Source organism: Dermacentor silvarum, chromosome 1 (assembly GCF_013339745.2).
Source record: "Dermacentor silvarum isolate Dsil-2018 chromosome 1, BIME_Dsil_1.4, whole genome shotgun sequence".
NCBI lineage: Eukaryota > Metazoa > Arthropoda > Arachnida > Ixodida > Ixodidae > Dermacentor > Dermacentor silvarum.
This window is the reverse complement of record NC_051154.1, coordinates 170,981,002-171,053,090: the sequence shown is the minus strand read 5'-3', so window position 1 is coordinate 171,053,090 and position 72,089 is coordinate 170,981,002.

Sequence of the window (72,089 nt, the reverse complement as noted above, 5' to 3'; positions counted from 1 at the left end):
TGGCAGGCTTGAAGTGGCAGACTTGCCTCGTGTATTTGGACGACGTCGTTGTGTTTGCCTCAAGCTTCGAAGAACACCTGCGGCGCCTTGAAACAGTTCTTCAAGCTATCAAGACCTCCGGACTCACGTTGAAGCCAGAAAAGTGCCGCTTCGCATACGAGGAGCTCTTGTTTTTGGGCCATGTCATCAACAAGTCTGGAGTGTGCCCTGACCCACAGAAAACGGCGGCCATCACTGACTTTCCTCCGCCCGCCGACAAGAAGGCAGTGCGTAGATTTCTTGGCCTGTGCGCCTATTACAGGCGCTTCGTCAAGGATTTTTCACGGATCGCCGAGCCACTGACGTACCTCACGAAGGCCGACGTCGAGTTCAAGTGGGAGACGCCGCAAATCGAAGCATTTGAAGAACTGAAGCGACGCCTACAATCACCGCCCATCCTTGCGCATTTCGACGAAAACGCCGATACCGAAGTCCACACCGACGCAAGCAGCGTAGGACTCGGCGCCGTGCTTGTGCAAAGGACTGACGGACTAGAAAGGGTTGTAAGTTACGCTAGCCGGTCGCTATCGAAGGCGGAATCAAATTATTCCACAACAGAAAAGGAGTGTCTCGCCATCATCTGGGCTACATCAAAGTTTCGCCCCTACCTCTATGGCAGGCCCTTCAAAGTTGTGAGCGACCACCACGCCTTGTGTTGGCTAGCTAACTTGAAGGATCCTTCAGGTCGCCTCGCACGATGGAGTCTGAGACTTCAAGCATTCGACATCACCGTCGTTTACAAGTCCGGGCGAAAGCACTCTGACGCCGACTGCTTGTCTCGCGCCCCCGTCGAACCGCCGCCACAGGATGACCAGGATGACGACACTTTCTTGGGACCCCTCAGTGCCGACGAATTCGCCGAACAACAGCGAGCCGACCCGGAACTAAGGAACCTTTTAGATTACCTGGAAGGCAAGACCGTCACTGTGCCGAAGGCGTTCAGGCGAGGATTGGCGTCGTTTTTCTTGCAAAACGACATTCTCCTAAAGAAGAACTTCTCGCCTCTCCGAGCCAACTACCTCCTCGTGGTACCCTCAGCATTGCGTCCAGAGGTTCTGCAAGCTCTCCATGACGACCCAACGGCTGGACACCTCGGTTTTTCCCGCACGCTCGCGAGGATACAAGAAAAATACTACTGGCCTCGCCTCTCTGCCGACGTCGCCCATTACGTAAGGACATGCCGAGACTGTCAGCGACGCAAAACACCGCCGACAAGGCCAGCCGGACTTCTACAGCCGATCGAGCCACCTCGCCGACCGTTCCAGCAGATTGGGATGGACTTACTGGGGCCTTTTCCGACGTCGACGTCCGGGAATAAATGGATCGTCGTAGCTACGGACTACCTCACCCGCTACGCCGAAACAAAAGCCTTGCCCAAAGGCAGTGCTGCCGAGGTAGCCCGATTCTTCGTTGAGAACATCCTCCTGCGTCACGGTGCCCCAGAAGTCCTCATCACCGACAGAGGCACTGCCTTTACGGCAGAACTAACTCAAGCCATCCTGCGATACAGCCACACAAGCCATCGCCGGACCACCGCCTACCACCCGCAGACGAATGGCCTCACCGAGCGCCTAAATAAGACCATCGCCGACATGCTGGCAATGTACGTCGACGTCGAACACAAGACGTGGGATGCCATCCTTCCGTACGTGACCTTCGCATACAACACGGCCGTGCAAGAAACGACGCACATGGCGCCGTTCAACCTGGTCTACGGAAGGAACCCGGCAACGACGCTTGACGCCATGCTACCGGACGTCACCGACGAAGAAAATCTCGACGTTGCCACCTATTTGCAGCGTGCCGAAGAAGGTCGACAGCTCGCCCGACTGCGCATCAAGAACCAGCAGAGGACCGACAGCCGACACTACAACCTTCGACGACGCTACGTCGAGTACCAGCCCGGTGACCGTGTTTGGGTCTGGACTCCGATACGCCGACGAGGACTTAGCGAGAAGCTGTTACGTCGCTATTTCGGACCATATAAGATCACCCGACGTATTGGCGCACTGGACTATGAGGTCGTGCCAGACGGCATTTCGCAATCACAGCGGCGCCGGGCACGACCTGAAGTCATCCACGTGGTGCGTCTTAAGCCTTTCTACGCCCGCTGACAAACTTAGGTACTTTGTTACTTTGTTATTGTTTTTTGTTATTTTGTTTATTACGCATAGTTTTGTTTTCGCTTTCGTGTTTGTTTGTAGCATCGGGACGATGCTTTTTAAGGGGAGGGTATTGACACGTACACATGTTTATCTTTCACCGGTGGCCGCTTTCAACATTGGCTGACAAATGTTAAACGTTATCGCTCGGCGCAGGACGCGCCTGCATTGGAAGCTTCTCGGACGTTATCAATGCTTCTATCCGTCGTCTGTGGTCACCGACGCCCATGTAATCTGATTGTATGAGCGACACGAATTGTCTAGAACTTTCTGGAAGACACGCGGGCATCAGGGATTAATCTGGAACCTTCGATGACTCAGGTATAAAAGCCGACGCGTTTCGCCGCTGATCAGATTTCGACGATCGCCGACTGTGTTCGCCGCTATCGTTGTGCTTCAAGTGTAACTTGCTTTTGTTAAAGCCCCTATATTTATAAAAGTAGCGCCATTCTTAGATCTTGCCGCCACCGCGCTCACCCCGGCGCTTCCTCCTCGCCCTCTCTTAGCCGCCTCCTGTCGCCCCAGCCTCCTCCGCTCCCCCATTGGCCAATCCGTGTCACGTGGAAGTTCGCGTCGCGCTTTTGTATATTTTTTTCTTTCCAGCGCGCTCCGACTGCCATTCTCGGGCCTGTGCGACGAAAGTTCTGTACGCACAAACGGATCAAACGTGTTAGGGACAAGAACTTCGTTGTGATGGCATGCTGCTGCGCCTTAAGTTGCCGCAACCGACAAGGCGAGGGCAAAAGGCTTTTTTTGTTTACCATCCGGCGTGCGCAAACGCTTGCTGCACACTTGATATTTGCGTCGTCTCGCATCGTCGCGTTGCTACTTCCAAAACGGCATTATTAAGACCAGTTACTGACTGACGAAGCAAAATCGCGCCTCAAAAACGTCTCCGCAGGGCGCGATCGAAGTTTTCCTCGGATTTCCTCTGGTAGCGCGTTAGCTGTCGTCTGCCACGGCAGGCCCGACGCAGGCGGCGCCACTGTCGATATCTCGCCTCGATCGCGCTGGTCGCGCCGAGCGCGATAGTGGAACGGAGGAGGAGAGAAGTGGATGGCGCTACTTTTATAAATATAGGGGCTTTAGCTTTTGTGGGCACAGGTTCGCCCAATAAAGAATCAGTTTCGTCATTCCCAGTTTTACGACTGTTTGCTTCATCGTCACTACTACGTGACAATATCCTGTCAGGAAAGCATTGTCTGTGCGTAAGCTCACCGTCGATAGCGCTCACCGACAGGCAAGTTTCTACTCTGAGCGGCCAGAAAAATCCGGAGCATGTGCAAATATAGCATATATATAGTTGGTTCCAAAAGTGAAAGTCAACGCGAAGTGTTAAAAAGATAAGGTCGCACGTGTGAATTATAGTTCACGTTTCACAATCCGTCGTAAATTATTTCGCGCCTTTTTCGTTTTGCTCGTTTTTCCCTTGTTCTGCGCATAGTTCTCTGTGCGTGGACATTTTTTGCGCATGAATCCACTGCCCATGAGTTCTTATGAAATAAACTAGTTGTTAGAAGCGCTTCATCATTGATGTTCGTGCTCCAGTTGTATGTCTAGTATACCGTTGTGGCGATATATAGCTGTGTCTCAATAAATCCAAATGAAGATACATGTATATATACATGTATACTTGAAAGTATTCATATAATACATGTATACTGAAAAGGTTATATAAAGAAGAGGCTCGCGTCTGGCACCCCCTTCAACATTGCCATAACTGCTTGCACATTCCTTGCGATCTCTTAAGGTTGTTGTTGTTGTATAGGTGCATGTCTCACTCACTGTTGTTGTTGTAGTCGTCGTCTTCATTGTGTTTACAATGCAAATTAATGCAACGTTTACAGGCTTTGTTGAACTTTTCATATATACTGCGTGCGTGACCAGTGCTCTTGTCGCATATCATACGGGAGCCTCTGTAGAACTTTAGCAGCTACAAAGCCCCGAAGGTTGCGACCGACACTGATCTTTACTCTCTTCATCTTAGAAGCGCTACTTTTGGTACAAGAACCATGCAACGAGGCCCGCCGACAGACATTTCACGCATAGGCTTCGTAACTTCTGATCGTAGAAAACAAACTTCCAGTGAAATTTGAAATCTGCTGTCGCAGTAAATGAGTGCAGATAAAGAAGCATCGCATGAAGTCTGCAACATGCAAGTGCTATGTATTTTCCCCCTTGGATGTGGTTGTCAAAATGTAATTAAAATATTGTGGCGTAATGACCAGATGGCCTGGATTGTATTATAACGTTCGTGAGGAGTTTGATTTACACTTTTTTATATGGTGCTTTTTATGTGATTTACTTCTGGTTGTTTTGAGTGTGCTGTAATTTATGTGGTTAGAGAGTCATCTTGAAATTTTGCGCTGAACTAACGGGGACAAAGAAAGATACACAAGTACGAGCACTTTCTAACAAATGGTTTTATTTTCTCTGAAGCATCAGACTTAAATACCCTACAGATCTGCGCAAAGCATCTCAAGATTCCGTCTTGGGTGGAACCGGCGATCACGTGAATTGTCTAGAATTGTCTGGAAAATGAGCGCACCGCACATCTCTTCATCTAACATAGCAGTGGATGGATGACTCACACGATCCTGTTTGTTTAGCGCAAAATGTCACGATGAATCAATTCCAACTAGGCCGGCTCGCAGTGATGGTTAAAGAGATCCCACAAAATGCATGGTTTATTTGCGCGCGTGCCCGCGCGAGAGTGCGTGCGTGCGTGCGTGCGTGCGTGCGTGCGTGCGTGCGTGCGTGCGTGCGTGCGTGCGCCAATTTATTCCCGTGTGCTCGTGAAGGCTTGAGTAGCTGCAACATTACACTCTAAGAAAAATCGCGGGGAAAACGGGAGTAACTGGGCTGTTAGTCCTAAAAAGGGCGCTTTCGTCCCTCAAAGGACTATCTGCAGGAGTGTGTCTGTATAGTGTGCAAATTTTGGGGAGTAAGTGTTTAGTCCCTGGTCGAAAAGAGAGCAATGGCAGGACGAACGGCAACAGTTACTCCCCAAGCATTTCGCTGTTTTCGTCCGTGTCGTGGAGTGGTGCGCCGAAAGTCGTATTGTCTATAAATCTTGAATATTTTGAAGTTCGTGCACTGTCTATTGAACTACATGCAAAGCAGCACTTTGTATATTCGTGAAAAAATTGTGTGAAATTTAAAATGTGGAGTGTGAAGACACATGCAAGTCATGTGCAAGCCATAAGTGAACGATTCACATTAAACGCGCAAGTCATTGATGGACTGCCACATGTTCTTGGTCAATAGTACCTAAGTTCCAACCGTTCCAAGGAGATTGCGAACTTAAGTGAAGCGATATGTAGCTCAAATTGGGCACGCTAAGTGACAGATAAGTTCGCCTTCTCTGTCGTCTTCCGTGCCCCGTATACGCTCGCTACATGTATGTACGTACACCGCGTAATGTCTCATCGTATAATCGGGCAACTGTTTTTTTTTTTTTTTTTGCAGTAGCATGGTTGCAAGTACAGACAGCGTTAGACTCTCCCCGCATAGAATACACAAAATGCCAAGTCTCTTGCATTGCCACACCTGCGTTTCCATCCATAAACCTTGTCTCAGTATCCTGTCACGTCAAGCGAACTGTCGTGGTATAGTGGGTAGGGTACCCTACTTGTGAGCGAGAGGACGTGAGTATACGAATCCTGCTTTGGCAGAGTTTTTTCTTCTTTTTTGTCACCTCAATAGCTTTTTTTTTTCTTATCAGCGTGTAAATGACTAATTTTGTCAAATCCATCCTTGCGGAGCATCGGAAAAAAATGACTGTTACTCCCTTGAGGGGCATCGGAAAAGAGCAACTGTTAGTCCCCTTGATGGAGTAACCGCATGGGGAGTAACACTTCATCCCCTCGCAGTTACTCCCCAAAAGGACGAATGGTTGTGGCAAGGCAGTTACTCCCCAAAAGGACTAACCTCTATACCCCATTTCGTCCTTTTTTTTTTTCTTAGAGTGTAGAATGTAATCAATTTTTTCCTCATTTTAGACGGCAGTTGACTATGAGTTTAAACTGCGTCATAAAGAACTTCTCATGGGATTTTTTTCCCTCTTCGTAATGCTTTCCACGATTGAGAATCTTTTCATAAGGCATGTTACCCCCGAGAACGCGCGAAAAAATAAATACATAAGAATGAGTATCTTGCAACTCGCGCCCTGTGTCATTGCGCCGTGAACGAACCCGTCTCTATATTTGGCCAGACTTGAATTCGGGATAAATCAAATCCCGGTCATTTCGCAGCCTTTGCTCCTCTACGTATACGCGTTTCCAACAGGCTGTACGCCTGCTTCACTTAGTGCCCTTGGCCTTGCGAGTGCGTGGCAGCTGGCCAATGATGAATATCTTGCTTCAGCTATGCATCAAGCCAAGTGTGCAAGCAAGCTAGCCTTTGAAAGGTAAGTCGCCCAGGATGCACTTTTTCACGTGTGCAACCTATACTACTATGTCTGTCCAGCAGTATTCCGCGGCTGATGCTTGCCGTTCGCACTCTTGGGGATATCGTTTCAAAGGCAAGTGTCCATACCTATAGTCAAATGCGTCGCCGCGCTGCCACTACAATTTAATGCATCTTTCCACAACTCAATACTCCTCAAGAGAATAATAGTTTCGAGTATAAATATATATCCTCAATTTTATCTGATAGATCTCTCTCCCCTCCCCCCCCCCCCCTTTCATTAAGCAAAAGTTTCGAGCTCACCTCTGTGCCCCTGTGACACCGCGGCATGCTGAGTCGCCCCGAGAATAGTAAACACCACGCTTACGCACTCCGGACAATCCTCCTTCTTAAATGCACACGCTTACGGTTGTCGAAAAGCGCACGACGAAACCGCGGCCTCGTGTCCCGACTGAGTCCCCTGGTCAGTAAATAAACGATCGTACCATTCCTGTGCCTCCGGGCAAGAAAAAAAGGATTCCTTTTACGATGTTTTTTTGTTCCCGCGGCATTCCGCGTGTGTGCACACCAATGTGGTAGAGCGAACCTGTCTGAGAGGGGCGTCCGGCATGTGTGTGTGTGTACATAGAATGTGCGCGCGAATGGTATAGGGTGTGGAACGATGGGACAAGGGCGGGAGATACGGAATGAACGGTAGGAGCTATCCACTCGTCGCGTTGTTGACCGCTTCGTTAGCGACGCTGCTGTTTATCGATAACCGACTGAGCGTGGACAGACGTTTGTGCGATCTCGGCCCAAGATACGTGCGCAGGTATACAGGCGCTCGCTATGCTGGGACCGTTCGGCGCTGCTGTTTGTCTGCCATGTCCCGCGAGGTTTTTACGAGGCCGTGGCGATTCGCGGACTTCGGCTGTTCGTCCCGGCCGGAGCGGGCGTTGCCAGGGGTCGCGCAGAGGCTAATTGGAAGCGATCTGTTGCCCGCGGCAATAGAGGGACGCTCAGTTCGGCTTCAGCGAATGTCTTTGCTGCTGCTACTGCTGCTTCAGTGGGCCGCTGTGGCTCGGTTGGGCTGGTACCGTGGAGCGGTACACGCTTCTTCTTTCTTCGCCGCAAGCCGGCCGTTTGCTCGCGCGCGTCCGCGCGTGTGTGTCTATATAGAGACACGCGCGTCTAATGAACTAGACTCCCTTCAGTGGCGAGTGTTGCGCTGGACAGCCATTCCCCTCGGTTTCCCGTCCTGCGACCCACCCGGCCCGTGTTGACCGCGTAGCTTTGTGTGTTTGCCGGCACGGTACATGGGTGCTGAGTGCCGCGGGTACGCGGGCAAGGTTCTTTGCGGCAGTAAGGGGCGATCTAGGGGGCCGTGCGTTTTATTTATCCGGTGTGTGCACGTGCACGCGCGCGCACTCGTGTGTGTGTGTGTGTGTGTGTGTGTGTGTGTGTGTGTGTGTGTGTGTGTGTGTGTGTGTGTGTGTGTGTGTGTGTGTGTGTGTGTGTGTGTGTGTGTGTGTGTGTGTGTGTGTGTGTGTGTGTGTGTGTGTGTGTGTGTGTGTGTGTGTGTGTGTGTGTGTGTGTGGCACGTTTATGCGAGCGAACGCGGACTAGCACGCACCGCACAGCAAGAAAACACCCATCGATCAAACTGATTGATTGGTCTTCTCGGAAAAGAGCTGCAGAAGGACCTCGGGAACAAGCAGACCTTTATGTGTTTCAGACGCGAGGACATGTACGGGCTGTCGTGGAACGCCAAGATCGGCGGTGGTATTACTATGTAACGCGGAAGTTAGAGGCTGGACTGCCTTGCCACACAGTTATTAATCTCATACGCAATAGAGGTACATGGAACTAATCGCTCCATTCGCGTTATTGAACGACGTGTTTACCCTATGCCGTCTTATGTGGCGTTAAAAGGTTATTTCTAAAAATTTCAAGGGCACGTTTAAACATGTTTGATCCCAACTCATGCAGTCACCGAGTGAATGGAGGAGCTGGTATCGTCATGCAACTACCACGAAGCTAATAAAGAAAACGAATTACTGAGTATTGCAAGCGCTTTGATGTACACAATTATTGTGAACTAATGGAATTTTATGCATTACTCTTTTATGCATTCTTTTTTTTTTCTATGGATAAAAATAAGAAAGTATACCTAGTCCAAACTTTATTAACAAGCTATATCCAGAAAGAGAGGTACCAATCAATTACGAGAAGTGTAATGGCATCATTACTCTGGATCATATGCTTTGGCAATGTCCTGTGGCTTTCACAGACTGCGACAAGGAAAGAGACTGGTGGCGGCGAGTGCTTCACAGTGGAGTGCTTTTAGATCAAGTACAGGCCGTCCAGAAGGCCCACGACACGGCGGTAAGGTTAAACCTTACTGTCCCGACGTGGTCAGCAGGCAGGGCTTAGTTTATTATTTTAATTATATTATTTTTACTAATTTTTATTGCCCAACACAATCTTTATTATGTCCCGACGTGGGAGACGCCTGCGTCATCCTAAGCGTAGATCTTCAGGGCCTGAATAAAGTTTATCATACCATTGTCGCAAAGCCCGCATTTCGCCAACACCAATTGTCCTATCTTCAGGACCTGAATAAAGTTTATCATACCATTGTCGCAAAGCCCGCATTTCGCCAACACCAATTGTCCTATCTTCAGGACCTGAATAAGTTTATCATACCATTGTCGCAAAGCCCGCATTTCGCCAACACCAATTGTCCTATCTTCAGGACCTGAATAAAGTTTATCATACCATTGTCGCAAAGCCCGCATTTCGCCAACACCAATTGTCCTATCTTCAGGACCTGAATAAAGTTTATCATACCATTGTCGCAAAGCCCGCATTTCGCCAACACCAATTGTCCTATCTTCAGGACCTGAATAAAGTTTATCATACCATTGTCGCAAAGCCCGCATTTCGCCAACACCAATTGTCCTATCTTCAGGACCTGAATAAAGTTTATCATACCATTGTCGCAAAGCCAGCATTTCGCCAACACCAATTGTCCTATCTTCAGGGCCTGAATAAAGTTTATCATACCATTGTCGCAAAGCCCGCATTTCGCCAACACCAATTGTCCTATCTTCAGGGCCTGAATAAAGTTTATCATACCATTGTCGCAAAGCCCGCATTTCGCCAACACCAATTGTCCTATCTTCAGGGCCTGAATAAAGTTTATCATACCATTGTCGCAAAGCCCGCATTTCGCCAACACCAATTGTCCTATCTTCAGGGCCTGAATAAAGTTTATCATACCTTTGTCGCAAAGCCCGCATTTCGCCAACACCAATTGTCCTATCTTCAGGGCCTGAATAAAGTTTATCATACCATTGTCGCAAAGCCCGCATTTCGCCAACACCAATTGTCCTATCTTCAGGGCCTGAATAAAGTTTATCATACCATTGTCGCAAAGCCCGCATTTCGCCAACACCAATTGTCCTATCTTCAGGGCCTGAATAAAGTTTATCATACCATTGTCGCAAAGCCCGCATTTCGCCAACACCAATTGTCCTATCTTCAGGGCCTGAATAAAGTTTATCATACCATTGTCGCAAAGCCCGCATTTCGCCAACACCAATTGTCCTATCTTCAGGACCTGAATAAAGTTTATCATACCATTGTCGCAACGCCCGCATTTCGCCAACACCAATTGTCCTGCAGTAAAATACGCAACCATCTGAATTTCAAACATTCGAGAAATATTAGGAAACGAAGCTACGATGTCTGAACTGAGCGTTATTATCCTTTATGTGCATTAATAGAAGGTAAGGTGTTGTAAAATGCCATCATATAGGCACAAGTGACCATGATAGCGAATAGAAAATGTGTGTAGACTCGCCCTCTTCTTCATACATATGCAGATAAATTGATAAACACAAAACTAAGAGTGCCGCGTAAGTGGAAACAGCGGTAGCTGGCATGACGACGTTGGTAACGAGGAGGACCTCTGTGGAGGGTTGATCGGTATCTAGGCTTTGCACCTTCCTTTCTATAATATTTTACGTTTATTTTCATTTGTCGTTGAGGTGATATCGTTGTCATGACGCACGGCCATGAGATTTATTTGGCACGCTGTGTGAATGAACACACACAGAACCAACGAAACCACATCAGCTCCCACGGCAGAAAAACGTGCGATAAACATCCTAGTTATGAAAAATTTTAGTGCTTTTTTTTAAGAGGCGACCACGCGAAACATGTTTCCTATACCCATTTTTGTCATGGCATCGACCGGCGTATTATCGGTACAGGAACTTGAGACATATTTAGGTGGTACTTACCGATCGGTCATGGCTCGAAGTAACGTGCATGCAACTATATATTCGCCGCAAGGCCACCACGTTGCCTTAACGTCGGATATACGTTAGATTGTGTTGCCGCTTTAATTCCAAGAATTTTCGGTGTCATTGAAAAATGTGCTACAAAAAAGCGCTAAATAAGTCTATTGGCGTATATAACGGCAATTTGTAGTGGTCGCCTGGTACGTTTTGTGATCTGGTGTGGGTTGGCGGAGGATCCCCTGTTGCAGCTCATGGACTTGGATCAATGTCCTTGTGCTCGCCGAGAAAATATAGGGCAGAACCGTGACTCCTCCGAAGTCTCAGTGGTGCTGGGTCTTGTACGCAGATTGCAACGCATGTTTGCTTCGAACACACAGACCGCCTTTTGTTACACGAGAGGCAATCGTGCTGCATCTGTCATATGGGTGGAGCGGGTTGTGAGAGGTGGCAACTATCTTGCAGTCCGGATATGTGTTCTGACTCTCTTCGCCGTAAGGAATGTACGGAATAAAGGCCATACATTGCCAAACACTTTACCCCGCTCAAGGAAAATGATGCATACAATTTTACTCCTGTCTAGTCTGCGGATTCTTTTGATGTATACATGACTTGCAGAAGAGAACAAAGTTTATTTTAGTGGCACGAAGAGTTGTGCAGATGCCCAAAATTAAAGATATCAGTGCTGCAACGGCGAGTGACTGACGTAAAAACCGTTATTATGTGCATCCACGACGACGCAGCATACAGGCAATTCAGCCACATAGCGGCGTCAGATGGTATGTAGTGCAATGCGAAGCGAGCCCGAGTTGTTCTGTAATTCACCAACGGGGTTTTACGGACCGAAGCTAGAGCTGAGATAGTCACTCTATATAGGCACCCTACCTGGGCTATGAGGAGCTTCCGTATAGCGAGCAGCTCTATATTTTTTACACATCTGGATTCTCAAAGCATACTAAAGAACCAGTGCATAAACATTTTCTTTTACATTTATCCCCCAACAGAATGCGTCCATTTTGACCGAGAATCGAACCAGTAATTTCGTGATCGCCAGACGAGCGCCATATATAAGGTTCTTCAGTACTGCTTAAAGCAGCAATATTTTATGCCTCAAAGACTCCATGAGACGACGTATACGCCAGAAATAGAGCGAAAGTATATGCATGTACTTTGGAAGTACATATACATGAGGGGCGGACATGTAGTCCATCTATCAAACTACATCTGATTATTTGATGAAACCCGACTATTTTATCGGTGCTACGACTCGTATAGCAGCGCTGTGAGGCTTGTTGCTAGGCTCATCTAAGCATTATCTAATAGCATTTGGCACTAGCACATAGTGATGATACTATAGCACTGCTTCGATAGTACCCATTTATTTGGCAGAACATTTTCAAAAATGGCGAATATCCGTCCCAATGCAGCCGTCAAAGAGGATCACCCGACATCAAAAGCTTCATGCGCAGTTTTGCTAGGGTTATAAACGGTTCTTTCACTGTGTACGCAGGTGAGACATCTCTATGTGTCATCCCGAGTACGTTGTAGTAACTGCGTCTGCGTAACCGACGGTGACAACAATTTCTCGCGAAAGCCCCCCCCCTAACTATAGATGAGGTCGGTGTTACATACGGCGCAAGCTGCCTCCGCGCATGCATATATAGCGACAGCCATGAAGTGGGTCACGGGAATATGCGCGAGCTGGCGGCTTTATACAGCAGATGTAACGAAATGAGCGGGACGCCATGCATTCTGGGCTGCCGGCACTCGCCGCAGCGCGCGCCTTCCAGCAGCCCGCCGGTGCGTGTGTCTCGGGCGAACTTGTTAAAGTGTCACGAACGCTCAGCAGCAAATGGGGTTCTACACGCGAGGAGTCAGTCGTCCGGGAGTCGTTATGTTCGCCCGTTCGGCCCGTCCCACATTCACGCGGTTCTGGGAGAAAACGACAACGCGGCAAACACGCGTGGCAGTTGTTGGCCGATGCCGCGGTTGCTGATGAAACCTAACCTACATCGCGGAGCTCCGCGCGGTTGACACCGCAAAGCCAATCGAATGCGACGCCGAGAGAATAAAAGCGTGTCGGGCACGGCGGCCATCCATCGAGCCTGGCCTGGATCCGTCCTTCGAGAGACGACAGCGTCATTTTGACTGACGGATCCGTCTGCAGCCAGCGTTGTCCGCCGCTCCGTAGTGCACCTGCGCTTTTGCCGCACGCGTGAGAGTGTGTGTATACGCGCGCCGCCAGCGCCGAAAGGACATGCTCCTCCGGGCGTATACGAGGCCTGCCACGCTCGATTGCGCGCTATAAGCAGTGCGACGGGCAGCCTGTTACTCTGTCTGGAGAAGGCGCCGCCGCCGTGGCAGCAGCGCCTGCCCTTTTGTCCAGCTGCAGCTGAGGCATTTCGCTGGCGACCTCGAAGGCGTTCGCTCTGTCGCCGACCTCGACTGCAGAAACTCCGAGCCGACAGGCATGTTGAACGTCCACGTGCCGATATTTATTTGTGCCCCACGGATTTCCTCGCATGTCGAACTGTATTGCAACCGAATTTTCACACAGAGCTTATACGTGGTTTGGAAAGTGGTGCACTGCTTCATTTTCGAGGTTTGTTTCAGCGGAAGTTGCGACGCAATGTCCTTGCGCACCGTGGATATGGCGTGTGTGCTGCGACTGCACCCACTTGGATACAGGGGATGAAACTCAGAGATGCGGCATATCTTGCGTGTTGGCTATTCCATGCGCATTGAGCCCAGTACAGAGAGCATATATTGCGCACATATGTAATCCGCGCAGCAAATATGTGCATACGCATGGGTGCTCTAATATGACACGCGTGCAGTGCGATTGAACTTGTATAGGCTTTTCCTGCTGGCATAAGGAACCGATAATACGCAGAAATACTACGCGATCACTATGCCCAAAATGGTCCCAAATTCAGGAGAATTTTGGTCTCCGTTTCCTCCACAAATAAGCCATATTTCTTCCCCGACCAAATGCTCAAACAGCTCCGACAGTGTCGGTCTAACCTGATTTAGTTTTATTCTTTGGTGTCCTTTGCTGTCGTAAATTTGCACTTGTACACAGTAGACACTAGACAATGAGACCTCTGTCGTGTGCAGAAGTTTGCACCTCGCCTTTGTGCAGGCATGCAAAAAAAAAAAAAAAGGGGGGGGGGGGGAGAAGGGTGGTCTCCTTAGACGAACGCGTGGTTGTGTCTCCGTTCAAACACGCGGCCCGCTACTTAACCGCCGACTAAAATGGCGCCCTCTGTTAGTGACTGGCGGAGAAGTTCCTCCGCTCAACAATCTGGCGGAGAGGCAGCCGTTGCAGCGCCGATGAATAATGCTCACAGCTCGCGGCCTTCTTTGATGAGCGACCAACTCGGGGACCACAGAAGCATCACACGGGCAGCATCCGGAGGCCTTGTCGGTGGCTTGGTCCGTTGGTAGATGGCCCTGCGCGTTCTATCTTCTCTGGTGCAGTGGGCGTCTGACGCCTGGCCAGGGCGTTGAGCTCGAAACAAGCATCTCCGCGTCATCAACTGCCGCTCCCGGAATGACTGATGACTCCCGGGGTAACTTTGGGACGTCCTGTAGAGGGCGGGAGGGCGAAGGGTGCAAGGATGCGGCTGTCATGGCACCCGACGCGCAAGCGGAGTGGATGTCCGCTCATATGAGAACCGACAACTGCTCCCGACAGAGTATAGGTGAAATGTAGCCGACTTCTATGGCAAATTTTATTTTATTCAGAGCGCTGCTGACAAGACTTTATTCAATTCTTCGTTCGTTGAGGAACATGTGCGGTGCCTTCCAAGCTCCCAGGATCTGCGTAGCCAAAAAAGTGATTTACTCTAGCATGAATAACGAGAGAGAGGGAGAAATGATGTTTATCTAGGCAGAGAGGTTAAGCAGAGGTAGTTAAGCAGAAGCAGATGTAGAATAACTATTTATTGGGCACTAGTACCTACTGATGACATCACTAAAATCTAGCTATTGAGCGCTAAGGCCGCCAGTGCCAGTGCTCTTCGGCTGGTTGTGTCGATCGTTCTCAAAGCTCTAGGCTTCCAGAATGAACAGTAAGTGACAATCAGGCGCACGGACAGCCGAATAGATATAGTTACAAATAAATAGAATAGAAATAGATTACGACTAAGTAATTAATTATGGATGAATGTATGACGCGAGTAAAGAGTCCCCGAACTCGCGCTTGACATTAGAGGTGCCGGTAACGCGAAAGAGCACGACAAGAGTGCGAACAATTTAAGGCCCTAATTTAATGTGTTTACTAGGTCATCCCGTAGCTGTCATATTTTACCTATTATCAGAAAGCTATACGCGTGCATAACCGGGAACAGGTGGACTAGAGCATGGTTGCGGCCGCAGGGGATCGGAGTGTAATTTTACGTATTTTTAAATTCACTTTGATCACCTGCAGAGCTTGAATGCACGAGAACTTTTGATGCACGTTCAAAAACGACGAATGCAGGAATTATTCGTCGTCGCGCATCTAGTGGATCACCGACTTCCCCTCCCGATATGAATGAAGTCATTCGTGCGCATCTTCTCCTGCCTGTTTCAGACGACTCGCATACCGCGAGCTTCTCGCTGAGGACCGTCGCGACGACTGCGAGCACGGCCGCTCCGCTCGTGCGACCCTTCGTCTCGGCTCCTCTTGGTGCTACGCACACTCATCCGGTGGCCCGGGATTAGCGCCGTCGCGAGCAACGACGCCGCTCCGGGCGCAGCTTCGGAACCGACCCGTCGCGCGGAGAAATGGCAGGCAGTGATAAATGGGCACCGCTGGCGACGATCGCTGCTCCCCGGCCGTGTGGCGCTTTCCGCGCTGCCTCGGTTGACGGAAGCCGCCGCGTGCGCGCGCGCAGCGTCGTTGGCGTCTCCGTCACCCCCGCGAGGTGTCAGCTCTCGAGCCGGCTCGTCGCTGCACTATCGGCAGCGGGGGTGACGACGAAACCGCGGACCATCTCCACCTCCTGTCCGCCGCGACGACGTCTCTGTGCCTGGAGCGCGACCGCGCAAGACCAGGTGCAGGGGTCTCGCCGGAAAGAGCTGGAGCGCCTCTTGTCGACCGCGGCTCGCGCGTGACGCACTGCTCGCTGTCCTCTCCTCCACAGCCTTTGCGTTCCACTTTCGTATCCTCCACGTCTTGACGTTTCTCGCGAGCAAGCAGCCGAGGGCTGCTAGACGCTGACGGCTCTGATGGCGACCCAAATGGCTCGCTGCTGACATTTCCAGCAGGAATAAAAAAAAAAAAAAAAAAAAAAAAGGCCGCTGCTCCTTGAGCCCTGCCAGCCCTCCCCCGCCGCGTACTCTTCTCCGCCTCCAGCATGATTGATGAAGCTCGACGTGGAGTGAAAGAAGCAGTGGCGCATAGGGACACCGTAGGGACAGAGCGAGAAAAAAACATGTCAATCATCCGCACATGGGCGTCAGTGATAGGAAAAGAAGGAGACGCCGTGCGAAGCGTGCAAGGACGAAGTGGAGTGGTTGAAGTGCTTATTACTGTCACCACAAATGGCGCCCGGCCACGTGTGATGTAATACCGGACTCGAGAAAAAAGACAAAGTGCGTCGTTTACGTGCACTCTTAAATTGCGGCACCGAACACTTTATATATATATATATATATATATATATATATATATATAATCATAAGAGGCCAACAAGCATTGACAACAAGGACACTATATCTTGTCCTTGGTGTCTATGCTTGTTGGTTTCTTATGATATGATTAATAAAAATCGTGATATATATATATATATATATATATATATATATATATATATATACAGGGTGTCCCAGCTATCATGCAGCGCGATTTAAAAAAAGAGGAACGGCGTTACGCGAAGCAAACCTGGTGCGTATTTTTTCCAGTACAGTGGAGTTGCCGCCAGTAATTTTTTTTGTTGCTGAGATTTAATTAGCTAATTTTAATTAATCATCTAACTCGAGAAGTACTGTCCTAGTTATCAAAGTGTCAATGAGAAAGTTGTAGAGCAACATGAAACACTCCCGATGCAGCTTTCTGTTGCTCAATACGTGCTGCATAAAGCTGTTTTTCCGAGTGTGAAAGTATCCCGCGAATACACGCAAAGCGCCTCGAGCGACCAGTCGCGCGGCAATTCTGCGTGTACTCGCGGGCTCCTTTTACACTGGGAAAAACAGATTTTTTCAGAAAGCTGTATCGGTAGTTTTTCATGTTGCTCTACAATTTTCTCATTGACACTTTGATAATTAGGACATTACTTCTCGAGTTAGATAATTAATTACAATTAGCTAACTAAATCTCAGCAACGAAAAAATTACTGGCGGCTACTCCACTGTACTGGAAACAATACGCACTAGGTTTGCTTCGCGTAACGCTGGTCCTCTTTTTTTAAATCGTGATGCGTGATAGCTGGGACACCCTGTATATATATATATATATATATATATATATATATATATATATATATATGGTATCTTTCTTTTATTTGTGCTGCAGCAGATAGCACAATTCTAACCCTTCATCTAAATTACTCGATAAGGTGGCCATTACTTCTACAAGAAATCAAAATTCTTATTTACATAATTAACATAATTACGGTTATTGACTTAATTAATTACTTTATGGCACATATTACAATCTACGAATTGTAGCTAGTAAGTGTGCAAGGCGTATCTACTTAGAACGAATTCTGAAGATGGCACTGGTTTCGAGACATGCACTGACAGACTTGCGGTGAAAATGCACTGCCGTTCCACTTACTTTTCAAGCGGAGCTTGTATTGCCTCAGAAGTGTCGGTGGTGGTGGTGTCACGCAAAAACCCGGCTGCTCCCAGAGTAGAGCAGGTACGGGGAATGCTGCGCCGGCGCCGGATCACGTGACTCGCGCTACCAATCAGGGTCGTTTGGTATGTCACGGGAAGGGAAACGAAGAAAAGGGGTTTGGGGCGCGCTCCGCCGGGCTTCCCTTGCTTCAGATCAGTCTCGCCGCCCGGATGGGAAGGCCGCGCGTGGTGCGTTCCGCCGAGGAGCAGGCTGCGTTTGAGCAACGGCGCCGCGAACTCGCTCGGGAAAGGGCTCCTCGTCGACGTGCCGATTCTAGCGTGAGGGCTTCCGAAGCCCCGGCGAAACGTCAGCGAAGAGCCGCCTTCTTCTTTCTGGGGTTTTACGTGCCAAAACCAGTTCTGATTATGAGGCACGCCATAGTGGAGGGCTCCGGATTAATTTTGACCACCTGGGGTTCTTTAACGTGCACTACAACGCAAGCACACGGGCGTTTTTGCATTTCGCCTCCATCGAAATGCGGCCGCCGGGGCCGGGATTCGATCCCGCGACCTCGTGCTCAGCAGCGCAACGGCGAAGAGCCGCCGACCCTGAGTTTCTGCTTCGTTTGCCCTAAGCGAAGAGCCGCCGACCCTGAGTTTAGGGCAAACGAAGCAGAACGCCTGCGACAGCGTCGTCTTGCTACAAGCTTCGCTTACCCCCCTTTTCTCGACAGGGGAAGGGCTGAGAATTTTTTTTTTTCCGAAAACGCTGTTTTACGCATTGAAGCACAAAAGGTGACTGGAACGCCAATGCATTTCATCGGACACTTTGAAAATTACTATCGCGAAACTGGCGCATGCAGTTCTGAGAATTAGACGTTCTTTACATTACCCGAAGTAAAACATTTGATATAGTTTGCTATGAGCTCCTTATTACAACACTCACGCAAATGGACATACCTTCTTCCATCATTGCCCTGGTATCAAAGTACCTAAGCAATAGATCGTGCTTCGTTGGCATTAATGGACAGAGCTCTTATATAGCTATGAAGCCAGTAGCAGAATTTCTCAATGATCTGTTCTTGGCCCTCTTCCCCCCCCCCCCCTTTTTTTTTTTCTTTTACGAGATGCCGCTTTTGTCCGTGAAAAGACGGATGTATTTACGGATATGGTCAAGAAGAACAACAAAAACAAATAAGAAGGCATCACCTGCACCTACGGAAAGAAAATTAGTCACTGCGTGCTTGCCTCGTTTTGTTCTCATTTCGTTCATAGCTGGGGTGCGTTCAGCAAAACAAGCTGTGGCCTTGGCTGTGGCACGTATACTATATATAGGTATACCGCAAGTCCATCGGACGTTCAACCGTTCACGTCGTTAGAGTACCTGCGAAGACGTGCGCGGGGCTGACCGCGAATGTTGCTGACTCAGAAGAATTGTACGAATAAAAGAAAAAAAAAGAACACAGAAAGGAAGCGTGCAGACAACAGATAAAACAAGGGAATACGAGCTGAAGAAGAAAGGAAGGGGGGCCATTTATTTCCGAGAGATCCATCGTAGCACACGAGTTCGTGCTGGGTGCATTAGCGTTTCGCGCTTTCCTCAAAGCGCCTTTCGAGAAACACAAGAGCACGCTACGTGAAGAGGGAGAGTAAGTGGAAGAAAAAAAGTTAGACGGAGAGGGGGGTTGAAGGGAGGCGGGAAGGCCCGTTAATACCTGACGCAGCACGCGTGGTCTCATGCGTGTGCGTGCTTGCGCTCGCGCGGGTGGGAAAGGACTCCATAGATTACAACTGGAACTGCTGCCGTCGTTCATCGCAGAATTAATGGCGTATATGCGAACGCCGCCGCAGTCTCTGAGCTGCTTCTACCGCCGCTGCCGCCATGGGCTTGAGGCCCACGGTTCTGGCGTACGCACGTACGTACAGCCACACAGACATAGAGTGAGGAAGCGGCTTAATGTCCCGCAGGCACGAAAATACATGGCTTCGAGAGCCCGGATCCTCTGTTTGCGGAACATTCATCATTCCGAGCGAGTTTTGTCGTGACAAACGACAGTCACCCACAGGTAATGAACCTGGGAGGGAGTCGGCGGGGGCCGAGCTCGGGAGGGAAAGTGCACTCGGTCGCAGGCATGCGCGCGCCGCGGCACTCGTGAGATTAAAACAAGAGCCCGATAGGGAGCTGGTATACACACGCTGACATGCGCACTCGCCGTAGTGTCAGACGAGCGGGGCTAAACAGAATCGTCAGAAAGGGGAAAAAAATGAAGAGGTAGGGGGATACGAGGAGCGAAGGTGCACCAAGGAGTGAGTGAGTGGGTGATAACAGTATCGGGCCGGGGGTCCCTCACACGCATCGACAACTACGGGGGAAAACTGATGCGTCGTTATTCTAAGCACAATACGTAAGCGCATGGAATCATAAGTGATGTATACAAAGTTAACAGGCGTCCAGAAACACCTTCCGGCGAGGTATGTAGGATTAATAATAGGGAGCGAATGGATAGGTTGGAAGCAACCCTAATAGAACCGCATGATGCACGTGTAGCGCCCTCGATGTTCGGCCCGTGGTATGATTTCTTTGTCGCCTGTGTAACCTCTTCCGGCTCGTACGTACGATATGAATACCGCTACGTACCCGTCGTGGTAGCCCAGTGGCTATGAGCCCAGCGCTGCTGAGGACGCGGGTTCGATCCCGGCCGCGGCGGCCGCATATCGATGGGGGCAAAATGTAAAAGCGCCCGTGCACTTAGATTTAGGGTGAGGGGGAGAGAGAAACGAGAAGCGAATGGTAGGCAGGTTAACCAAGGACGTGCCTGGTTGGCTACCCTACGCTTGGGGAGAGGGAAAGGGGAAGAATAGATAAGGAGCGAGAATATAAAAAATAATAAAGAGCCAGACATTCCCAGAGTCAGTCGAAGAGGAACGTCCACTGTCACAAGATCTCATATAGATTTAGGGGCACCTTAGAGTACCCGAGGGGGTCAAAATTATACCGGGAGACCCCCACTATACGGCGTGCCTGATAATCTTATCGTGGTTTTCGCGCGTAAAACCCCAGAATTTGATTTGCAGACCGCTGGTGGAGTTCACGTCTTCGCACTTGCGCATGACACATCGGGATGCGACAAAAAAAAAAAAAAATGCAAGTGGCAGTTTGCAAAAGATAAATTGAAGTACCATTAAGTGCCAAGCTCTGCAGTCAGACGGCTTCTTTAACTGAACGTTTTCGTTTTTCTTTCCTTTTTTTTTTTTGTCACCTCGCGTATCCCGCAGCTGGTTGTCATGGCAAAATATTGAGTTAAGATATCGCCAATAATAGAGCAACGGCAGCCTTGTGAATGTTATGAATGCAAAATTAATGAATGAATAAGCAATGTTAAATAAAATAACATTTAGCGTTTGACGTCCCCCCCCCCCCCCCTCCCTAAAAAAAAATCACACGGGCTATGAGGGACGCCGTAGATGGGGCTCCTGATGAATTTCAACCACCTGGTGCTCTTTAACGTACACCCAAAACTCGGGCCGGCCGCGATAATTCTGCCCCCGTCGTGATGTGGCCGGCGCAGCTGGGAATCGTACCCGCTACCTCATGGTGTGCAGCAGAGCACCACAGTAACAGAGCCACAGTAACAGGTAGGAGGAGTAATTTACTTGCTGACGCTGAAGTGCGTATCATCTTTTTTTTCGGTGAGTGAGTTATCATTTCGCCCTGACTAAATGCGAGCATCGCCTGCAATAGCAAGAAAAGTACACTCCTTGGCCGTGTATACGAGTAGCATCTCACTTGAGCACATATCGCTCTTGAATTGCAAATCACACAAAAAAAATATCATTTAAAATTTCTACCGCGCTCGGCGGAATCGGACCTGCGCCACGCACGGACATGACAGCGGCGCCGTTACATGGCGCTACGTGTCTGCGTGACCACGACGGACTGAAGAGAAACATCGAGAAGATTGAGACGTTTTTGCCGCGGACCGCAATGTCCGATTTGCTGCCGGCCATAACGATGACTCTTTTACTCTTATTTTGCTGATTCTACTCCTGTACATAATGTAAATAAACCTTCGTTCTCCAAGTCGTCCTCAACGGCAAAGCAAATACCGCATACCTAACGGAGCTAATAGTGAAGCTGAGCTGTTGCGCTCAGCTACATTGAAAGGCCGCCGTTCTTGCTCAAGGTAGTTTTTATGTGTCGTCCGCATTATCTAAGAACCGATACGGGAAAACTTATTCTTGCTGGTATATTTGTGAATCACTTTGTAATTATCTCATATTCTTTAAGCTAACACATCTATAATTAGGAAAAATAACACTGTATTTTACTTCTGCTCACGAACCTTCCCCGAAAGTTTCATATTCGGACTGATAGTGGCACCAGAGGCGTTGGTGTAAATAGAAGGCCTCCTTGGAGCCCTTGGGTTCAGCGAGAGTAGGGGGAAAGTAAACATGTCCACAATAGAGGTTAGTAAGAGGCGATTGGAAGATTGGTGGAAGAAAAGTAGGGAAACGACAAACAATGGAGGCGTACAAAAACAAAGTTCCCAATAGGTATTCAGAGAGTTTGGTGATGGAATTTTTTCCTGTTTTGTTTTCTGTTTTTTTTTTTTTTTTGATGACAGGTAGGACATTAGGCAATATAATAACGAGCTTGGTGGCGCAACCCACCGCCCCGTTTCAAAGTGGACGCTCTTAGCATCCATCCATCCATACAGTGGAAACCGCAAGCGAAGATACGCCCGGCTACGGTAGCCTGGCTCCGTACACACTTCGGCGTTGGGAATACAGTATGTCGCTACATTGCTTAAATGCTAATCGCATTGACGTCAGCATTCATCCTGAGATGGGTTCTGCCGGTATTTTTATTCTTAATATTACACCCTCCAATGTAGAGAAAGCTTTTTCTTTTGTTTTATTTTGATTTCAGGTGAATCTGCAGATATAACGTGCAAATTTGAGAAAATTAGTAAGTATTACACAGGTTAGAATACTTCGCACTGCTGGTTATTTCCAATGAAACTTCGCGCGTCCTGCAGTCTGTCGGATCGAGATGGCATTTCATCTGTCGTAGCGTTTCTTTCTGTGGTTGAGTATTGTCAGCACATCGCCAACACTCTAGCCAAGCATAAAGGCGCGTAGGAGGCACGAGGTCTACTTTCGCACAATTAATCTACTGGGGCTTTTCGGGAACACTGGTTCCTGCAAATAAGCACGGACCAAATGAACATGGTATAAATGAAAGTCTAACACAGCATCGGTGCAACATTGTGGGATTGTTTACTTCCGGGACTGAACACCTGTACGCGCCGCTCGTTTTAATTAGGCAAGTAGGTCGCCAAGACGGAAGGACACCGCAAGGTTCCAGGTCGACGTGTGCGCTATAGGAGAGCGCAGGCCCCCTCTTGTCCACCTCGCGAATTTTAAGAGAGGCAACTTCACCGTATACAGAGGAATGAATCATACACCTTGAGCGGGCAACACTGCTGAGCTACAAAAGAAACAAAAAGTGTGAGGGGGGGGGGGGGATGTTGGAGGGAAGAGAAAGTGAGCAAGCACTGGAAAATGGAGACGAGGCGCAGCTGTGAGAAGTTTGCGCGGGGCAAGCGTGCGAACAAAGAACGCGGAGGTGGGGGAGGGGGGGGGGCAGGAAAAGCCAAGCGAAGGGGGTGGGATGCGGCAGCGGGTGGAACTGAACCTGGCTTGTTTCAGGCGGAGCCCGTTACATGAGCCAGGCCTCCGGCGGGGTGCGACAAGAGGCGCACCGAGGCGCAGGGCCGATGCGTATCAGGCTGATTTCTTGCGAGCAGCTCCAGCCGCCGTGCTGTCTGTGCGCGCACGCGCCATTTGAAACGGCCGCAGCCGCCACGGAACCCGAAAAAGGTGATGGAGCGAGTCCCGCACGAGATCGGACATTTTGGAGCGGCGAGCACCGCTAGAACAACGGCGGCAGAGGGACGCCAGGTTTTCGTCTGCGCAGACCAACCTCAACCTCCAAGAGGGCGGAAGGGAGGGGGTGTTTGAAGAGCGCAGAGACCGGAGTTTGGGCAGGGGAGGGGGGCTCTGCTTCAGCGGTTTCGCGCAATCTGGCGTTTTGATCGTGACTGTGCCGCCGACTGTGAAGAGGATGGGACCGGCTCCGGCCGCTTTTCAATTCTCTCCTTGCTGGGCAGCTCACAATTCTCCTATTAGAGAGCTGTATTCTTTTTGCCCTTGTCATGCCATAAATAAGGTATTGTAGCTTTTTTTTTTTTTAAGCCTTTAGGCGGCAGAGCCGAGCCACAAGACGAACAGCGTCTTCAGATGGTAGGAAATTTATTGCCACCTACTGTGTTATCTACAGCCGTCACAAGCCGGGGCATATCCGTTTTGGTCTGCTGACGTCCCAATCGCTGACATATTCTGCGCTTTCGCACAGGTGATGAAATAGTTTCCCGCCAAGAACAGTACATCATGAATACTGATGCACAGATTCTGTTTTGACACCGCTACCTTTACATGTATATAGAATGTACCCTGCAAACGCGCGGCTCATTCGAATTTTGTCGTAATGAAGTACCTTCGAAAGCAGAAACTTGTTCATGCGATTGCTTGTGTCTTATGAGTTAGAGAAATCATTGTAGTTATGTCCATCTCTCTACAAATGAGAAGCAACTTTTCTATGTAGGTCGTGGTTGGAAGGCACGCATTACTTGATTGAGCGGAATGACTAATGTAAACATTGCCTGCAACGCCCGTGGCTGCTAAAAGACCATCATCTATGTTTGAATGCACACACACACACACACACACACACACACACACACACACACACACACACACACACACACACACACACACACACACACACCACACACACACACACACACACGCACACACACACGCACACGCACACGCACACACACACACACACACACACACACACACACACACACACACACACACACACACATCGAAAGAGATGCGATTTCCTGAGGCGTGTATCAGTGACATTGGCACCTTTTATTTCCCTTTTCCATTTTAGATCGACGCAGCCACGCATATTGTATTACGGAAATTGCGCAGCCGCGCAATTCCCGTATATTGTATGATGTAGTTTATCTATAAATTATCTATTATCGTCGTTGTAGAATAAACTGTTGGGAGTACCACCAGAACGTGGGGAGGGACTGGTCATGACGACCAACGCTGGAACCGACAACCTCAATCTGACGGCTGACTCGGCCCGCGCGCGAAAGGTTCATGGGTCATCCATCCCCTTGAAGAGTAATTGGCCTAACCACGCCAGCACATTTGCCACTCTGTTCGGCAGCGTTTATATCGAAGTGACATACTCCGACCCTATGAGGCTGTTACGATTCCCTTAGAGGTGCGATGCCCGGACCACGTGTGGTGAATTCCGATTCACTCAGAGCGACCATGCGCGGACCACGTGCAAACGCATGGTGATCGGCGTGCCTAACGATCTCGCTCGTCAACATGAATAGACGTGTCAGTTGCGAGGGTCAGAGACAAAACCTGTCGTCCAGCCCTCAACCTTGCTCCCACGCTGAGGACGTTAGCCCGGCTCCGGTCGCCTACCATTTATGCTAACCTTGCTCCCCCGCAGTGGACGTTCACTTGGCTCCGGTCGCCTACCATTTATGCTAACCTTTGGGTTGCCCTAGCCTACAGTAGGGGAGAAGAGAGGGAGAAAGTGCCCGGATGGTGGAGGATATCAGAAAGCCAGCCAGTAGCCACGTGAAAAACACTTTTGCCTTGCCCTAGCATGTAGGTGCATACACGCTGAACGTTTCTTGTATGTTTTCTTTGGAGCACACCGCTCACCCGTAACCATGTATTCAAATCTTTTACTTTTTTTACGTCACCTCGTCTTCCCTGCCCATGGTCAATCTGGTTCGAGCTCCAAGCAGACGCTGTTGAAAGGTACCCCCGAACCTCGACCCGCAACAAGGCCCAACCGAATTCCCAGTCGTGTTACGTAAACGCTACTTCACTATTCATGTGGTGGCGTTGTTGATGCTGGTGTCCAGCCCCTCTCCTCCCTCTAGGGGAACCCCCGTCTTTCATAACAATTATTTCTGTCTGTTCCTGTTCGCCAGTGTAGCGAAGAAAACCGTGCGCTCTTCTCTTTAACGTCCCACTCTACTGCGTTTCTTGAAATCCGCCAGCCTCTGTACGGCTCGTGAATGAACGACGAAGTCCTTTTGTGCTAATTTCCACCTCTTTTTCATTGCAGAATAGCCGAATGGGTTCAGCCTGCTTAATTAAACCTCCCTGCAACCTTGTCTTTTGTTTTAGATCTCCGGACATTCCTTCTTCTTATTTAGTTTTCTAATCTTTCACTTTGAACTACAATAAAAATTATGTACGCAATATGGTGGGATGAAATCGTAAAAGGTGGAGCAATGCTGAGTGTGCTCAAAGACATTTGCTTTATCGCCCGGATAGTGCTACATGAAATTTAAGCGCCTCGTTTTAACCATTGGTAAAGCCAGTTGAATCCTGCGTGCAAGAGAAAATATAAAAAAATAAAAAAACGAATGTCAGTTCCAATTAGTGACACTGAACTTACCGCTTTAAATCTTGCCTTAGAACTTTTTTGTTGTTGTTGTTAAAGGCGGGAGCAACTGAAATTCAGTCCCTCATATTCCATTTATCCGAGTTGGTTGTATAAAAGTTTAAACAGTTAGCGTAACGCCATTTGATCACCTAGGATTTGGTTAAAAAGTTTTGTTTATGGCTCTTACTATAGTTATAACTTATTTACGATACGTGTCTTCACTACGCCTTATTTATGTTTTTTTTTATTTGTATTCTTTTCCTAAGCAACTACGGCACAGTAGATATGTGTTCATGCAAACTTCCAGATATCCACGGCCACTCAAGCGTAGTCGACGTAAGCAAAAGCAATCACTGTACTACATTTGCTTTGGCTTTCCCTGCGGTCGGACGAGGTCAAGACGAAACATCGCATGGGTAATGCCAGGAACTGCCTTCACACACTGAAACAGAGGTGGCCGATATCTCTGCCGCGCTTCGCGACACCGCGGCATTGCCGACGCGAGTGTCAAACATACACCGGGCGCGGCCACCGCACGTTCCGTGAGGCCCCCTTTTTTACCGCGTGCCCTCTCTCCCCTCCGTCGCACAACAGCTGGTAGACGGGCTCGGTGCGGACGATGTACGCGCATCAGCGCATGCAGCGAGCCCTAAATCTCCCGTAAAAACGCAAGGGGGGGGGGGGGGGGGGGCACGACGACGCCATCGATGAAGCTCTTTAGGAAAAAGGCGCTTTGGAGAGCGAGGCTGTCCCTTCTTTGTTGAGCGTATGCGTGCGGCTGTCACGGCGAATTTGTGCTCCAGGCGATACGACTGGGCGAGGTGTTCCTTTTGTCTTCGAGCGGCAGCAGCAGAGCCTTGTCTCACTCGCTCGGGTGCCGCGCGTAGAGCGTTAGGGAAGGAAGGGCGAGGTGGGAGGAGGAAGGGCGTAGTCCTCCTATTTCCCGGCCGCCCTGAGTCTGTGTATATATACTCGCGAAGACGACGCGAAGAATGCACCTCAGCGACGGGGCCGCACCTCCTTAGGCCGTAACGGCGCAAATGATGGCTGTTCGTGCCAAGCAGGTTTATGTACCTTTTATCCAGCCCCGACGTATTTACGGTCGCCGTTATAAATATATTTTATTATTACCCCTCTATAAAAGATACGCGATCATAAAGCGGGGTTTTATACGCTCCCTCTGCGTAAGAAGGCGCGGCGCGGGACGACGACTGCTGCGAAAGAGAGAAGCGTCCGTACATGGCGCCGTCTTGCCGCTAGTTCTGTGCAGCAGAATGACACCGGGGGAAAAAAATAATAACGAGCGCCTCAGACATATACAGGAAACACGGGAAACCCGTGTCGTGTGCATTCGAACATATTAGGCATGCCGAGCAAGAAATGAGATGTAAATGCGGAATGAATATCGATCTACATTTTTCGTGCGCCGAAAACACGCTACTGCGTTCACGCGATTCAGGCTGCACGGCACAGCAAAGTCCGCTGTATGGGCTTTCTGGGTGATCCGCATTGTGTGCTGCTGTTGATACGTTGGTCAATTGAGCTCATCCCTCCTCTGCGCAAAGTACTTTTGCATATCACATGCATCGATACCTATCGTCGTACTTAGTTCGGTGTTAATTAGGCGGCTGTAGATTTCAGCGTAAGTACCTTGGTATCAGAACTCCTTGGGCCTTCCGTATAGATCAGCGGGCGGATGCGCTCATAGCGGGGCTGCACCGAATTAGTGAAACCATATAGGCGTTCTTGCCGCAAAAACGTCGCCGTGTTCTTCAGTGGAGGTATCACACAGAGGAGGAAAGAAGCCGCCGAAAAGAGGGAGGCCGAGTGCAGAAAATACTGGAAGAACGGGCATCACGTGATCTGCTCCGAGCCTCGAAATTCGGGCCCCGGCCCTCGGCGGCGGAGGCGGCAGCGGCGGCCATTACGCGGGACACGTTAACAACTTCGAGATTTACAGCCTGCCCTACCGCTGCCGTTTTTGCTGCTCCTCCTGCTGCTGCTGTAAGTGGTGGTGGCGCATCGCCTATGGAGTTTTTTTTTTTTTTCGCCCCCTCCCCCTTCTCTCTGTTCGCTTGGCCACCACGTTATACGTATAGCGATGCTGCTGCTGCTTCCGCCACGAGCTCTTGCTTCTGTCGCTCTTTCGGCGAAACGGCCTACGTTCGGTAAAGCATGCGACGCCCATAAATTCTTCGCACGCTGCAGCACCCGCCGCCGCCACTGCTGCTGTGGCTGGCGCATGTGAAGTGGCGAACCAGAAACCGGCCCCCACCAGGAAAAGGCGCCCTCAACGCACGAGGAGACAACTTCCTAGCGGAGTCTCCGACACTTCACGGGCTACCCGACTCCACTCCTCACGCCTCCACTCAACGACCAACAAGAGCAAGCCTAGGGCGGCAATAAAGTAGACCGCATAGCGACTTTAACGACGCCTCAATCCACCCTCACGGCATGCCATGCATGATGTGCTTCGGGCCACCGAGAGCAGCGCGCGCAGTTATATAAGGAGCCGCATATTCCGCTGGCATCAAGGTCACGACATCGTTTCCCAGGCTATACAAAATAGCCCGTTCGCACCATGTGTATTCTTGCAGTACGTGGTGATGTCCCAGTGCGGTTCGGCCGGAGAGAGGTACGCGTGACATATGTTCGCACGGCGTGTTCTGTAAATAAAGCTTCAGTGGCCTGAATGGACTCCAGTAGATCTATCCAACGGGGCTGGGAAATCATACGTCTAGGCCAGTGAAGGGAAGCCGACCCCGTGATACGTGTTTTTAAATAACAGAGACATCTTGCTATAGGGACATGCACACGTAAGGCTATGAAATAAACATTTACTACAACTGCGACAGATCCAGATCATGTAACCTTTCGCTTTAACAACACTTTCTTAAAGCACAGCGTTTGGTTGTCTGTCTCGAAACATAAGCAAAACGTTGCGAAACTCAGAGTCGTGAATTCAACCTGCTGTCGTACATCGGGATCCGTAAAGTCACGTAAGCCATCATGCGCGCTCGGAAACCCGAAATATTTCATATAGACCATTTCTATGTCGTTCACTGGTGGTGCTGTGGCTTTTGCGGTGCTGTAGGAGAGGCGTTACTAAATATACCACAAATCCTCTTGCCAACGAGTCCCCTCGTGGTGATAAGGCATTTTACGTCACTACCCGAACAAAAAAACCGGAACATTTCCAAAAATGTAATACGTTGTCGCCATGACAACATCGGCAAAGTGCGAGCACTGGGCTTGTTGTGGTTCGCGCCCCAGTGCACGAGACAGGTTTATACAGCAGCGGCGTGCCTAGAAGGGAGGCGAACAAAGTGCGGTGTAGATGCTGTTGCCGCGAAATTTGTACAGTGAAGCCTCGGGCACTGAGAAACTGCGCCGGCAGCATTCAACGCTCGTTTTTTTTTTAAATAAATGTTTTGTACTACTACTACTACTACTACTACTACTACTACTACTACTACTACTACTACTCCCATGAATAGGCTTGCGCTGTTGTACAGACTATAGAACCTTTCATTGCCAAGGTAATAACAATGTGCCATCAGTGGAGTCAGTAGCATAACAACCATTTATTGCCTATGATGTTGCTGCTAGACTGAAAAAGAGAGTTGGGCTAGTTTGTGCTGTTGCTTTTGCTGCGGCATAGTTCTCAGCTCGAAAAAAAAAATGTTATCGGAAAACAGATGGGACAGGACGGAATTCTGTAGTCCTGGAAGCTATCACGCATCCCATCCGACACTATATTTTAAATTAACAATTATGTCGCAGCTGTTGGAAGTTGCGCAGATCTCCCCGAATGTTTTTTTTTTCTTTTTTTTATCTTTCGCTGGGCTGTACAACTGTCTTTCAATGCGCACTGGATGTCCACGTCCATCACCTCATATCACTTTGCTTTCTTTCCTTTTTCCATTAAAAATTTTTTTTTCTCTACGATGGTAACAAAGTATGAGCAACCAGGTTAACCTCCCGGCCTTTAATTTTCCTTTCTCTCTCGCACACGTACACATGCAAGCGTGCACAGAATTGGCCTTTAGATGCTGGAACATATGACTGGAGCTTCAACTTGAAGTCTGTACCGAAAAACGAAACCTTCATCAACTTCATCAAACCTCAAGGAAGCAAAATTTCATTTCCTGTACCCATGAGTCTTCTGCAGTTCTGTAATGCATCTCCAGAACAGGAAGTGTTACTAGAGGATATTTTTCCCGCTTGCAAGCACTTGTAATCAACAACAGCAATGACGACGATGGCATTTGAGGCAAAGGTTTCGCCTAATAATTTCATCATTAGATGCTATCTTAACGTGTTAACTACTGAACTAAATAGGTTCCTGTCTCTGCATTGGCGGAAACAGTAGGCCTATTCTTTAGCTAATTCACTGAGTATAAGGGCTATATAAGTCTACTTATATTTACGCGTAACGACAGTGAGCAATAATAGTCTTGGTCCCCTTTGCACAAGGTGTTTCTTCTTTGTTATGAAATCCTGACTCAAGGCATGCGCTGTATACCCTATTTTGACGCGATAGCGTTAAGGGCCGCGTGTCGCAGAAAATCCGGCGACGGCGTGGATGTCGGCGTCCATGGCGGAGAAGATCATCCCGAACCACCCCGACCGCGCAGGCTATCCGCGTGGCGCAAGGTGTTCGTGCAGGAGAAAATCATTCCGAACAACCCCGACCGCGCAGGCCCTCCGCGTGGTGCAAGGTGTTAGTGAACAAAAATTAAATTTCTCACAGTGAAATCCGTCAGAAAAATGGTAAAGTACGGCTTAAACACAACCTACAGACATGCTGGCGTCGGAGTGTTATTTCAATGTACGAGAAAACATGATTCTGTTACGAGGAAACTCAAACACAAATCCCTTTTGCCAGCATTTCTACCATACCAACAGCGGCGCGCTCGGGTATGCTACTTGCGAAAATCTTATCCAGATGGCCCTCGCATCCTCGGCAGGTCAAATTGAGACTTGCCCTACCTAATGCGTTTTGGCCACGCGCGCGCGTCGGTGCAATAGCAAACAATTAATAAAATAATAGAAGAAGGCCCTAGGGCCTTCACATTTTCATATACGACGGCTTATATTGCCCCTGGAAAAACGTCTTCCCAGCAATGCATTTCTGTTTAAAAGTGAAGCCGACTTTAAGGAAATCGGTGTAAGTTTGGTCTTTGTATGCTGGCTTTCCCACGTTCTGTGTTGCAGTGAAACCGACTCAAAGAAAAATGCGATGCGAACGGGTCCCGATAACGCTATCGCGTTCCACTCTTAAAGGCGAAGCTTAAGCGTCCTCAAATTTTTATTCTCGGATGCGTGCTCACTTTCAACGAAGACAATACTCATACATGTTGTATCGTCGTGCATAGAATGTCCCCTCGCTTCCACCCCTAGAGCACTGTGCACGGGCCGTTTTTGCCTGGCCTGAGCCCAGCTCGAGCCCGAAAGTGCCATGCCGAGCACTACTTGAGCCTGGCCCGGTGGTTTCAAACCTGGCCCGCACCCGGCTCGGTTCGGCTCGTTAGCCCTTGAGCCTAAACGAAGCATGATCTAGTTCTCCTTTATTGTGAAGATACCAGCCGTTTTTTTTTTTTTTCCAGAGAAAGATTTGACTGTCAGGTTGTCCTTTGGAATTGTTGCTGACATATCAACAGGTAAAATAGAAAGAAAAAAAAGAATAAATTTTCTGTTCATTATACGCGTGCGTTATGGTCTGATGTGAACTCCCGAACTACATTTCTCCAATATTTGTACAGCAGTATATAGCGTAGCGCGTAGTAATAACTCCCTACTCAGTCCCCTTTCCCCTTTCTCTAGTGCAGGGTAGCCTACAGTAGAGCACTGCATGGGCTCGGGCTTACCCGAAAGCCCGCGCCCGGCCCGGCCCGTGAGCCGGGCCGGGCCGGGTAAAGCAGTTTTTTCGCGGGCTCGGGCCGGGCTCGGGCACGGCGTGTGCTTTTTGACGCGGGCCCGGGCCGGGCTCGGGTTTTTTGACGCAGGCCCGGGCCGGGCTCGGGCTTTCTGCGAGTTATTCTCGGGCTTCTCAACTCTGAAAAACATGTATTTTTCGGTCTCGGGCCGGGTTCGGGCCGGGTTCGGGCCGGTTTCGAGCCGGGTTCGGGCCGGGCTCAGGCCGGGCTCAGGCCGGGCTCGGGCTTAAGGTAAAGGGGTGTCGGGTCGGGCCGGGCAGGTAACGTAGATTATTTCCGGGCCCGGGCCGGGCCCGGGTCTCGCCTTAAAAGTTTTGATCGGGCTCGGGCGGGCCGCCCAATGTAAAAACGGGCCCAGGCCGCAAAAATTGGCCCGTGCAGTGCTCTAGCCTACAGGGCTCAACCTAATTAACCTCCTTGCCTTTCCCTTATGACTTCTCTCTCTCTCTCTACTCTTGTACACACCGCTAACCATTTCATCTCCCTCTGGAATCATGTAGAATAATTGCAGCGTACAATACTAGAAAATCATTGAATGAAACTGGAGGGAATACAAATTTAGGTACACTGGCCTGTTGGCTTTCAGAATTCCGTATTGCACTGCCGTGGGAAGGGCTTCCATATAGCTCCATATATAAACAGGTGACACGCTAGGGTAACGCTCATGTCTTACCATCTTTTCGTCAGCCGGAACAAAAAAAAAGCCATTGCTTTATTCGGCTATATTTTAATGTCGTCAATATTTCAGTCAGCAATTTAAGTATCTGTGTTTCGTAATATGAATGAATTTTGACTCCTGTCTATGTGCTTTTTTTAACATAAGGAGGATTAGGCACAGTGGAGGTGCAGCTTAAACAACACACTTTTTCCCCTTCTAGTTAAGATGTTATACTCCTTCGTTCACGCTAATTTCCAGCGAACCTGCGTAGCGTCAGGAATAACGAATACTATGCAATTAACACGAGGGCCGCGAGATTTTGCATCTGCCTACTTAATTTATCTCTGAACATTTGAAAGTCTAAGTGTATTTATGTAGAACTAACAAGAAGAAAGTAAGGGATATTCGAAATTATAACGTGGGAAGGATTGAGGAAGCCGTAAAATATGGACGCAGCATTAAATCAGTAAGAAGAAAGCTTGGCATAGGACAAGGCAAGATGTATGCACTGAAAGATAAGCATGGTAATATTATGAGCAATTTCGGTGACATAGTAAAAGCAGCGGAATAATTCTACACTGACCTGTATAGTACCCAAAACAGCCAAGCTACTTTCATTCGAAATAGTGATGAACCGGATACAGAGGCTCCTTCTATAACTAGCGATTAAGTTAGAAGAGCCTTGAAAGACATGACCAGGGGGAAAGCCGCTGGAGAAGATGGAATAACAGTAGATTTAATCAAATATGGAGGAGATATCATGCTTGAAAAACTTGCGGCCCTTTATACGCAATGCCTCACGACTTCAAGTGTACCAGAGAGCTGGAAGAACGCCAACATTATACTAATCCATAAGAAGGCAGACGTTAAAGAATTGAAGAATTGTAGACCCATTAGCTTGCTTTCAGTACAGTATAAAATATTCACCAAGATAATTTCCAATAGAATCAGGGAAACACTTGACTTCAGCCAACCAAGAGAACAGGCTGGCTTAAGGAAGGGATATTCTACGATGGATCATATCCATGTCACCAATCAGGTAATCGAGAAATCTGCGGAGTTCAATCAGCCTCTGTATATGGCCTTCTTAGATTATGAAAAGGCATTTGATTCAGTAGAGATACCAGCAGTCATAGAGGCATTGCGTAACCAAGGAGTACAGGAGGCATACGTGAATATCTTAGCAAACATCTACAAGGATTCCACAGCTACCTTGGTTCTCCGCAAGATAAGTAGAAAGTTACCTATCAAGAAAGGGGTCAGGCAAGGAGACACAATCTCTCCAATGCTATTCACTGCATGCTTAGAAGAAGAATTCAAGCTCTTAGACTGGGAAGGCTTAGGAGTGAGGATCAAAGGCGAATATCTCAGAAACCTTCGGTTTGCAGATGACATTGTCCTATTCAGCAACAATGGAGACGAATTACAGCAAATGATTGAAGACCTTAATCGAGAAAGTGCAAGAATTGGGTTGAATATGAATATGCAGAAGACAAAGATAATGTTCAATAGCCTGGCAATAGAACAAGAATTCAGGATCGCCAGTCAGCCTCTAGAGTCTGTGAATGAGTATGTTTATCTAGGTCAATCACTCACAGGGGACCCTGATCACGAGAAAGAAATTTACAGAAGAATAAGATTGGGTTGGAGTGTATACGGCAGGCATTGCCAAATCCTGACTGGGAGCTTAATTTACCACTGTCGTTGAAAAGAAAAGTGTACAATCATTGCATTCTACCGGTGCTAACATATGGGGCAGAAACTTGGAGGTTAACAAAGAAGCTCGAGAACAAGTTAAGGACCGCACAAAGAGCGATGGAACAAAAAATCTTAGGACTAACGTTAAGAGACAGGAAGAGAGCGGTGTGGATCAGAGAACAAACGGGGATAGCCGATATTCTAGTTGAGATTAAGCGGAGGAAATGGAGATGGGCAGGCCATGTAATGCGTAGGATGGATAACCGTTGGACATTAGGGTTACAGAATGGATACCAAGAGAAGGGAAGCGCAGTCGAGGTCGGCTGAAAACCAGATGGGATGATGAAGTTAGGAAATTTGCAGGCGCAAGTTGGAATACGCTAGCGCAAAACAGGGGTAATTGGAGATCGCAGGGAGAGGCCTTCGTCCTGCAGTGGACATAAAATATAGGCTGATGATGATGATGATGATGATGATGAATAATGCCATAAACTATGACACATTATTCAACTCACTTAAGCAAACAACGCATAAATTAAGTGGGAACCAGTGGCGATTTGGCGCTAGCCTCAGCACGCAATGCAATTTATGAATGTATATCCAGAATTTACTTACTGCTACGTTCATGAGCACAGCTATGGGCTGTCCATCGGGCCCGCGACGCACCAGAGAGGCTCAGCCTTTCTGTGTACCGACGTGGGAGCGGCCCGCTGCTGACGCGCATTCCGAGGGACCGTAATAAAGTTTTATCATACCGTACGTTCATGAATTATTTCGCTGCTCTAAGAATGTGTTTAAAATTTGTTTTTAATTGGTTCTTGCATTAAAGGGACCCCAGGAAAGGCACTGCAAGGGCGGCAAATCATTCACTGCCGCCAAAACTCTAAATATTTTTGTGCAGAAACAAAAGATTTTCCAACAACTCTGCTTTAAGCACATCTTCGCTCTTGAAAAATGTAACCAGATCCACTGAAATTTATTTCACTACTTGCGCTTGTGGCTACTATACGAAGAATACTTTTGACAACTGAAGACAGTCTAGATACTTTTTTGTGCGTATGTGAGCTTTCCACTATTCAAGCAGGTGTCCCATCTCTGCAACGCCATTGAAATGCGAATATCTTACTCGTCGTCATTTTCTACGGACTCTGTGACGTCATACCACTCTAGACATTTGTCCTTCGCCGCCACTCTCCCCCGGCCAATGTGCTTCCCCTTGTTAACAGGCTGGGCCGCTGTCAAACGCATCACGCCACCTGCATTTGAACGCCTGAGCGCAAAGCTCACCTCAAGGAATCCGAGGTCTTTACCTGGGATCTGCTTTGACCAGTTTCCCAGGGTCGTGAACATGGAAAAAGTGGGGCGCAGATGGGCACGGGTGATCACTGATACAATTTTTTTTTTCATATACCGAGAGGCGCCGTTAACGTACATACACGTACAACCACTTCTGTGTAGTGGCCAGCCTGCGCCGGCTTTCCCAGAGACTGACAGCCGCCACTGACGCAAAATTCCGTATGGGCGGCAATTGTTATTGTCTACTGCTTTGTGAAATTTCCAGTAGCATACCCAGGCCTATAATATTACGGGCCTGAATGAACCCTTAGGAAAGACAAAAGCCGTAAGCTCCTAGGCAAAGCCCGGGCCGGGGCCCACGTCAAAACTTGCTTACCCGGCCCGAACCTGGCCTGGGCTCTCAGTTAAACCCGAGGCCGAACAGTGCCCTCCCCTGCCCCTCCTTTAAGAAGAAGGAAACAAGACAGTAACGGCTGCTGAAGGCACCGTTGTTTTACTTTTAGTGATGCGGAAGCGCAGACACTGCACTATTGGAGTCCATGCGCGAGCCCGGTGGGGGAGAGCAGTAATAATAGAAACGAGGTTAACGTATTCTCCATTAAAATTAAAGAGAGGAGGCAGCACCACTCAGTAATTAGTCGATAAATCGACGCTAGTGGCGCGCTAATTGGAGGACCATTCGCTTACCGCGCTCCTGTTCGAAATCCAATAATGTTCTTGCGCAACGAACGTGCTGCTGTCGTTTTATTTCACCCCGCTTCTTTCCCGTTTGACTTTTTATTGCTTGTCTTCTCGTATGGTGTGGCAACCGTAAAAGCTCCTTACCTGCAGGAAAAACCTCAGGTCCGTTTGCGATTTTTCTGCTTCTGCGACGGGTGATACGAACCAGGATCGCATGCTTGTTGTGCCGTTCTTTGCGAGTGCACACTCGTTTGGCGCTACAATATTTTGAAAAAGCAATCTGGCTCTTCTTTCGTTCGAGCCTTCTGCATGGCAACCGATACACACGTGAGGATTGCGCGTGTTTATTAACGCCAATTACTGTCAGTGCATTCGTGCACGGCGGAGCAACTTCGCCATTCGGAATTAAATTAGTCGGCAGCCCAACTTGCCGATTAGCTCACACGCTGGGCAACCCAACCTCCCGATTAGCTTATCGCAAGGCAATGTTTTGCTTTTCGTCTCGATTTTCCAATTAATAAATTGTAAAGGAACTACAAGAAAGCTCTGAGTGGCTGCCGTAAAGCGATAAGGTGTGTTCTTCTATTAAATTTACGAGCCCGAGGTTTTTTGTTTGTGATTTGTTCTTTGTCAACTTTCTCTGGGGATAGTTCTAGTGTCAGATTCTGCACCTGGAAAGAAATGAGATTTGCGCGCGGAGAAGCGGCGGACGTAATCATGTTTTCAACTACGGGGTGGGCTCGGTAATCTTTCTAAGCGTTAGGCTATATCAGCGGTTCTGCATATATACCAATATGCGGGGCATACATGACCCGTCCTCCATGGCGTGGCGCCAGTGTGTTAGCGACCCGATGGAAAAAGGAAATCAGGTGGATAATTTTACGTCTCGGTTGAACGCGCGTATATGCGCCGCCTCCAGTACGCGCAACACACATTGTCACATTGATCGCTCGCGCGACTCTTGTGACACAAAACACCAACGTTGCACTAGAGTGAAGACCCAGTGCTCACCTTCTTTGTTTCAAGATTTCAATCCCGGCCATTTCTTGACACAATCCACCGACAGTTACATCTGAGGTTTTGGTGTCCACTGCGACGCCACCTTGAAGAAAGCGAACCGTGGCAGCTCTCATTAAACGGACACTAAATAGAAAAAAAAATTATTTTATCTGTATTAGTAAATCACCCTTCTACAATACCAAAAAAAGACATGGCACTCTTACCGTGAGAAGTGGATTTGTCAGCCAGAAAAGACGGGGGAAAAAAAGAAAAAAAAAAAAAAAAGACGGCGGCGAGGCCGCATTCAAGTTCCCGCACCAGCTCCTCATGACGTCACTGATTTCGACGGCGTCTGCTGCGGCCTTGTTCACTACTTTACCAGTGAAAGTCGACTATACATTTTATTGTGCGGGGACCGAAGACTAAACTTAGCCAGTTTTAAGAACATTTTACTGAGCCTAAACAACCCAAACATGAAGCTAGAAAAAAAAAAAAAAAAACGACACTGAAATGCATGAAATCACTCTGACGTACCGCAAAATGAACAAAAAAATTAAAATAGATTTGACCTTCATTCTCTGTTTTAATATTCATCCTATTGGTCCGAAATTAACGAGAATAGAGCTTTTAAGGAATATTTTCTCAGTCTGAACGGATTTAGTATTTCTTTTTACTGTCCCTTTAGGCCGCGAGTACTAAAATAACAGAATTTCACTGCACCGCCCGAACCACCTTCCTTGGAGAAACCTGTGACGTTCCTGCACGGAAGACGAACTGCGCTCTCCAGGTCCTGGGCGCCGAAAGCAGCTCCATTGGGCCGCGTATTGAATTGTGATACTCTACTTTCGGTGACATTCGGACTTTCGCTGGAGCTATCATCTATGTGTCATGTCTCAATACTGCATGCGGTGGTATACTTGGCGCTTCGGCATTTCTGCCGCTGTCCTGTTAACCTGATCTCTGCCTACAGACAACGCGATGATAACACTGTACTGCAAGGTGTGACCAGCTAAATGTTTCGTTCATCCCCTTCAGCACCTCTGGCTTGGCCACTTGGCGCGTGTAGTGAAAGCGATATCTTGCGGAGAAGTAGCTAATCGACCCAAAACGCGGCACACGAGGTGGTGGTAATGGTGGTGTGAAGTGGTGCATGTGTTTGCACGATGCGGCCTGCCGCTCCGATTATATATGCTTACTAAGAACATTCCACGTGCTTCGAAGAAGCCGCGTAGTGAGCCGACACCTTCACTCGGGAGCTATTGTTTATTATGCCGCAGCGCTGTATGCGGTGCGCGCAAATGTGCGTTTGATTATAAACTTTGCGCGTGCCAAAATGAACGCCAGCGCAGTAGTTGCGCCAAGGTGCGCTGGGGCAGTGCACGTGTATTCATATCCGATGCCCAAGTTTGCCTCTACGTCGTCGCTGTAACTTCTCAGTGACGTAATGCGCTTTCAGCTCCGCTCATCCCCGCATGGAGGCACGACGCGCGGTAGTCCACCACCCACGCGGAGCGGACGCTGATCCGCGGTGGCGTCAATCTTCGAGCGCCTCGCGCGTCGACCCCCCGAGCGCGCCGCGTGACGTGCGCAGCCTTAACGCGCGCGCACACATACGCGGGACCCGCAGCGTGCTCGAGGGACGGAGCGCCCCGGTCCACAGGCGTAATCGGCCGGCCGGAGGTGGCGGCCCCGCTATAGCGACATGCCTGCCACCGGGCTCTGCGGGGAACGTGTCGGCCCGCCGCCGCCGAGAGAAACGAATGTCTCGCTGCGCGCACCCTGCTTAACCCCCGTCATCTTTCCTTCCCGCCGCGGTGCGCGCGTGGCCCGAGACAGCCGAGCCTCTCCCGCGGAGAGTCGTAGGGGGCGGCTGCGGTGAGTACACACACGCACGGCAACCACCGCGGCATTAGTGGCCGGCCGCGAATCAAGTTGACCCGCGGCTGACCCGCTTCGTTTTTCAAACCCGGGGAAGCCCACGCACGCACGCAGCGAGAGCGGCAGCGCCCGTGCGTGCATGCGGGCTGTCTGCCGCCTGACGCCACCGCGATGCATCGTCGAGCGCCTCCCGCAGCATCCTTGAGCGCCCTTCGACGCTTTCTTCGCGTCAGCCGCCGGGAGACAGCCGCAATCAGTTTGGCACTCTGCGTGGCCGCGCAGCTGCCCCGCGCGCGTATGAATTAGCGCCGTATGCGGTGCACGCGTTCTGGCAATTTTTCATCGATGTTCGGGAGGTAGACGTGTATATCTTGCGTGCGAGTGCGTCTGGACTCCCTGTTGGTGCGTGTGTGCTTTGGGAAGGTGGGAACGAACTCGCAAGCCGTGCATAATTATTCAGGTGTTCTGGATACATTTGTTACTTGAAAGCATTGGGACCATCGGTCTCTCCTCTGCATACCTATGTAGCGTTTCTTAATATTCTTTCTTTTTGTGTGCGTGTGTGTTTGCTTTAGTTTGAACATTCTTTCAAGAGTAGCATGGAGCATAGGGGTAAATTTGACTCGTTCAGGTGGATTAGCTGTTCAGGCGGACATTACTTACATGACAAGTACCTAATTAAAATGATTCACTAATTAACCTTTCAATTATGCTCTTTTGGATACATAGACATTGCGAACTTGAAGTCATCTTCACTTGTAGGAATCCTAAGAATAGGACCACTAATATCCGTCTTTAATATGTCCTACAAAATGTATTTTCATTCCAGGTGTCTCTCTCTAGCAGTTCGCGACTGTATTAAGTGTAATGCCAATGAATTTTTGGCAGGCCTTGAGGACGTATATCTTTAAAATGGTGCAGGACTTAGGATTTCTGTTCTGTTCTGTTATAAATGGGTTATTGTGGAGGGACTGACATAGAAAGTGCGTCATCTGCTACATTTCTGTATGTTTAAAAATAAACTGTGCAACGCGAACATGATTTCAGTATTGCTCGGCCTCAATTCCGCAATTCAAACATGTGTCCTGAAGTAACTAAAAAGTTGACCAGTGAATATTCGCACTTAGCTACCTCGACATTGTGGTTATATATACAGGTATAATTATCGCCACTTTCAGAAGTACCATCTGAAAAGGCGGGGCGGCACCGTCTAAGCATCGTTTACAGGCGAGTATTAAAATTAAAATATCTCTTCGGGAAAAAAAAAAAAAAACGCTCTGTCCTGTGCCTCTTCGTCCTGCGTCGCACTGCTCAGATGATTTGCTGTTTGACAAGATGTACCAACCAGCCCAAAGGAACGCGCTGCTAAGAAAAACAAAGCCATGCACGTACACCCGTGAGCAAAAGTATACGGACCACAGGTTCACCGAGGAAACAGAATTTCTTCGTTATTGACACGCATAAACGGAAACAGACGAGTGCACTAGAAAATCCGTAATGCCAAGATTAGACTGCAGTCTTTAATTTCAAGTTGCATTCACAGACAGTGGAGAAAATGAGTTTTATCGCTCTATTCTTGGTCCGTACATATATATATATATATACTTTTGCTCACGTGCGGCATGGTATGGCATGTATGTATGTATGTATGCATGCATGTATGTATGTATGTATGTATGTATGTATGTATGTATGTATGTATGTATGTATGTATGTATGTATGTATGTATGTATGTATGTATGTATGTATGTATGTATGTATTACGTGGTAGTGACGGTCAAAAACACAGTAGCAAAACCGTGAATGGCGAAACTAACTCTTTATTGGGTGAACCTGTGCCCAGAAAAACAGGTTACATTCAAAACACAATAGCGGCGAACAAAGTCGGCGATCGTCGAAAATCTGATCTACCGGTCAAGCGCGTCGGCTTTTATACATGAGTCATAGAAGGTTCCAGAGTAATTGCTGGTGCCCACGTGTCTTCCCGAAAGTACAACGCAATTCACGTCACGCGTACTATCACATTACACAAGCTTCGTTGACAACAGACAACGGATAGAACCACCGATAACATTCGAGTAGAGGGCGAGAAAATGATAAATGAAAGACAGGGAGGTTAACAAGGACTGAGCCCGGCTTGCTACCCTACACTGGGTGAAGGGAAAAGGGTAGGGAAAGATTAGGAGAAGAGAACGTCCATGGTGGATATCGTTGACGTGGTAACAGTTTTCTGCTCTATATCACTGACAGTGACTCAGTCTGGGTCAAAGACGGTCACTCAATCCTGTAGTTTTTGAAAATCGCAGCAGCGCTTTTGGGGCCTTTTGTAGCTGTGATATGCGAGGCCATCCATGGTCCCAAGATCTTGTTCCAGGGGAACGGTTTTCTATCCATCTTATTTAGAGCTGTGCAGAGGTTATGTCTTTCGTTTTCGAAAGATGGGCAGTAGCACAGTAGGTGTTCTATAGTCTCATCTACACCGCAGGCATTACACTCGGTGCTATCAGCCATTCCTATCAAACACGCATATGCATTGGTGAATACAACGCCCAAGCGTAAGCGGCAAAGCTTTGTTTCCTCACTTCGTGGAAGTCCAGGTAACAGCCGCAGTTGCATAGATGGGTCGAGAGATTGCAACCGATGCTGGGCGAATTCAGGTGTCTGCCACTTCTCCAACGTCATACGGTGCGCTAGCTTGCTTAGGTGTTGGACTGCGTCAGTCCTCGATCAAGGCACAAAAACAAGGTTTTGTCCTTCGTGTGCTTTCCTAGCAGCTTCATCGGCGAGGTCGTCGCCTGAGATACCGTAATGACCTGGCAGCCACAGAAACACGACGTCGTGTCCTTTCGCGATCATATGATGGTGCATTTCCTGTATCTCCGACACGAGTTGTTCACAGGACCCGCGACGAAGAGCTGACAAATGACATTCTAGGGCCGCCTTTGAGTCACAGAATATTTCCCACCAATAAGCCGATTGGTTGTTAATATAATCAACGGCACCTCGGAGGGCAACAAGCTCCGAACCGGTCGGTCGATGACGTGACGTGAGAAGTCTTGTATCTGATGCTAACTGATCGTGATGGCATAACAGCTGCGCCGGTGGACCTGGTCTGAGTGGAAGGGCCATCCGTATATATGTGAACTCGGTCAAAGTAGAAGATGTGCAAGCAATCTAGAGCTGCTTGCTTCAAGGCCAAGGTAGGCAGGTGAGTCTTCTTTCTTATTCCTGAAACGGAAAGGCGCACTTCAGGTTGTTTTAAACACCACAACACTGACGGTGAACGTGCCGAGGGTGTGAAGCCCGATGCTAGGAAGGCACGATTAATGCTGACCACGTTGGAGAATGACGACTGTGGTCGTCGTTCTGGCAGACGGGCAAGAAAGCTTGATTGCATCCGTGAAACGTGGCGAATATGAGCCCTAAGCGTGTCGGTGGTCATGTAAGTCGTGATCGGATGGACTTGAGCCATGATAACTGTCCCTGGTGTTGAGGCGCTCCGCGGAAGGCCAAGGCAAACGCGTAATGCCTGTGCTTGCACGGTCTGAAGGGCTCGAATATTTGACTTGCATGTTTTAGCAAGCACAGCCGGGAGAGCTATAGCGTAGAAATCCAATAAAAAGTGCTCGGTACAAGTGTAGCATGGAGCCCACTGATGATCCGCATGTTTTACCGGCAATGAATTCGAAGACATGGACAATAGATGTGAGCTTCCTCTTCAAGTGGGCAACCTGAGGGCTCCACGAGAGGTCCCGGTCAACAATGATACCCAAAAACCGATGGTTTCTCTTGTAGGAGATAGGCTGGCCATTGATGCACACTGGATAGCCAGACATCGCTTTTCACGTAAAAGCGATTAACTCACATTTTTCTGTGGAGATGATTAGGCCTTGTGTGCAAAGATAGCCAGATGCCTGTGTTGCTGCCTTCTGTAGCCTTGCGCGAACCTGCAGGCGAGTCACACCTGATGCCCAGATGCAGATGTCGTCAGCGTAGATTGAGACACTCACTGTTTCCGGTAGCGATTCGGCCAGCCCAAGAAGCGCGAGGTTGAAATTAATAGGGCTTAAAACACCGCCTTGGGGAACGCTACGGCATGTGTAGTGGTCGGTATAGTGGGACCGTCTTCCGTACGTACAAACAAGGACCTTTGTCTCAAGTAGTTTCGGATCCATCGAAATAATCGCCCTCCTATAGTTCCAACACCAAAGTGCGTCTAGGATGGCTTGATGGCAAGCGTTGTCGTAAGCGACTTTCACGTCAAGGAAGATGACATTGTCAATCGATGAATGGCCTCGTCGAAATCCCGCCATAGGGTCAGGGTAAATTTTGTGGTGTTCAAGGTACCATTCGAGACGCATGAGGATCATACGCTCCATGAGCTTCCCGACGCAGCTGGCGAGTGATATAGGCTGATATGATGACAGTTCCAGCGGTGAATATCCTGTGGTGACAGTTCCAGCGGCTGCGTTCCCATTCCTGTTGAACGACGCCATCTTGCCATGGCATATTAAATAGCTTGAGCACTTCTCGTCGCGCTTCTCGACCTAGGTGGCGCAAAGCAGTATATGTTATTCTGTCGGGCCCAGGCGAAGACGAACACAGAGCACCATAGCATAGTGCATATCATATAGCATAGCATAGAGAAGTTCCAATCAAGCAGACGCGCCTTGTGCTGAACGATAACTTTAAATTGTTAGTGGGTGAATTGCAATCCCCGAGAAAAGGATAAGTACACTTGTCAATATGTACAGCGTGTTTTTTTTAAACTATACAAAATTTCTATAAAGCAGCTGTGAGTGTAGCTAACGTGACGTTTTTGGAGATTATTTAAGGCTAGGCGGACATACTTTGCCGCTAATAACGTAATAACTTGTAATTAAAAATTTTTTATATAAGAACCTTGGGGGTAGTGTTTATATGGCAAATTTGGAGGCAGTCATTTCAATGGCATCCACAATTTAAAGAAACTTGAAAATCAGACCTAATTTGAGATAATCACAATTTAGTTTCAAAGCTCCAACCAGGCAATATTAAAATCGAGCGCACCGGTAGTGCAGGAAAGGCAACCCAGCTATTACGTCAGACGGAACCACCCCGTGATGAAGGGCGTGGCGAAGTTTTATTGATGGCATGTCGCGGCAAATACTGATACGGCACGCCACGACCGTATCAATAGCAGGATAAATATAAATCAAAGGTACATTAAGCATAGGAGTTAATTTCCCTTCTGGCTTGACTGCCTGTTACTTCGTATGGTTGGGAGTAACAAAATATCGAACACCTCAGATCACCTTGTTCTTCGCGCTCATAAAGCCGAATGCATAAACGGGCCACCGCGCACAGTCGCAAGTGTACCAGCGTTGTGTTTAAAAAAAATGTGCGAAATGAAAAGTAATTATTTTCTGCGGCTGCATAGCCACATTTCGAATGTAGACCGGTATGATGATTCGCGTTACGCCGCTTGTGCTGGATGGTTACCAGCACCTATTTCAGAGCAGGCAGCTTCGCGCTCAGTCGCATTTTTTTTTTCAATTTTGAGGTATGATAATTACGTTGCATGAGAAAGGTCAACGCTGCAGACCAACAATGTACGCTGCGTGCAAGTGAGCTATGCAAACGATCACTACACGTTGAACATGTGTTAAATTTACATTTGAGAAAAAGACGCACCGTACGCGCTCGAGTTGCCATGTTTGACCCTGCTAAAATGAATGAGAAGTGTTACGATTATGACAAAGTAAATAACAAACCGGACAGCGCAGTAACGATCTTTACGTACGTGCTAACTGAGCCTGTTCCTTTTTTTTCGTCTGCTTTGTCGACGCATCTCTGAAAAAGAAACTGCAGCGGTGGAAATGGAAAGCTCCTAATTAATTTTGGCCACCCGACGTTCTTTAACTTGCGCCTAAATTCAAATGCACGAGCGTACTTTAAAAATCAAGCCCGTTCCGTTACGTCGACCTCGGCGCTTGACGCACTTCTCATCGTCTTAGAAACGTATATACCCTTAGCAACTGAGGTATATTATAAGAAGCCAGAGCACTGCTCTCCAATTGTTATTTGGACGCCACTTTGCAGCAGCTTGCTCTCACAACTAGTTGTCCTGGTTTCTCGCTCGATAAGAAATGAAGGGTTCTCTTTTTTGTTCAAGTCAGAACTGACTTCCACTGTGTCGTTTTTACATAACTCACAGCGGCCTCGCAAACACAGTGACAACATACCTTAACACAAAACCGTTGAATCAGCCTAGGCATACGTTTTGAGCAAGTGCTGTATACTCCAGGATAACCGTCCATGTCAAGTGCAGGCTTTCCCGCAGGACCGGGTCTATTTCAGGGGCAAAATTTACAATGTTTCTTTCTCGTAAATACTCCCTGCCATTGGCCAAACGCATTCGTTAATAATATGTCCAGCATCAGGATTGGCTGAAATTTTCTCTTACGAACAATTTTATTGTAAAAAAGTTTCGTGAATTCGGGCCTAGTACTTTTCGCAAAGGTGTTCAGCGTTGTGGTGACAGCTCTGGAGTCGCCTTTAAAACGACTTTCAATGAAAAGCTTGTCCAGGGTGGCAGAACCCCATAAGCTCATTCAACACAGAATTCAACACTTGGGCATTCGAATTCAGAGCATGCGCTATGACATACTTCTGCGAAATTTCTGGCAGCTGTATTACATGGGTACGGTCTATAGAATTTGCGAGACGTAATGAAGTTAAGATAGCATTCTTTCTTTCATTTCCAGGGATGTGGATGAAAGCATTCTATCGTCCGGCTGCCATCAGACATACAAAGTGCACACGGTAAAGCACCGACTGAGCAGTTAACGTCTCGTGGGAAAGCAAGGCTACGTTAATGAATACTTACGGCCAAAATAATAGTGTGATGTTATTGGCCATCTGGATAGTTCGTTCCATTGAAGGCAGCACAATTAAGAAGGGTTGTTTATTCAGCACTGCTTCTGTACAATGTTTGCCACCTTCTCAGAAGTTGCGTGATTTTTTTCTTTCAATATTCTTGAGATTTCTGCTGAAAAGAAACTGATAAAGAGACACTTTAACGACATATAAAGGGCCGGGAAGTTTCCGCAACTAACAAAATTTTGTAGTGCCTGGAACGAGGGGGTGGGCACTCATGCAGAAAGGGCATTGTCTGGGGAAACTCGGTGAGTGAACCAAAACGTACCACCTAAGCTCCAGCGACATTTTCCAACTTGGCTAAGGATGCGGGTGGTCGAGCATGGTCGTGATGGAAAACGAAGCTATTTCAAATGGACAATGCCGCATTCTCCTTAACTGCTGCACTGAACGCATCCACTTGAGTGCAGTACATGCCTAAATAGACTGCATGATTGTTCTTACCGCGTTTTAAACATGAATGTGACAGCAGCGCATCGCCCAGAGCATTACGCAATACTATGCGACACTATGTAACGCTGTGCGAGTTACTCTATAAAGGATCCCCGAACATATGCAGTATAGTAACTCTAGGTGAAGCCTATTTCCGGCGAGTGGGTTTTACCCGTTGAGTGATGGAGAGCACAGGAACGCCGCCGTCTCCTATATCTAACTTGATGCGGCGCGCCATATATGCACCGAGTGAGACGACTTACCATTCTCGATCTGCTCGTCTGACGCGTTAATGTGATTCGCCTTGCTAGCTCGTCGCCCACTGTTTACGTGGTTATACGATTCGCTAGAAATGCAATAAGCCACTGTCGCGTTCATATATAAGCGTTGCTACAGTAAATAATTCCCTTGTAATGCCACCAAACACAAATTTTCACAATTTTGGTGGGAAGATTGTCTTTAGGTGCATTTCTTATAGGCAGGTCACTTCCCTAAGCCGATGTTCTCGTTCTTGAATTGTTGTATGGTACCTATATACTTTTTACTTCCAATTGCTATCCGTTTGAGGAAACTTTATCTATTACGGAGCTTGAGCAGGGAGTCGCATATGGATATGCATGCAGTGCAGCAGGTCGCCCTCATTCAACTGGTGTGGGGCTTACACTTTGCAGCTCGTATGGACCCGCTGATTTTAGTGCATCCAATAACACATCCAGCTGCCTTCGAGGTGTGTAGCGTGCATGACTTCCTTCAACTCTCACGCTGATTTTATCGCCATAAGGAGACGATGGCCCGACAGCTCTTCTTGAAGAAGAGAGTCTCAACCACGAAATTAGCGAAACCAATTCAGAACAGTGGTTTCAGATAAGGTCGCTCCTCCATCGCGACTGCACATACCTCTTTTGCAGTTATCGACGGACTTAGTCCTTTGTCAGAAAAAAAAAATACTTGGAGCGTCTAAAGTTGACCTTTCTGTCATCCATACATGTTTATGCTGCTTTATACAGGCAAATATTAAAGAAGTTAACAGGAAAAGGTGAAGCTAGTAGCTGACGTGAGCATAATCCTTCCCACTCTGTGGAACTAGCAGGCCATAATAGCTTTATACGACTCAACGTGTTCCATTAAATCATGCACGGCAAAAATAGCATGAAGTTTCTGGACGTTCTATATTTTGTACCCAGCAGCAAACGCTATAGTTATTCCGTAGACAACCACTGCAGCCACAACTGACCATGTTCCAAGTGAAAGCGTGTTTTATATATCCATTTCTCATGTGATAGTGTTAATTACGTTAATGCTAAAAATTACAAATATCAAAATGCACACATTGATTCACTCTTATGAAAACGCTGGACTAAAGGAAACTTTGGTTCTCGGTGCAGTAAAAATGTAGTGCACTCTCGTAGTCAAAAGTTTCATTCTGAAACGATATAGTTTCAATCTGAAGCTGCCCTTTAGCCTCAATAGACGGCGCTATCATATTCCACACTGTTCACGGGACGTCGTGTTTAGAAATTGTAAATAAAAATTACAGACGCTCGTTAAAAATGCATACTTGTGTTTAAGGGCTACACACCCTAACCACAAGCCTGGCGGGAGCATCATTTTTCAGTCGACATACTCATATCATTCGTGAATAAAGGAGACAAAAGACGATATTTTTTATTTGTAATGCGCAGCTTACCTGTCTCCCCAATGCGGACTAAAATGAGCCTAACTTGAAGGAAGCGACCAAGAAGACAAACATGCAATAGCAATAAATAAATAAATAAATAAATAAATAAATAAATAAATAAATAAATAAATAAATAAATAAATAAATAAATAAATAAATAAAGCTGGTATAAACAAAAAGCAAAGCGTGCGCAGATGCGCAAAAGCAGCATATATATCCACCGCACGGTGCTTTTGAAGCTGTCCTTTCTTTCCTGTTTCTCTCTCTCTCCTGCTGCGCTGCCCACACGCTCTTTTCACCCGGGAACGGTCTCTTCTGACGACGAGTGTTTGCGTTACCTTCCCGGGCAATTTCGAAAGATCGTTTGAGCAGCTTCACTCGCCGACAGCGTATACCTCCAAAGCGCTCCTGTCAGCCGCTACGCAAACACGCTTCGAAAAAGAAGAGGAACGTGCGACATCCACACACAGATAGACGGCCAAAGAAGAGAGAGAGAAAAAGAAAAAAAAGCGAGTTAGGAGAGGCTTTGGCGAGACGTTTATGAAAGGGCCCGAGCGCAATTTGGTACCCGGACGCCGCGGCTCCGCCACCGCTTCCATTCAAGCTGTCTAAGATGTCAGCTGCACACGTTTCCGCGTAAGCGCCGGCTCGCGTGTTGCCTTCGTCGTCGTCGTCGTTGGCGTGCGGGGGCCGATCCGGCGCATTTGCATGTGAAACGCGTAAAACACGCGTAAAACACGCTTTCCTGCAGGACGTCAGTTTCCAGTCATTCCCGGCTGCACCGCAGTTTCTCGCGAACAGCCGCCGTCGCTCTTGCACACTCTCCCTCCCGATGCGCGCGTCTTCGCTTCCAGGTTTCCCGTAGCATTTTTTCCCCCACCCTTTCCCTACTGCTCTGTTTTCATCATAATGTGGTCTTTTCCTTTCTTCCTTGCCTTCTTCTGTCTTTTTATTAGTTTTTTTTTCTTAAATTTTTATTTTGCCCCCCGGCTATCGACGAGGCGTGCGCGCGCCCTGACTGCGAGCAAAGGCGCCTGATGCAAAACGTCGTCACGCGCTGAGAGTTGCACTGCGGGACACGTGGCACTCACGACAACTGAAGCGGCGCGGCAGACGCCTCGCGCTGCCGCCGAGAGAAACAAAAACGGTCGACAGGAGAAGAGCCGCGCACCTCGTTGGGGCGCCAGAAAGAAGCCGTCAAGACGTGGGAACGGGGAGAAAGAGAGAAGGACCTCCAGCGGCGATTGCGGCGCTCAAATCACTTCAAATTGAACGAAACAGTTTTGCCTCCCCGCGCGCGGAACTTTTGACAGCTCTCAAACGGTCGCAGCGGGGCGTCAAGCCGCGTTCGTCTTCTCCCCCAGTGAGAGCGCGAATGAAGGCGCCAAATGAAGCGGCTCTTGTTTGTTCCCCTCGCTGCGTGGGCCGACCGACACCCATGCGGCGACGGAAGGCGGGAACGGCGTTTTTACGCGCCCTGTACCTGCACGCCAACTGGCTCTCCCGCAGCCAAGCTTCTGGGTAGCCTGGGAAGACGCGTCGCGGACCTCGGGGTGCGAGTGTAGCTGCGTCTATTCGTACGCGGCCGCCGTTCCGAGCCTTTCGCGGGACGTGCTTTTGTTGGCCTAAACAAAAGGAGCTAGCCGAACAGGCTTCGCTTCTATTCGTGTGCTAAACCGAACAGCGTGTTGCGCGCGCGCTCCTTCATTGTGCGCCGCCGCCTTGTGTTGCGTGCGGGTTCTCGGTGCGGAACGCACATACTTATCGCCCCGGAAGGCCCACTGTTCTTTTTGCAATTCCTTGGGGGGGGGGGGGGGGGCTATTGTTTCGCTTTCGAGTTTTGATGCGCGCACGAAGACTGACGGCAGGGGGGCGGGAGCGTCCACGCGGACGGCTCCCGTCGACTCGTCGCTACCTTCATTGTGGACAGCATTTAAAGCAGTGGCACCTCATGTTTGACGTCGTTATTAGCCATTGTGTTCACGCGAAATCCCGTTTCTCGTTACTGCCAGCTTCGATCCACCTGAATGGACATCATGCAGGAGCCCGTGAGCTCCCCGCCTGATGGGGGGAAAGGAGTCGGCGTGGCAGGACGTCAAGATATAGAGGGAAAGGACGGGTAGCGCCTATTGCGAATCAAAGCTGTTGAGCACATCCTTCGAACTACCGAGTGCTTCGATTGCAAATCAACGCACTCTGTTGGGGAACTGAGGGTCGACTCGTTTTATTCGCTTGCACTAGGTACGGTGTTTTCATTTTTACTTCCTTTCTTTTTCAAGGTGAGCTGGAGCAGTGCGTTGAGCGACTCACTGTTTGTTCAAAGGAGGAGGCGAGTGGGTGCTTTCTCTGTGAGACATTCTCAATGAATGGTGCACGATGGATGAGTGGCGCCTCTGATAAATCATTTCGGAGAATGTATGCGCTTGGGTGCGCGCGTGAGTGTGAGCGATTCACGGTATGGTGTGTGCGTACTAGTGGCAATGGCGTGCCCAAACCGGATGTCCGCGAAACAGTGATTATATAAAATTTTCGGCTTGTCACTTTTCTTGTACTAATTGAAATGCCGAGCCCTCGAAATTTTAGAAAGAATGCCGGGAAATTTTCCAAGACTGACAGCTGCTGAGCGAGTTCATGTGAATCATGTGTTTGTTTCGTTCAGTATCTTCTGGCGTGTGTCTCCTAACTTTTGTACTGTGTTTCCACAATGAATACTCTCAGGTCCCTGAATAATTCGCTGTGATGAGTTTCCATATGAGCTAGTTTTGGTTCCGGTACCCCAGGATATGGATGCGTCATGACGTCATGCTTGACACAGGAGTTGACATTATGTCACAGGTGACTGCCGAAACAACACGATTTTGCGCGAGTATAAGTAACCTTCTCTGTCATGCCGTCATGACACAGAATTTCACGTTCTGGCACAAAAACATATTTTACCAGTCACTCTGGCGTCCGATATACAACGGCTGCCGTTGCGCGGCCTCCAATTCCTTTTAATCGCTCCGCGCTCGGACACGTTTGCGCGGCATCTCAGGAACTGATTGTTGTTGGTTTCTGTATATGCGGCTCGTTGTCTTATTTTGCCACAAAAGCGTTCCACGCACTCACAGCAATAAATTGTTAGATAAAAACTTCTTGTTTCCCCATACTAAAACACTTACTCTGGAATTGTTCGTAATAGAAAAATTAAGCCAATCCTGATGCTGTATGCATCATTAGCGAAGGCGGTCGAACAATGGCAAAAAGCATTTTGAATTCGGCCCCTGATTTGCAGAGTTAACAGTTTCCTAAATAAGGGGCGATCAACATCTCAGCGCCAGCGTGGTGCTGTCGTTTTCATTGCCGCATACAACCACCGCTAGGCTTACGCTTGCCACATCGTGGAAATATCGCCGTACTGACATCAAAGAACGCCGCAACGAAGAAAACTGCGCTACATTGCGCATATTTAAAGCGTGGCACAAGAACCGGTATAAATTATCAGACTCCTTCGACAACTATTTTCCGATCGCTCATCATTTAATAAACGACAACTGGCGTCGCACAAGATGTTGCTGTGGATTTCGGCAGCTGGTGTTAGTGCTTCGTCCGCTTCGTCAAGCACACAGCTTGCGTTTTCGCTAAGTATACTGGGTGTTTCAGCGAACGCTGTTAAAAATGGTTAATGGTTGCCTGTGGCAGATAGCACAATTCTGGTTCACGAGCTGGTCTACTCGAAGAGACGCACATATTACTTGCACAAAAAAATTAAATGCATAATCGACTAATTAACAAAAACTCACAAATTAAGCTTTTAACTAATTACCTTATGGCCCATATTGTAATTTACAAATTCTAGCCGTGGAGTTCACAAGGCCCACTTGGGACGAATTATCAGGATGACACAAGTTTCGAGATAATTATTCCCGAACTTCGCGGAGAAATGCACTGGCGTTCCAGTTACTTTTGTGCCACAATGCATAAAACGACGTTTCGTTAAGAAAGTAACTGGAACCCTAACAATCCGCGCTGCCTTCGCGGCAACAGGTGCATGAAACGGCAGACCAGTGGCGAGCTGTGGCATTTCTCATTGCATGGCGCGGCGCACATGAGTGCTTTTCTTTTTCTGTTTCTTTTGTTTTTTTGTACGCGCGCGAGTTTGCGAGTGAGTACCCTGATTTCTGTGGTCTCCCTGTGAGCTACAAAATGGAATCGACTAATTGTACTGTAAATGGCACTACATAAATAGCACTGCTGGTGTAAAAGCGGCAATTTGATTTCGAAAACTTAGCTTGACTAAATCGAATTATGCCTGGACTTGTATATGAAGAACGCAGTTGGGCAGGAAACCACGAAATCACGTAGCTGTTGCTGTAGAAATAATTCAACACTTCATAAAACATGAACCACTGGTGTATCGGTTTAATAAACGAAATATTACTTTCTTACAGTTATGGGCCGCACTTGTCGTCTGCTTCGTACCGATGCCGGTGTAGAATCGCTATCGCGCTTAACTATCACTGTTTACGTATTTCCAGCGTACGACTCCATGATCACGACTGCAGCTGCAGATCGAAAAACTCTGATAAAAAATTGGAGGACCCTTAAGCTTCGCCTTTAAGAGTAGAACGCGACAGCGTTTCGGGACCCGTTCGCATCGCATTTTTCTTTCAGTAGGCTTCACTGCTACAGAGATTGTGGGAAAGCCAGCTTACAAAGACCAAGCTTACACCAATCCCCTTAAAGTCGGCTTCACTTTTAAACAGAAATGCATTGCCGGGAAGACGTTTTTTCAGGGGCAATATAAGTCGTCTTATAATAAAATGTGAAGGCCCTGGGACCTTTCTTATTATTTTATTAATTGTTTGTTATTGCCCCGACGCGCGCGCGTGTCCAAAACGCATTAGGCAGGCGAAGTCCCAATTTTACCTGCCGAGGATGCGAGCGCCATCTGGATAGGATTTTCGCAAGTAGCCTACACGAGCGCGCCGCTGTTGGTATGGTAGAAATGCTGGCAAAAGGGATTTGTGTTTGAGTTTCCTCGTAACAGAATTATGTTTTCTCGTACATTCAAATAACACTCCGACGCCACCTTGTCTGTAGGTTGTAGTTAAGTCGTACGTTACCATTTTTCTGACGTATTTCACTGTGAGAAATTTAATTTTTGTTCGCTAACACCTTGCACCACGCGCAGGGCCTGCGCGGTCGGGGTGGTTCGGGATGATTTTTCTCCTGCACTAACTCCTTGCGCTACGCGGAGGGCCTGCATGCGCGGTCGGAGTTGTTCGGGATGATTTTCTCCGCCTCGGACGCCGACATCCCTGCCGACACCGACGCCGGATTTTCTGCGACACGGGGCCCTTAACGCTGCCGCGTTAAAAATATTTCACGGCGTTTTTCGTGTAACCACTGTACGACTGAACACTGACTGGTAAGCTTCCCACTGAAAAAAAAAGGAAGAAAGAACACAAGAAAAGAAAGAAAACGAGTGGCGCAACTATTGGTTCTCGGTCTTTAAAGTTGCAGTAAAGATTAATCTGGCTGACATTAGCAAGACAACGTTTGCATCAAGTAACAGCTTCTTTAAGGCTGGAACCACGGTGTAAGATATATACTCTTAAGTTGAGGACGCTCGCGAGACGCGATCGACCAGATAAAGTAGCAAAGGCGAGCGCCGATCGGCCCGGTGACGGCAACGGATACCTATCGGCGGTACGACGCAACTTCAACACAGAAAACTTTTTATTGGTTTAATCTCCCGTTTGTATAGCAATAGGCGCCTCGTGGGAAATCCGAAATGATTAAATGACGCGCGAAAGTAGGTCACCGGGGAGAGGGGAGAACGTGGGGGAGATGACACGTGCGCTTTCCTTGTCCGCGCTAGCTATCGCTTGCGTTCTAACTGAAGTTGCGTCGTTCCGCCGATAGGTATCCGCTGCCGTCACCGGCCCGATAGACGTGCGCCGTTGCTACTTTATCTGGTCGATCGCGTCTAGCAAGCAAGCCGAGAAGTGTACCCGCCTAAAGAGTAGATATGTTACACTGTGGTTGGAACTGATGTTATAGCTACTATGATCTCTACTATGATAATTTGCTGGGGCCAATTTCAGCGCTCTGTATGGTTACGCATTATGGTTATTATTTGGCGTCGCCAGGATTCATGGTGCGCGCATAGCCAACCGTATTTAGTCTCAATCTTGTTCCGTTAGAAGGAACATCGTTTCTTCAATAGCCGTCAGCCTTGCGTGCCGTCAATTGCCATCAGCCCTCGATATTAAGCTTCCGACACGTTAATAACAGAAACAATCAAACCACTTGCAACGTGTAGTTCCCATTGAAGTGGTAAAGTACACGAAGGACATGTCGCGCTCATGTAGTGAATTTAGGCAGCTATGTGCAGCTTAAATCTTGTTTAATATTTTTAGACGACACCAGTCGTCACTGGTATCGAAATCAGGGTGCGCGAATTTTATTACACAGAAGAGCAATGGGAGTATGGGCCGAGGCAGCTAGTGGACGTGTGAATCTGCCGAAATTTAAAGGTATCTCAGTTCACGAAGTCTAGCAGGTACATCATTAACATTTTCTAAATCGCAACAAATAACCAAAAACGCTTTGCAGTGTTAATTAACTTAAGACATGAGTTAATGAACGTTGTTTCCAGGGCCAAGGAGACAAAAGTAAGGACCGAACACGCATAGTACAGTGATCCCTTCATGAATTTCTGTATTTAGCAAGTTACACTGCATAACTCGATAGCCAGAAATTATTTATGTATTACGATGTATGAGGGACTCGTGCACAACGGCGTCCAGGTTTGCTGCATATTCAAATTTATTAAGCTAGTCGATCGTTGGAACGAAATATGCGCAGATGGCAGACAGTTTGCACCAAGAGTATATGATACGCGCATTTTCTTGCATAAAAGCTAGTGCCTCATAAAGCAGATAATTTCTCTAAATACATTGTTCATGATATCAACAGAGCGACGTATACCAAAAATAAGAAAATGAACGCGACAGGAATAACACGCATGTGACTACTTATTCTGGTCGAAGCTTTATTGCCGATTGCGTAAATAACAAACAGCACCTTCATCCTTTCCTCTAGACGTGCAATCTCGAGTCAGTTTTCAATTTATTTTCTGCGAGTCTCTCTCTTTTTGGAGTACTGTGGCACTCGGCAGGAATGACGGACCTGTGCCTGTATTAAGTTATCACGAACTATTTCAAGCGCAGGGGCTAGCCAATGGTGATGATTGCCATGTTATGATCGGAGGCGGCTGGACAATGGCAAACAGCCTTTACGAAGTAAGACCTTTGTGGATTCGGCCACTGATAAGGGATATAATATCCTGGAACGGTTGCTCAATACTGAATCCTACAGTTTAGAATTAGTGCCTGTTTTGACACCTGCTTTCTTTACCTCAATTATACACCTTCCTTGTTCTACCACTCTCGGCACAGGAACATAAGGGCCCGTATTCACAAAAACGTTATTGCCCTATAAGTGTTCGCAAGAGCGTAAGCTAGCCAAATGTGATGTCGCATATATTAATATCGAAAGCTGTCGGCTAATAATGGCAAGCAGCACCTACAAACAAATGTGAATTGGGCCCCAGATAATGAACATAAAATTGCTCAATTATGTCCAATTTTTATGAGGTCGCTGTCTTCGGTGAGTTTCTTCCATTTTATCTTATAGGGCCTACCTCCCAGCTTCTAGGTCTTTGAAATATCTTTCTCAATATTGTATTTCTGCCTACTCTTAGGCAAACTTGTTTCTTCTTACCAACCAGGGGCCGAATTCACAAAGCTTCTCGTTCGTAAGTGCTGTGTGGCATTGGCTAGCTATCTTCGCTAATAATATTAATGTCCCGCATCAGGATTAGCTGAAATTTTCTCTCACGAAAAACTCTAGTGTAAGAGTTTTTTGTGAATATAGACCCATAACTATATATACCTCTGATGAACCTGCCTGCCTTTCTACAGATTCGTTCTCTCCTCTTACCACAAAAGTAAATTGCCATTCTAAGGCCTTTCACATATGGCTCTTGTCTGTTGTCACTAAGTGGTCAAATCACCTCAAGCTATCCTTTTGAACACTTGATTAGGGTTTTAATAGGGCGGTCCTGGGCCTGTATTCACAGAAACCTTCTTTGGTGGATTTCTTCGTAAGAGAAAAAAAATTTCAGCCAATCCTGATGCTGGACATCATATTAGCGAAGACCGCAGACCAGTGGTAAAGAACACTTACGAACGAAACATTTTTGTGAATTCGGGTCCTGGGGCCGAATTCACAATTTTTTTCTACGTATGTTCTCTCGTTGCCATTGGCTAGTTGCCTTCGCTGATATTATGTCCAGCGTCAGGATATGCCGGAATTTGCTTTGACAACAAAATTCTAGCGTATAAGAGCTGTTTGTGAATACGGGTCCTGGGGCCGAATTCGCAAAATTTCTTTCGTAAGGGCTCCTTGATTTGCAGGCCGCCTTCGCTAATATAATATGCCTTGCATCCTGATTGCCTGAAATTTCATCTTACGAACATTCTTAGCGTAAGAAAGTTTTGTGAATTCGGTCCCTGTTTCTCAGTTCCATTGTTCCCGAAGCTGTATTGCTGTGCGACAAATGCCCTTGTAAAATGAGCCCGCTGCAGAATGGCCGCGTGCGCGGTATGCACCGTGCCGTTTTTCCAGCTCCGGTCGACAAATACAACCAGAATGGTACTACACCATGACCATGGATATAGCACAACGTGAGCCTGTAATGTGCATTGTCTCTGATTACTCCCTGCGTCTGAGAGTTAGGTGCACTCTTCTTCATAGGATTAAATAAAGTCATTTTGCCTTAACAGACCAAATTTGTGAAACCATCGAGTGAACCTTCGCTTCAGCACTTTCGTCGTTCCGCGCGATCCACAGAGCACGCTGTCATCTGCATGCGCAGACTGTGTTTCGAGGAGCATTCTGTACTATATGTGCTCTTAAAACAGGAAAGGGCTCACTGTCAGGCAGGCTTCATGGAACCCCACTGTCATCTCGAAGCTTGCAGCTTCAACAACACATCTACGAACAACTGTAGTGAACCTTGAGCAGCTGAAAAATTCCTCGATCCCTCGCACATGATTTTTTTGTGTATCTGTGGGGTTCCCACAGACTCGCTAATTGAGAGTGCGTTATAATCTTTCTAGAAGTCAATGCAAACAATGTAGTGTTGCTGCTCTGTTTCAATATACATCTATTCGTAATTGGTTGCGGGCTTAGTACTACATCTCCATACATGTATCCAAACTGTCAGGACCAGATATATATATATATATATATATATATATATATATATTTTCTTGCAATTTTCAGACCACGATCAGTCCGAAGATCTTCATGCATGGTGTGTGACATCATCTTGAATGAGCTCTAGTTTGTCAAACGAACGAGATCTCATCGTACTGCCTACTGGGTTCTGTAACAGTCAAGTCACTGATAACGTTTCATTTCAAGAATATTCATTGACAATGTTTATTTCCGAAGAAAGTGCTCGGTTCTTTCGCGTTTTCGCCGTCGTTGATTCCCCCCCCCCCCCCCCTTTCCTTGTAGGGGACGGCAAATGGAATTTGTCTGTTCCTTCGGAATCAACAAGTGCTCACGAACGGTGCAAAAAAAAAAAAAAAGAAGTACAGACAAAATGCCAACTGGCAGCGAAAATTTGTTAAAATGGCGCAATTTATAGCATGATAAAACAGGAAAAAGAAAGATCAAAAGACAAATTAGTACAAAACCCAAGACAGACAACTTGCTGATGTCATCTCGCATTTTGGCTGGGTTGTATGATCTTCGGATATTTCGCACCTGTTCAAATGCCGTGTCATTCCGATCAAGCGCAAGGCCGCAGCCGCAAGAACGAGAGTGCAGCAAAATGTGGCCGGCGTGTACAAGAATGGAGAAGACATCGCTTATAGTTTAGTACTTATTGGCGACTAGTGCCTATGAATTCCCTTTTGTTGCGATAAAATATGGCAGTATGCAGCTGTCCGACTCTAGCACAAGGGAATGCAATGTCAATGCGGAGCTTACGCTTCTTTCTCATGTTCGTTTCGTTCTTTTCTCCCTATTAATATTCGTATTATGAACTTTGCGAAACAAGCTATCACGCACTCACATCTTAATGCCCAGGCTTCGGTTTGCAAATCGCCACGTGATCTTTTGACGCAGTCCGGAATGCCAGGTGCGGCTGCTTTCGCGACTTCTCTCTCCTGCAGGGCCCTGAAATAAAAAGCTTGACCATTGTTGCGATTCCTCGCGCCAGATTACTCGCAGCGCCTCCTATAGCCCCTTGAGATCATGGAGCCAGCAGCTTCCCATGGAATCGTCCGATGGGCGTACGACCAGCATTGCCGAGAGGGGGACGCTAGCAGCTGCTCGACCGCCCTGCGTGTCTTCCGATCTGGCGCTTAATCCCTGTAGCGGAAAAAGAAAAAAAAAAAAAAAAAAAAAAAAAAAAAAAAACCGCTCACCCCGGCAGAGCCTCGCGGTTGGTGTGCGCCCTCCTCCGGCGAGGCTCGCAGAGCGGCTGAGGGAAACACCGCTCTCCTGCCCTCTCCCTGCTTTTGCGTGCTTGACACGCTGCTTGTATCTTGCGCCGTCGCTGGAGTTGCTGCTCCCACCGCGTTATTCGGCGCGTAGCCCGATAAAATAATAAAGGGGGGCGCGCAAGCGCGGCAAAGCGGTGCCGGGTGGGGGGGTCACACTCATTAGCATATCCCAGAACTCATCGCGTCGTCGACGTCACCGGTCAGGACCACGCCTTCGAAAGCCCGATTGGAGGGCGCTGGACGAAAGAGGCGGGTCCGCTCCCCCACACGCCGTGAGGGCACCTCAGGCGCGCCGCCGTCTCCGGCGGTCTCTTCTCCGACGCCCGCGATTCTCCGATTCCTTCGCTCGAGGTGGCAGCGGGACCTGACGAGAGAAAAGCCCTCCTGTTGGAGCATCGCCGCTGTTGGTTTTTGAGAACCCACAGGATGGGCCGCTCGGGACGACAGAGACAGACTGATGGCGGGCTTTTGATTCGCAACTTAGTGTCTCGCAAAAAAATTAGGAAGAAGAAAAAGAACAACAAGTGGCTAAAAGTTCTAGGCTTTGTCATCGTAGGCACGTATATTGCCGAAGATCCTGTTGCGGAAAATACATTTAAGTACAGTTGTAATCGCGTGGACAACTGATACATGCAAGGACTATCAGAAACAACTCTTTTCGCCTGAATACGTCGCAATTTTTTTTTTACGTCACTTAATACGTTGTTAGAGCACCACTTCATTAACAGCTCGGCTGCTTCTGCCCCACGGTAACGGGATGTCGTTTCCTGGCACGGCCCGCAGTTTCCATAAGTGTACGCGAAACTCCGATGTATGGAGTGTGTCATGGTTTTGAAGCAATTACATGATACAGTCCTTCCTGAGAGCGTAATAAATCAACAGTACTTCGCAAACATAAACACACAGTTAGTCTATATAAAACTGACCGAACGGTTACGAGTGTCTAACGCGAAGGTTTAAGCGTTAGCTCTCGTGAGGGCTGTAGGCCTGTTTACTCTCGGACTCTAGCTCGCCGAATCGCTGTCTGAAGTTCCTGCTTCCTCCATGGCATGTATTTAAGTGTGCAAGGATGTTTTATAGCTTTCTCGTTTAAACTACTACGCTCCTCTCCGATGCTCAAGTGCTCGCCGGCTTTCTAAACATACACTGGCGCAGCCGGGTGCGCAGCCGCTCGCCGAGCGAGGCACCGCCGCCGCTGTAATGTCACATGCATAGTCACACAGTGATCGTCTTGCATTCGTTGTCATACCGGAGTCGTGATGTCGTCGTGGTCATTCCAGCTTCGGTATCCGAATTTCGTCATGCCGCCGTCACCGTGCACGCTGTCCTCGTGCCATCCTCGTCATTTCAGAATCGTCATCCCATTGTCGTCCCACCGCCTTATATAATCGACGTCATCGACGTCATTCCATAGTATTCATGCTGTCGTCATTCACTCGTGATCATGGCGCCATTGTTCGCGTCACTTTCGTAATTGCGTCGTCGTCATATATACAGTCGTCGTCGCGCATTCGTTATGCCGTCTTCATTAAACCGTCGCCCGCGCTCCCGACGCCGTAGCCGCAAGACTACGGCGACTCTCCCAGCGCGGGCGATACTGCGGGGTTGCGGGCGCAGTGGTGCGCGGAGGGTACCACCATCTCGTGGTGTTACAGGGAACCGAGTTTTAAGTTATGTCTCCGAACCCTTTCTTTCATCATGATGAAGTACTGAAGTATTGTCATCATAAATTGGAGGCCAATCACATTGTGCTCAGTGCGTTATATGCAGCTTTTTTTTTTAATTCTTTTTGTTAACGCCGAACTTCAACATATAATTCTGTGATGTTGCCATGTTCATTGTTCCGACTTTCCGAGAACTGCTATGCATAGAGCATTTATTTATTTCAGGCTTTTATTTTAGGATGCTGGTAATTTATCGCGTGATATTGATTTTTGTGTTGAAGTCTCAGCATTATTGTTGGCGATAGCTTTTTCGCGCTAAAACTGTTTATAATTGCAAATGCCACTGACATGTAAGGAACCCTTGGCCTTCGTTCGTCAAGGTGCTGCTAGAGCTTTTTTACCAAGGTGTCCCTTCAGTTCATTTTTTTGTTCTGGAAAATTTTAATTTGAATGGAAAACCACTCGCTAGACTGGTCTCAGGCGCATATAGCAACGAGTGTCAATTTGTCTGTTGCAAACAAACGCACCCCATGAAGGAAGGGTCCCGGGCGCTGTCGTTCTCTGTAAAATCTTTTGGGCGATTTCGCGTAGTCTAACCAACTTGGAATATCGCTTAGACGTGTGCACTGGAGCAATTTCGCGTATAGTCTAACCAACTTGGTTAGACGTGTGCACTGGAGCACCACATTTTTCGCCTTTGGATACGTTCTAATAATTTCGCTGACGTTCAGGACTTGTATCACCTAATCCCGATCAGAAGGTGCCTATAGGGTTACTACAGCGACCCCGCTGGAGGACGCTTCACTACCTCTGCCGTGCAGCGAGCCTTCCGAGTACGACGCGAATGTATAGCACGATCATTTATAGCATATGCGACACGTAATACCTGCAGGTTGTGCGCCATCCTATATAGACGAGACAGCTGCCAAGGTATGCGACGTGCAAGTGCGGTTGCAGGTTCCAGCATACCAGAGTCGGGCACGCGTGATAAATGCGGCCGATGCTCGCAGGACAGCTAGGAGTGAAGGCCGTGCTGCCTGATTACTCGCTCGTCGTCGCCCCGCGACTACGGTGATGGAACAGGGCGCGCGAAGCCGACTCGGGCTTACATGCTGCACATGACCAAGAGTTCTTTTCTTTTTTCTTTCTTTCTTTTTCTTTTTTTCTTTTTTCTTTTGGCTTCTGTTCCTGCTCTCTATGGCGCCCTTTCCGATTGCACGAACCGGCTTGTGTACGCTATTGACCTGCGGGCCGAAAATGTTGCAGGGTATACATTGCGACAAGTGCACCGCAGGAATCGGCGCGTAATTTTATTCATCACCTTTGTGTCGTTCATGCTCTGTTCCATTATACTTGGCTTATTCGGCCATTTATTTATTCCCTTATGCAGGCTTTGTTTTCTTTTTTCTCCGCAGTAATTTATATCATCATTAAACAGAGCTTCCAACGTATATGATGTACTAGCTAGCACAGCAAATTATACTTGTCATCACACTCTGTCAAATAAAAAATGCCAGGCCTGCGCGGCACACGCAGCACAGTCACAGCGTAAGCTATACGAGCGTTCCGGCAGTACTATACCTATTAATTTAAGTGAATGCGTCAGGAACGCGCTTGGGACGCCGTCGCGCGTGCAAGCCGACGCGTTCCATCGCCGATGGCTAGCGCCGTTCGGTCCAGCCAAGCGGCCGACAATGCAACTACGCCTGTCACATTCGCTCCCATTGCAACGCGCCCAACGCGGCCTGCTTGGGACGCCGTCGAGCGTGCAAGCCGACGCGTTCCATCGCCGATGGCTCGAGCCTTTCCCGCTCTCGGATAGCAAGCGCTTGCGTGGCTCAGTGGTAGAGTATCCGCCTCCCACCCAGCGGGCCTGGGTTTGATCCCGGCGGAGAGCAGGTATTTTTTTCGCATGCGATAGCGGCTATGGGGTGGCGGCGGCGGCGCCATCGCGACCCGAAACGGCTATTGGAAGGAGCCCATAACAGCTTACGCTGTAACATAACTAATAATAAAGAAATGAGAGAAACGCCTAAGCGGAAAGAGAGGTATAGTATAGTAATGAACTCGCCGCTCAACGTTTGTTCTGCCACGGACCGCGAGACAAGACGGCGGTCTTCTAAATGCTCATTCGCACTATAGACCGACACGACACCGATTTTGGTCTGCCGACTGTTGCCGACAGCGTTTTTCTGCCTTTAAACCGTTGGCCACAGCATTTTCCGTCCTGTAAACTGCTGGCGCCAACATTCGGTAGACCAAAATGGGTGTCGTGTCAGCCTAGTGTGAATGAGCCTTAATAAATGCCTTGCGGCATTTGTTAGATATACCAGATATACTGTGCACGACATGCACAGCTTACGACAGCTTGTGACAAGAGACAGTACAGCCGAATTAAGCAGTGGTTAAAGATTACCCTTTAGTGCGAACATTTTCAAGAAAAGTCAGCATAATAGCAATAATAACTGGCTTCTGTTCGCGGCCGTGTCTCAGAAAAAAAAAATGGAAGCACTATGCTGCAGTTTTAAGATAAGCGAGCTCGCGAATGGTTACACTGTGAATACTACACTGTCGTGACAGACTCGCATGCAAGTGAGATGTAGAATACATACAAGTTTCACTCAACAGTTTTAAGTCAGAAAATTATGTATGTGTGTGTATGTGTGCGTGTTTGTGAGTGTGCGTCTGTGTTTCTTTGATAACGCAACTTTATATATAACCATTTCGGTCCACCGACCGAAACTGTTGGGTGTTGGTGGGGAAACCTAAGATAACCGCGAAGTTAATTGTGCTTCTCATTTCTCTCTCTCTCTCTCTTCTCTCTCTCTCTCTCTATATATATATATATATATATATATATATATATATAGTCGTATCATGAGAAGCCAGCAAACAGTGATACCAAGGACAACATAGGGGAAATTACTTGTACTTACTAATTGAATTCAAGAAATGATAAATTAATGAAAATGAAAATGGATGCAAAAACAACTGGCCGCAAGTGGGGAACGAACCCACGTCTTCGCATTACGCGTGCGATGCTCTCACCATTAAGCTACCGCGGCGCCGTTTTCCTATCCACTTTCTGGGGTATTTATGTCTTACAACTAGAATTAACCCTTAGCGAGCGCCACGCCACCACTCACATATATACAGGGTGTGCCAACTATCATGCACCAAGATTTATACATGCAAATGCCACGTAGCTGGACAGAACCAAGGTAATGTTTTTTGCCGTCGCTTGGAAATATATACTCAGGTTATTTTTTGTATTCCGTCTAATTACATAATTAGTCTTAATTAATTAATAAACTTCTCAAATATTATAATTCGATGAAAAGTGTCAATGAGAAAATTGTCGTATACATAGCTTGCGCCCAAGGCAGCCTCGGTTCTCATTGCAAGACAGCTCCTTCGTCCACAAATATATCCGCTGTGATAGGTTCGCAGTGATAGGTACCCACCCAGCACCAGACAGCAGTCTGCAGCAGCAGCCAATCAGAAACTTCTCTTCCGGTTCTGTGAAGCCCTCTGCCTTTCTTCTCTCCCGTCTCTTTCTCACTCACGCCAAATCCGCGAGGGTAGTCAAAGAACGCTTCGCTTTGAAAGTGATCGTGTGTTGAGATGTACCTTTATGTTCGAAAAGGCCAGGTGGTAAAAGCTTTAATGCAGGTCTGCATTCTTCTAAGGGTACTTCACGTATACTTTCCGGGGGCCAAGAACCTATCTATCTATCTATCTATCTATCTATCTATCTATCTATCTATCTATCTATCTATCTATCTATCTATCTATCTATCTATCTATCTATCTATCTATCTATCTATCTATCTATCTATCTATCTATCTATCTATCTATCTATCTATCTATCTATCTATCTATCTATCTATCTATCTATTTTCCCGCCTACCTGGATCAGTGGGTAATTCCTGGCCGAATGGTTAGCGTATCGGGCTGGCTGAGAGAACAGGGCTCAAAACCAACCGTCGCAATAACTTGGGCCCTGAGTATATATCAATGTGTATTTATGCGCTGCTCTTCAACGAACGTCTTTCGTGCCGACATGGGTCAAAATAGATGTGGGACTGGGCAGTGTTGTGTCTTCTCTTTGGAGGACAAGAGACGGACTCTAGGAGCAAACGAAGCGGAAATGAAAAGCTTTGTACAATACGTACAAAGATAGCAGAAAATAGAGCTCATGTCGCGGTAGGAGCCTACCAGACCAATTGTGCGACATGGTGGCGACTCTCCCATCTAACAATGGACCGGTTCTGCCTTAAATGCCCTTGCCGACCCAACGTCGGAAGGAACGAAGCGGGGTTGGGTGATGACGTCACCCGCGTCGCATTCCTTCTCATCGCGGGAGAAGTCTCTGATTGTTGGTGCTGGGTGCTATACCGGGCCCCCTAACTTCGACCCACGGGAAGGGTTCACTAGTTCAATGGAACTTGATGGCTCGAACTATGGCACAGAGGCAAGGCCCTCGTAGGGGCAAGCAGTCAGTGGATGTCAGAGCTTGCTGCCCTGCGTGCTGCTGTAAAATACCTCCTGTAAGAGACACCTCAGAAATGGGTAATATATTGTGATTATAAGGTAGCACTTCAGAGTCTGCATTTTTCCCTTTATCGCAAGGCTCATGGGTAGCTGGCATACGAGATAAGAGAAGACCACCATCAAACTATCGCTAAAGGGCATGAAATTATATTTCAGTGACTACCTGGACATACCAGCATTGCTGGTAATGACCTCGCCGACAAAGCCGCCCGGTCTGCCCATCTGGAAGCCCGACCAGTTCCAATCCACTTATCCAGGACCGACGCGGCAAGAAAGCTTCATATCGTGGCTAAAGCTATGATACACAAATATTGGTCTTCTCCCAACCTTCCGAAGTGTCATCTTCACAGACTTGACCCATCCTTAAAGCTACAAGTGCCATCAAAAGTTTCCCTGACTGAGGCGACAGGATTGAACCGGCTGGATTTTAGACCATTTTCAGAAATGAAGATCCTTGGACCATGGCCGTACGCGTTGATGGGGCAAGAAGCAACAAAAGCGTTATTGCAGTACCTCAAGTCGACAGGTCTTGGCGACCGTGGGTAGACTCGGTGCAAATTTTCAAATGTGCGCGAAACTGTGCTCTCTCTATCTCATCTCTCCCTCTCTCTTTTCATCCCTATACCCCTTCCTCAAGTACAGGGTAGCAAACCGGAAGTGCGTATGGTTAACCTCCCTGCCTTTCCTCTCTTCTATTTCTCTCTCTATCGAAGCGTAGCACAAGGGCAACCACCTCAGAAGAACGCGGGGGGAGCGCCCGTCACCTCGATGCTATCGGCACGTAGTGTGACGCAATAGTAGGCACTGCAGTTGGAAGAAAATCTTTGATGCTGACTTGGAGCACTGGGTATACGTGCCACGTGCTGGTCTTCAATGAACATCTTCGATGCCAACTTGGGTTACTGGGTATAGGTGTGTGCCGCTCATCAGTGAGCGTCTTTGACGCCAACCTGGGTAACTATATAGGTCTGTGCCACTGGGAGTGTGTCACTCTACAATGACGAAAAAGACCCCTAAATTTCTCTCATGCTGAGCGGAATGGAACCCACGTCACAAGTTTTCCTCAAAGACAGCAACCCGACGCTTTAGCAGGCTCCGCCACAAATGCACTGGGTATGTGCCGCATTTCAGTGAACGTCTTTCGAGCCAACGCTTTAGCCAGCTTCGCCATGAATGCACTAGGTCTGTGCCGCTCTACAATTAGCCGCTCGCAAATTTGGGTTACTGAGTATGTGCCACTGGGTGTGCGGCAAGCGAGGGAATAATTCTCAGCGTTGGCAGGTATCGGCGCACCACGCTTCTCGTCTCGGAGGCCACAGGCGGACTTATCGGCAACGCCACGTGATAGTGCAGTGTGTCCAGAAAGAAGCACGAGAGAGGAGCCCGGTGGCGACATTACGCGTTTCTCAGCGTTCGCACGCCCCGGCGCGCCATGCATTTCAGAGGCCACAGCACAGGCTTCGCGGCGGTGGCGCTAGATGGAGCGGAGTGTTCTTAGGGAAGGGCGAAAGAGGAGCCCCGCTGCAGTACACGTCTCACGCATAACTCGTTTCGACGGTGGCAATACGTTGTGTCCTATATTGATTCTATGCTACACCCATTACCGCCGACAATCATCCTGAGCTGGGTTCTGTCGAAGTTTTTGCCATTACAGCATCCCTCCCTTACAACCCAGGCATAGGGTTGGGGGTCTATAAAATAAATAAATAAATAAATAAATAAATAAATAAATAAATAAATAAATAAATAAATTGCAAGACTCACTGCAAAATAAATAAATGGCTATTCAGGAGCAGTTTTGGTTTTGGAGCAACCTGCAGTTTTTATCTCTATTTCCATCATCACACCATGTCACCGAGTTTGACCGGTAGAAGACTAACACTGGGCGGGGGAGGTGACCCGGAGAAGCCGTGCATCATAGTAGACCTTAATGACTAGTTCATATTTTTCTCGTTAACAACTGTACCCTCTGACAGTACATTTTGTACTGTCTTAATGTCGTACTGTCTTCATGAACGAACTTGACAGAGTATATTATACCGCTTTATTGAATCAAACATTTGACCTTGAAACCAATGTTCCCTTGTATGTGGTTTAGAATGCGATCTTCCAACCTTCCACGCGCTACCTCAATCTAAATTCCTATCTTTCGATTGAGAAAGGCAAAGTGAATACTGCAGTTTTCCTGTTTTCCGAGTATAGCGTCAGAATCGCGTCCGTTTTTAGAGAAAAAAGAAGGGCTTTCGCCGTTTGCCATGTTTGTAAATGGACCGAGTTCTTGCTATGCCTTGGGAGCGATTGCATCAGATTAGGGGCTCCAGAGAAGTTGAAAGCAAGTTCTGCGTTGCTTTACATCATAATGTCGCCTCTAAAGATGATCATCACAAAAAAAGCACGACGCTGTCTTATCATGTCCAGTCGGAGGCAGGAAGGGTGCTTTGACACGCCAATAAGCCTCGACAACACATTTCCGAAGCCAGGAAGTCAGAAAACGTCCATTTACAGCTGCTTCAGCGAGAGGTATAGGGAAACTTATGGCGACCACATCTAACGATTGCTTGCGTTGGCACGCAATGATCGTAGTGATGAACGAGGCGCTACGATGTAAGCAAGTACCCCTCCCCGTCTTTTTCTTGCCCCATGTGAACCATGATGCTACGAGAAGTAATTTCAAACAGTACTAACACCTGCTGTGTTTGGTCTGCGGTTTGTAGTTCTATTGTTCCGACTTCGGTTTAGCGTACTGGCGGGACTCGGGCACCAAATGCGGCATTCGCTTTCTATACATATACGCTCTCCTTCTAACCTTCATTATGAAGAACTCATGAAAGCCAGCCGTGATGTTTGTTGACTAATCTCTTAGGCGACGCGCGAGGTACCCCATCTCCGCATCCTGTCCGTGCATATATCCGTTAACGCACTGATGGTCCGGCCCATGCATGGATTCTCTCAGCGGGTGAGCTACTCAGTATTCGCAGGCTCACTCGCTCGCGACGGGCATATACCGCGCCAGCCATTGCGAGCACCATAGCAAGCCGGCCTATGTATAGCTCTGTAAAAGCGATCACGGCGCTGAGTGCTCCGCTCAGTTTAAGACGGACGACGAGCCATTCTTCTTTCGACGTGGCTCTTCCCGATGCTGCCCTTCCTGTGTTTTATGTCTCTTTTTCTTGCCCCCATGCGCCATCTCTTGGAGCTGGACTTATATAACCTCAAGCGGGAGCCGGCAACACCTGCCGATTTCCGATCTCCTAGCAAGAGTGTATCTATCTCTCCCACGAAGCGATCGCCAAGCGTCTCGAGAAGGGCAGCGCATCGCAGCGGCTATGCGGAGGGTCGTCCGGCGCGGCTTTGGTGGGGCTATGAAATGAGGCTATAAATATTCGAAGCGCATCAGCTCTCGCCCTGTGCGCGCCGCTTGGAGACGCACACACTCGCGTTCCCGGGCGGATGGCACGAGTTGGCGGTGCGGGAAGAGAGGGCGGGTCGGTCGGGGAGAGCAGTGTTTTATATGCCCCGCATCCGATGCGAGCCCAGGATATGCAGAGAGGAAGCTCGCGCGCACGCGGTCCGAGCGAGCCCCGTGCGGCGCGGCCCCTAAATTACGAGCCGACGTGTCCGCGATGTTTTTGATAATGCCGGAGTGCTAAAAGATAGCGCGCGGAGAAAACGGCCGGAATAAGGATCTCAAGGAGGGGTGGGAGGCACTCATTGTCGGCCCACGATGGCCGCCCGCAGGCGCCCCTGCTAACAAGCACAGCCGCTGAGGACCCATTAAGATTTAAAGATGTCTGCGCGCCGCGAAAAGCCCACACTGCACGCACGCACGCACGTCGCGCCCCGCTGTGTGTTTCCGCGGCGTCCCGACTGGGGCCGGCCACCCGCGGCAGTTTTATGGGGCTGCTGCACGATGCGGCTCGTTTTCATTTGGAGGCGGCCACCCCCCGCGCACCGCTGCTGCTGATGCTGCGGGCAACGTGGGCTTTATTGCTGTAATGCCTCCCGATTACAGGGTTGCCTAATTTATCGGTACATGGGAGCGCGAGACCACACGGGTTGCGCCGACCCCCTTCCTCATTTGGGCCCATAAATCTGGCGTGCACCATTCCGCCACTGCTCCCGGCGTGCGTTGCGAGTTTGGTGCGCGTCCAATACCGCGTTTTGGCAGCTTTTGGCTATTTCACCACTCCACAAACTAGACAGCCCGCTATACTTTTCTGCACTACGCTTTTATATACCATTCTGTTCACCTTCCATGGATCAACTGCATTCTATAATCCCTCGTGGGAGCAGATATTTGTACGGCGTCATTACTCGGTCATAGAGCGCTAAAATTTCGGGATAAACGATCACGAGGAGAGCTCTTTTATTGAAGCGGTTAACCAAGAAACCGAATACTGCGTCTCTGAACAAGGACAATGCGTACAAATAGTTGCTCCCACTGAGTACATCGAAGGGAATGGGGTCCGGCCTGAGTCGGTCTGCATCGTTCTCATTGCGAGAGAACAGTGATATCGCATATCCGCACGCCTTGTCGTTATACCCGAAAATATACGGCAATCCGGAACTGCGTCGGAAAGCCACGGCAGCGCGTGTTCGCGGTTTTCGCCGCCGGCCGCGAATGCCGCATGTGTTCCCGGCTCACGCCTATAGTATGCACGCGGCGTCGCAGCACTGCTCCCTGCATACGTTGTGCCTCGGGGATGAAGCAGCTGTACGCTCGCCGCCCTTCCTGTCCTTTAGCTCGTTCCTGGTGCATTTTAAGTGCGACCACCTCTGCCTTCTTCGAACTCCGTAATCACGTTTATGGTGTATGGGCGAGCCTAGCTGGGCGGCACCTCGCACAGCGCCGTCGTCGCCTGTGTCGCGCGGCAGTGGCGGTCGTGTTTGTGCCCACCTCCGCTATGTGCGTTTAGTCCTCGCGAGCTAGCGTTCGTGTTTTGCGAGGTCTCGTTACAGCGCGCGGGACACCTGCTGATTCGATCATATATAGTGCGTCCCGAGGCCGGCGCGCGCTCCAGGACGGGTAATTTTGCCGTATGGCGCACGGACATGTATCTTGTTCGGCGACGCCCGTTCAAAGCCGCGCATGAGAGTGCGACTGGCATTTTTCTTCCTTTCGCCTATGAGGTCAGTCCTGGTGCAAAGTATGGTTATTATTTTGTTAATTCCAGACTCCTCCAGAATCCAAATGCCCGTTTAGGGACCCTTGTATTAATCATATTCCACGCGATATGCTTCCAATCAACTATTCTTAGCAAGTTGCGTATGCGAATTTACGCTGATGCCCATGAATCAAACTCACGCTATGTAGGTGGGAGTGCTCCAAAGTTGCACTGCTGCCTCGAGGACTGCTGGTTTTGACAGGTGGCCGTGCCACTGCCGCATGGGGACGAGTGTGTATAGCAGAACGACATTCGTGCACTGTAAACGATTTTGTCGCGTGTTTCCGAGTACTGTCGGCATTATATTCTGAGCCTGTAACAATGACATATGTCATAATTGTCAGCGGCCGTGACGCATAAAGTGGGCTGGTGGTTACGGTCATGTTATCCGTGAATGACAAATGGGAAGCCGACATGCGCGCCGGCGTAGTTTGCACACCTCGTGCAATGACGACAGCTAGAAATCTATAGTCACAGTGCTTGCTGAACGAAGTCGTTAACAGAGAGCGCTTGCGCTGAACCGCATGTAAACGAAACAAAAGAAAGCGAGTAAGCCAAAGGGTGTGCTATACCAGTACGGGAAACTAACAATAATAAAAATAACGAAGCCCGCGCATTTGCGTACATGTATACATGGCAGGCATTCCTTTTTTCCCTTATTAGCTATAGCAACAACTTCCTGCTTTTATTTTCCGTTCGTTTTCATTTGTTGCATGGGGCCTTAAGTGGCTTAAGTGCCTTAAGTAAGCAGTGTCAAAGCGTCCTCCAAACTAGACAGCCTTCACGTTTCGTAGCTCTGACTAATTATTGACGCGCCTCAGGGTGCCCTTCTGCGGTTTTCTCAGAGCGTTTTACGTGAGGGTTTGACATAAAGATTAATTTCGAGCCTAGATATTTAATTGCATGGCCGAAGGGCAAGAATGTATTACACTCTATTCAAGGCAAAAAACATCATTAATGACCCGGTGTGCGCCCTCCTCCCTTTAGCCCCCCCCCCCCCCCCCTTCTGTCTTTCTAGGCATCCTTGTATATCGTAGTCTTCGGTACAGACTGCTTGGTGCCAAAATGCGAGTTCGATAAATGCATGCAAAAAGTGGCCAACAGCAACAAGCAGCTCACGCTCTGCAAAAAAAAAAAAAAAAGAAAGGTAAGATATAAAAGTAAGAAAAGAAATAGGAGAAAAAAAATAAAAAACGTTTGTCGTTTGTGGTAATTAAAACATGGCACTTCCCGAACCATCTCATCGCTTTAATAAACGTGGCACAGACTCATGCCCTTCATGCCCTCGGCATGTTCACATGGTACAATTATACCGAGTAATGTAAGCGCTCTACAGACCTACAATTATAAACTTATAATCTCTAATTACATAGGCAATGAAGCAAGGTGATAAGTGCGGTTGCGCAGTTAAAAGCCACTCCTTGATTGCGAAAATCGCTGGCATTCAGGAAGCTCCCCATTTGACAGTCTTGTATTGCCACTGCTTTTATTGGTGGCCTCTTGACCATCTTGTGTTCCTTTCCACAGCATGCGAAAGTCTGATGTAGCCGTGTTTAGTTGGTCCAAAATTTGATTGACTATTGCGGATCAGGGGCGGAATTCGCTAAACGAACTTACGAACCAATTGTGGCGTAAGAAAAATCTTACAAGAAAGCGTATTCACAAAGATAAAACTGTTCGTAAGAATAGCCAGCTTGCGATGCCCGCCGCTACAAAGATGAATGCTGTAGTCGAGAAAGG